This window comes from Sinocyclocheilus grahami, unplaced genomic scaffold, assembly GCF_001515645.1.
Source record: "Sinocyclocheilus grahami isolate Dianchi unplaced genomic scaffold, SAMN03320097.WGS_v1.1 scaffold420.1, whole genome shotgun sequence".
Lineage (NCBI taxonomy): Eukaryota > Metazoa > Chordata > Actinopteri > Cypriniformes > Cyprinidae > Sinocyclocheilus > Sinocyclocheilus grahami.
Window position 1 is genome coordinate 574817 of NW_015505599.1, and position 60336 is coordinate 635152.

Below are 60336 nucleotides of genomic sequence, written 5' to 3' on the forward strand. Positions count from 1 at the left end.
TATCTTATCTTATCTAGCTCTCTCTTTCAGCACGGAACGCTTCCACAAAACCTAAACCTTCCTAGATACTGCCGCAATAAATGTACACCAAAGAACGTCCAGCACCCCTCTAATATTAAGCCTTGTTTTGGGGGGTCGTAAATGCACGTATCTGGCTGCTGTCCTATTTTAAATTGCTTTTTGGGGGAGCGCTTTTTGGGCCGGGCTGAACACCGAGCTCGGACCCCTCTCCCCGGACAGGGGGGGGTGCCCCGGGCTCGGGAGTCTTGCCGAGCTCGGAGCCCTCTCCCTGGACAGCACGCCAAATACGCATAACCTTTATTAATTATAAGAAAGTGTGAACTCGTGAAGTGATATTTACAAACAAATTTCGGGAGGAGCACGCACGGATAATTAACACGGCCAGTTCATCATTAGTGATTACACTATTTATCCAATCAGCGCAAGAGAAAACTCCCATAAATAACCAAGTACGCCCTACCTTCGTTATCTCTCGACTTTCATCCCTCCGCCCCCCGACCCCGCACCTTCAGCATAGTTTCTACCCCAGCACGGGGAGAAGCGCTCCCTCGAGAGGGGGGGGTGCCCCGGGCTCGGGAGTCTTGCTGAGCTCGGAGCCCTCTCCCTGGACAGCACGCCAAATTCGCATAACCTTTATTAATTATAAGAAAGTGTGAACTCGTGAACTGCTTGTTTTCTTAAAAAAAAAAAACGAACACTTCTCTAATCTTTTGTATTCTATCTATTTGTTTTCTTTTTATTATACAATCAACAAAAGCAAAAAGGCCTCTAAAAAGAACATTATTTTGTGTATTTGGTGTAATGAAATGTGTTTATGCAGTTTAAGGTTCAACAACACATTATTTTCCACATACTGTTGGAGTGACGATTCAAAAACATTAAAACCCATTATAAACGAGGCATTTGTTGCATCAAGTGGGGACATAATTATGGATTATAATGACTTATACTCTTTTTACACGTTGCGTTGCATCGTGCCATGTAAACATAAAACCATGTCTGCATTTGTGATCGGAGAAATGACAAACTACAAGCGCTACTCTACACTGCTCAAAAAACTTGCGATTGAATCATCAGTGGCAAATTCTTTAAATATAAAAAACGTACTTACAGTCTGTGAGTCAGAACAGCTGGCATTAGTCTACTCTACCAGGATCAGGAAACAGTCCTCCATAAAATGCGCTGGACACATCTGAATATTTGGGTTGAAATGTTCTGGAACAGTGTTGTAAATGCAACTTAACCACTGATTTCTAGTCGTGTCCTCTTTTGGAAGGCCAAACAAAGTAGTTTCCCTTTCACAGCGAAACAGCGTCACATACTGTGGCCTTGAGTGAGTGGAGGCCGGAGGCCTAGAGTGAGCGGTGGGCTAGAGTATGGCTTGAGTGAGCAGAGGCACAATGAAACACAGCACCTTCACGACATGGTGGCGGCAACAACAATACTACATACAGCGAGAATAAAATTACGCCTTCTTTCTTTGCGTGAACATTTGGGCGGCGTTATGCATATCTTACCACATCGTGACGTAGACATGTGGAGGTGTGTTAGAACGAGCCATTTTAGGTAGGCGTGGTTGACTCTTAACTTTTATAAAGAATATCTCTTTGGATTTGAGTCTTTAGTCTTTGCAACTTTACAGATCTTCTTTATGCACCAAGAGCTTGTAACACTCCAAAGAGAAAGGAAAAATTGAAATCGCATCATATGACCCCTTTAAGCTAACTGAGACTTGTTATAGCACTTGCATATCATTGCTCTTTTGTTGATTTTGATTGCTTCCATTGTCTTCATTTGTAAGTCGCTTTGGATAAAAGCATCTGCTAAATGTAAATGTAAATATGATCACTGATCATAAATTAGATGTGCTCTGTTTGACAGAAACCTGGCTAAAACCAGATTATTACATTGTTAAACGAGTTTACCCCACACGATTACTGTTATAAACATGAGCCGTGTCCAAAAGGTAAAGGGGGAGGTGTTGTTTCAATTTATAACAATATTTTCAGTATTTCTCAGAGGGCGGAAAATTAGCCCATAAATTACTCACCCTCAAGACATCCTAGGTGTATATGACTTTCTTCTTTCAGACAAATCCAGTCGGAGTTATATTAAAAATGGTCTTTGATCTTTCAAGCTGTTTAATGCCACTCAGTGGGTGTTGCATGCATCCGTCCAAAAGCAGTTAAATAAAATGGGCCATCCATAAAAAAAGTGTCTCACACGGCTCCGGGGGGTGAACAAAGGTCTTCTGTAGCGAATCGATGTGTTTTTGTAAGAAAAATATCCATATTCAAAACTTAATAATCACTTTAATATAACTTGCGCTCACTGTTGTCACACTGTTGTCTCACATATACACCTAGGATGACTTGAGGATGAGTAATTTATGGGCTAATTTTCATTTTTGGGTGAACTAACCCTTTAATACGGTCACATGGAATTGATGTTGAAATTCTGCAGCAAATCGATGACATCTCAGATCATTATCTAGTCTTGTGTAAATTCCATATAGCTAAATATGTAAATTTTACTCCTTGTTACAAGTATGGTAGAACCATCACTTCTACCACAAAAGACTGCTTTGTAAGTAATCTTCCTGATTTATCTAAATTCTTCAGCATATCCAATAGCTCAGAAAAACTTGATGATGTAACAGAAACTATGTACTCTCTCTCTTTTAGCATTATAGATACGGTTGCTCCTTTACGCTTAAGGAAGATTAAGGAAAACAGTCTGACACCGTGGTATAATGAGCACACTCAAACCCTAAAGAGAGCAGCCCAGAAAATGGAGCGCAGCTGGAGGAAAACAAAACTAGAGGTATTTTGTGTTGCATGGCGGGAAAGTACCTTATCCTACAGAAAAGCATTAAAAACTGCTAGATCTGATTACTTTTCATCTCTTTTAGAAGAAAACAAACATAACCCCAGGTATTTAGTCAATACAGTGGCTAAATTAACGAAAAATAAAGCACCAGGAGTTAACATTTCCCAGCAGTACAGCAGTAACGACTTTATGAACTACTTTAATTCCAAGATCGATACTATTAGAGATACAATTGTAGGAGAGGAAGAATTTTATAAACTTGTTAAATCATCTAAACCAACAACATGTATGCTAGACCCCATTCCATCTAAGCTCCTAAAAGAGGTTCCTCCAGAAGTCAAGAAGTCATATCTGACTATTATTAATTAATAAGTGCATTAGCATGGTTCAAATCGTACTTATCTGACTGCCATTAATTCATTAATTCATATGAAGAGGTATCATATCGATCACAAGTGCAATATGGAGTACCTCAAGGCTCAGTACTAGGGCCGTTACTTTTCACGCTTTACATGTTACCCTTGGAAGATATCATCAGGAAACATGGTGTTAGCTTTCACTGTTATGCTGATGACACTCAGCTCTATATTTCTTCGCGGCCTGGAGAAACATACCAATTTGATAAACTAACAGAATGCATAGTTGATATAAAAAACTGGATGACGAGTAATTTCTTACTGCTAAATTCTGAAAACACAGAGGTGTTAATTATCGGACCTAAAACCTCCGCATGTAATAACCTAGAACACTGTCTAACACTTGATGGCTGCTCTGTCAATTCTTCGTCATCAGTTAGGAACCTAGGTGTACTATTTGATAGCAATCCTTCCTTCGAAAAACACGTTTCTAGCATTTGTAAAACTGCATTTTCCATCTCAAAAATATATCTAAATTGAGACCTATGCTCTCAGTGTCAAATGCAGAAACGCTAATTCATGCGTTCATGACCTCAAGGTTAGATTATTGTAATTATTTATTGGGTGGTTGTTCTGCATGCTTAATAAACAAACTTCAGCTGGTCCAAAATACAGCAGCTAGAGTTGTTACTAGAACCAGGAAGTATGACCATATTAGCCGGTTCTGTCAACACTGCACTGGCTCCCTATTGAACTAACCCTTTAATACGGTCACATGGAATTGATGTTGAAATTCTGCAGCAAATCGATGACATCTCAGATCATTATCTAGTCTTGTGTAAATTCCATATAGCTAAATATGTAAATTTTACTCCTTGTTACAAGTATGGTAGAACCATCACTTCTACCACAAAAGACTGCTTTGTAAGTAATCTTCCTGATTTATCTAAATTCTTCAGCATATCCAATAGCTCAGAAAAACTTGATGATGTAACAGAAACTATGTACTCTCTCTCTTTTAGCATTATAGATACGGTTGCTCCTTTACGCTTAAGGAAGATTAAGGAAAACAGTCTGACACCGTGGTATAATGAGCACACTCAAACCCTAAAGAGAGCAGCCCAGAAAATGGAGCGCAGCTGGAGGAAAACAAAACTAGAGGTATTTTGTGTTGCATGGCGGGAAAGTACCTTATCCTACAGAAAAGCATTAAAAACTGCTAGATCTGATTACTTTTCATCTCTTTTAGAAGAAAACAAACATAACCCCAGGTATTTAGTCAATACAGTGGCTAAATTAACGAAAAATAAAGCACCAGGAGTTAACATTTCCCAGCAGTACAGCAGTAACGACTTTATGAACTACTTTAATTCCAAGATCGATACTATTAGAGATACAATTGTAGGAGAGGAAGAATTTTATAAACTTGTTAAATCATCTAAACCAACAACATGTATGCTAGACCCCATTCCATCTAAGCTCCTAAAAGAGGTTCCTCCAGAAGTCATAGATCCTCTTCTGACTATTATTAATTAATAAGTGCATTAGCATGGTTCAAATCGTACTTATCTGACTGCCATTAATTCATAGCAGTGAATGAAGAGGTATCATATCGATCACAAGTGCAATATGGAGTACCTCAAGGCTCAGTACTAGGGCCGTTACTTTTCACGCTTTACATGTTACCCTTGGAAGATATCATCAGGAAACATGGTGTTAGCTTTCACTGTTATGCTGATGACACTCAGCTCTATATTTCTTCGCGGCCTGGAGAAACATACCAATTTGATAAACTAACAGAATGCATAGTTGATATAAAAAACTGGATGACGAGTAATTTCTTACTGCTAAATTCTGAAAACACAGAGGTGTTAATTATCGGACCTAAAACCTCCGCATGTAATAACCTAGAACACTGTCTAACACTTGATGGCTGCTCTGTCAATTCTTCGTCATCAGTTAGGAACCTAGGTGTACTATTTGATAGCAATCCTTCCTTCGAAAAACACGTTTCTAGCATTTGTAAAACTGCATTTTCCATCTCAAAAATATATCTAAATTGAGACCTATGCTCTCAGTGTCAAATGCAGAAACGCTAATTCATGCGTTCATGACCTCAAGGTTAGATTATTGTAATTATTTATTGGGTGGTTGTTCTGCATGCTTAATAAACAAACTTCAGCTGGTCCAAAATACAGCAGCTAGAGTTGTTACTAGAACCAGGAAGTATGACCATATTAGCCGGTTCTGTCAACACTGCACTGGCTCCCTATTAAAGGGTTAGTTCACCCAAAAATTCTGTCATTAATTACTCACCCTCATGTCATTTCAAACCTGTAAGACCTTCGTTCATCTTCGGAACACAAATTAAGATATTTTTGATGGAATCTGAGAACTGTCTGACCCTCCCAAAGACAGCAATACAACTGAAATGTTCCCAAGTCCAGAAACGTAGCAAGGAGTTCGGTAAAATAATCCATGTGACATCAGAGGTTCAACCGTAATTTTATGAAGCTACGAGAATACTTTTTGTGCACAAAAGAAAGGAAAAAAATTACTTTATTCAACAATTCGTCTCCTCCGCGTCACCCTAGGGCCATTTTGGAGAGTATCCGCTGGATGTAAACAGCGTATGCTGTTCTGTGTCAGCTGCGTCACGTCGGATATGTTTCTCAGCTCTCAGATTCCATCAAAAATATCTTAATTTGTGTTCCGAAGATGAACGAAGGTCGACTTTATGAACTACTTTAATTCCAAGATCGATACTATTAGAGATACAATTGTAGGAGAGGAAGAATTTTATAAACTTGTTAAATCATCTAAACCAACAACATGTATGCTAGACCCCATTCCATCTAAGCTCCTAAAAGAGGTTCCTCCAGAAGTCATAGATCCTCTTCTGACTATTATTAATTAATAAGTGCATTAGCATGGTTCAAATCGTACTTATCTGACTGCCATTAATTCATAGCAGTGAATGAAGAGGTATCATATCGATCACAAGTGCAATATGGAGTACCTCAAGGCTCAGTACTAGGGCCGTTACTTTTCACGCTTTACATGTTACCCTTGGAAGATATCATCAGGAAACATGGTGTTAGCTTTCACTGTTATGCTGATGACACTCAGCTCTATATTTCTTCGCGGCCTGGAGAAACATACCAATTTGATAAACTAACAGAATGCATAGTTGATATAAAAAACTGGATGACGAGTAATTTCTTACTGCTAAATTCTGAAAACACAGAGGTGTTAATTATCGGACCTAAAACCTCCGCATGTAATAACCTAGAACACTGTCTAACACTTGATGGCTGCTCTGTCAATTCTTCGTCATCAGTTAGGAACCTAGGTGTACTATTTGATAGCAATCCTTCCTTCGAAAAACACGTTTCTAGCATTTGTAAAACTGCATTTTCCATCTCAAAAATATATCTAAATTGAGACCTATGCTCTCAGTGTCAAATGCAGAAACGCTAATTCATGCGTTCATGACCTCAAGGTTAGATTATTGTAATTATTTATTGGGTGGTTGTTCTGCATGCTTAATAAACAAACTTCAGCTGGTCCAAAATACAGCAGCTAGAGTTGTTACTAGAACCAGGAAGTATGACCATATTAGCCGGTTCTGTCAACACTGCACTGGCTCCCTATTAAAGGGTTAGTTCACCCAAAAATTCTGTCATTAATTACTCACCCTCATGTCATTTCAAACCTGTAAGACCTTCGTTCATCTTCGGAACACAAATTAAGATATTTTTGATGGAATCTGAGAACTGTCTGACCCTCCCAAAGACAGCAATACAACTGAAATGTTCCCAAGTCCAGAAACGTAGCAAGGAGTTCGGTAAAATAATCCATGTGACATCAGAGGTTCAACCGTAATTTTATGAAGCTACGAGAATACTTTTTGTGCACAAAAGAAAGGAAAAAAATTACTTTATTCAACAATTCGTCTCCTCCGCGTCACCCTAGGGCCATTTTGGAGAGTATCCGCTGGATGTAAACAGCGTATGCTGTTCTGTGTCAGCTGCGTCACGTCGGATATGTTTCTCAGCTCTCAGATTCCATCAAAAATATCTTAATTTGTGTTCCGAAGATGAACGAAGGTTTTACGGGTTTGAAAAAACATGAGGGTGAGTAATTAATTTTTGGGTGAGTAATTAATTTTTGGGTGAACTAACCCTTCAAACATCATATAGATTTTAAAATCCTGCTAATTACTTATAAAGCCCTGAATGGTTTAGCACCTCAGTACTTGAGCGAGCTCATATCGCATTATAGTCCTTCACGTCTGCTGCGCTCTCAAAACTCTGGCAATTTGATAATACCTAGAATATCAAAATCAACTGCAGGAGGCAGTTCCTTTTCCTATTTAGCGCCCAAACTCTAGAATAATCTGCCTAACACTGTTCGGGAGGCAGACACACTCTGTCAGTTTAAATATAGATTAAAGACCCATCTCTTTAACCTGGCTTACACATTTACACACTTACACATTTATATTACTCAAACCCGTTAAAGGATTGTTAGGCTGCATTAATTAGGTCAATCAAAACTGGGAATACTTCCAATAACATACGATGTACTTGTTACATCGTAAGAAGAATGGCATCTACGCTAATATTAGTCTGTTCCTTTCTTATTCTGAGGTCACCATAGCCACCAGATCTAGTCCGTATCCAGCCCAGATGGTGGATCAGCACCTAGAGACGACCTCTACAGCCCTGAATTTCAGCGGAGACCAGGACAACTAGATGAGCCCCAGAAACAGATCCCCAGTGAAGGCCTTGTCTTCTAGACGGCCACCGGGACAAGACTACAGGAACCAGATTAGTCCTCTGCACAATCTAACTTTGCTGCAGCATGGATCAACCTGCTGGTTCGTCTGGCCGGAGGAGAACTGGCCCGCCGACTGAGTCTGGTTTCTCGCAAGGTTTTTTCTCCATTCTGTCACTGATGGAGTTTTGGTTCCTTGCTGCTGTCGCCTCTGGCTTGCTTAGTTGGGGACACTTAATTTCCAGCGATATCGTCGACTTGATTGCACAGATACTATTTAAACTGAACTGAGCTGGACGATAACATCCCTGAATTCAATGAAAATTGAGTGTTTACTATTGTCCTTTTGCATTGACACACTATTTTCCTATTTTGATACTGTAAAGCTGCTTTGACACAATCTGTATTGTTAAAAGTGCTATATAAATAAAGGTGACTTGACTAATTGATTATCGTATTTTCATCTTTTCTCTTCCTCTTTATTTTTTTATACTTTCACATCACTCTACTAAAACATTTTTTTTTTTACTTTTCATATAAAATATTTGTATACTTATTAGTACATGTAGAAATTTAAAGGTAAGACTTTACAATAAAGTGTTATTAGTAATGCATTAACTAACAATAAGTGTTACATTTGTTCTAGTATTTATTAATCTTGATTAAAATTAATAAAAATACAGCTATTCATTGTTAAACTGTGTCAGTTTAAGTCCATGAAATAACACCAGATACAACTAAACAACTTTTACAGTACCTGTAATGAGTTGCATAGTTCATTTTTTATTTTTTGTTAATCTGATCTCTGAACAGTCTGCTTCATGATTGCAGTGTTCTCAAAGGGCCAGTGCCAATCAAAGAGTTCATTATCTGGAAACAGTCGCTTTACAAACATTGATTGTGACATGCCCACAGAGCACCATCCGTGTGTGCATGAGTGATGACATAAAGGTTTATTTCACATTTATGTGTGTGGTTGCATGTTTAATATAGCTTTCATTGCGGATTTAGGACTCTAGCATGTCTATAAAACAGCAATGAAATGCAAGAGCAAGAATGAAAGAAATAGTTCTGACCAAAATAAAAAAGTGTATTAACTTTCATGTCATTCCAAAAACAAGACTTTATATTTTCTGTAGAACACTAAAGGAGAAATGTTGAAGATCTAAATATTCTCCATGGTTAAAAAAGAATGCAAAACATTATATAACTATCATAAAAATTATCCTTACAGCTGTGTTATGTTCCAGTTTTCTGAAGTCATAGAAAAGTCAAGGTTTTTATTATTATTATTATTATTTGACATATTTGATTGGAATCTGATCATATTAAATGTGAACCATTCATACATATGTGCTTTGAAATCCTATTCAAATCAAATTTCTCAAAATCAGTTTCACTGAAAAGTTCTTTGGGGAACCCACAATGGTTCTTCTATGGCAAAACCCCCTATTTGGAACCTTCATTTTTAAGACTGTAAGCTAAAACCTGTTAACTTCACAGATGCTACCCCTCATTTGTTATGATGATCTACTGGGTATTTAAAGGTTATGACCATTTCAGCATCTCCTTCAGACTTCTAACCAACCACTGAGCAATAAAAAGTGGCATACAGCTGAGGAGGATTACCAGAACTATCCAGAATCACTAAAATGAATGGCCAAAATCTCAGCATGTCACTCAACCCTTGCTGTAAAGTACGTCTTAATAGAGTCCTCCACAAAACTTTTCTTCTCAACTGTTGAGGTGTCTTTGAAGCAACACAGATAATGGGTTTAAAAGCCAGAATGACTGAGCATAATCTACTGTACACCCCATGCACTGTTTAACCCTTTTATATAACTTAAATTAATAACAAAAAAGATGTTATGATACTTTGCTATGATGCTGCTGATGGTCTTGCACAATGCTGTCTTGTGGCATCCCAGCACTGTTTATGTGATATAGTCTATTTGTGCTAAAAGTGATGTAGATTGATAGCACCTTGTTTTGTAGATGTACTGACTGATAATGAACAGAACTGTTGTGGTTATCTCCACAGGAGAACGCGATTAACGTTTAATCTAACTTTGTGGTTAAAAGCACAGTGGTGTTTTTGCAATCTGTTCACACATGCACATATGTACAGCCACTCAAACCGTATAAGAATGTCAGCCCCAAAACACACCACCATATTCGCACATATAACATAATGTAATAAATATGTAATGTAGTGTATGTATGTTATATAATATAGCCTAATACATACGTCATTCAAATTTTTATAACTTCCTGACTCACTATTAAGATTTGTCGCTTCAAAATAGAATGCATTCGTTATGTTTCATTGTGTTTGTGTTTATTATGAGGGATAATGAGATAGAGGAACGTACTTTAATTCACAACCATTTATCACCGACCAAGCAGTTCTTGCCCAATATGATATATTGACTTGGGTTACCTGGTACGAAGCGCATAATTTTAAAACAGACGTGCTTTAGTGAAGCCACTTTGAAAGCTCATGAGATCAGAAACTTTCAAACGTTTTAACACTGTTATTCACTGTCAATTTGTTTTCGCAACAAAAGTAGCCTAAACAAAAGTTTCAGAATTAAACATGAATTCCATATTATTATTTCCAGTGTAGCACACTGAAATGCTTTGTGCAACCCAAATATAGATCTATTAAAGAACCCATAAAGATAGCCTATATTAAATATTTTTTTAATGTTTACATTCTGTCATATTCAGCGAGCATCTAAATGAATAATTTGTTGCAGTGCTTACCTATAAAATGCGAAACGGGAAGCAAGCGTGCGTTGTTTTATCCACAAGAGACCACGTAGCGTAATAAAAGAATGACTTTCAAGACTCTTGTACGGTCATTCATTAGGCAGGAATAATTTCTCCTGAAGGGAAGCTCTGACACACATCACCATACAGCGCACATACGGAGCCTCCCCGTTCCGTACAGGTTGCGTCCAACCAGACGTCTGAACTTTAGGAACACGATGGTGTTTTTGCTGCATGGCAGGAGCGCAACACCTCCAGAGCTTTAAGAAGGAGGAGCAAAACTCTTCAGGCTTGACACAACTATGAGGGTGAGTAATTAATTTTTGGGTGAGTAATTAATTTTTGGGTGAACTAACCCTTCAAACATCATATAGATTTTAAAATCCTGCTAATTACTTATAAAGCCCTGAATGGTTTAGCACCTCAGTACTTGAGCGAGCTCATATCGCATTATAGTCCTTCACGTCTGCTGCGCTCTCAAAACTCTGGCAATTTGATAATACCTAGAATATCAAAATCAACTGAAGGAGGCAGTTCATTTGATAATACCTAGAATATCAAAATCAACTGCAGGAGGCAGTTCCTTTTCCTATTTAGCGCCCAAACTCTAGAATAATCTGCCTAACACTGTTCGGGAGGCAGACACACTCTGTCAGTTTAAATATAGATTAAAGACCCATCTCTTTAACCTGGCTTACACATTTACACACTTACACATTTATATTACTCAAACCCGTTAAAGGATTGTTAGGCTGCATTAATTAGGTCAATCAAAACTGGGAATACTTCCAATAACATACGATGTACTTGTTACATCGTAAGAAGAATGGCATCTACGCTAATATTAGTCTGTTCCTTTCTTATTCTGAGGTCACCATAGCCACCAGATCTAGTCCGTATCCAGCCCAGATGGTGGATCAGCACCTAGAGACGACCTCTACAGCCCTGAATTTCAGCGGAGACCAGGACAACTAGATGAGCCCCAGAAACAGATCCCCAGTGAAGGCCTTGTCTTCTAGACGGCCACCGGGACAAGACTACAGGAACCAGATTAGTCCTCTGCACAATCTAACTTTGCTGCAGCATGGATCAACCTGCTGGTTCGTCTGGCCGGAGGAGAACTGGCCCGCCGACTGAGTCTGGTTTCTCGCAAGGTTTTTTCTCCATTCTGTCACTGATGGAGTTTTGGTTCCTTGCTGCTGTCGCCTCTGGCTTGCTTAGTTGGGGACACTTAATTTCCAGCGATATCGTCGACTTGATTGCACAGATACTATTTAAACTGAACTGAGCTGGACGATAACATCCCTGAATTCAATGAAAATTGAGTGTTTACTATTGTCCTTTTGCATTGACACACTATTTTCCTATTTTGATACTGTAAAGCTGCTTTGACACAATCTGTATTGTTAAAAGTGCTATATAAATAAAGGTGACTTGACTAATTGATTATCGTATTTTCATCTTTTCTCTTCCTCTTTATTTTTTTATACTTTCACATCACTCTACTAAAACATTTTTTTTTTTACTTTTCATATAAAATATTTGTATACTTATTAGTACATGTAGAAATTTAAAGGTAAGACTTTACAATAAAGTGTTATTAGTAATGCATTAACTAACAATAAGTGTTACATTTGTTCTAGTATTTATTAATCTTGATTAAAATTAATAAAAATACAGCTATTCATTGTTAAACTGTGTCAGTTTAAGTCCATGAAATAACACCAGATACAACTAAACAACTTTTACAGTACCTGTAATGAGTTGCATAGTTCATTTTTTATTTTTTGTTAATCTGATCTCTGAACAGTCTGCTTCATGATTGCAGTGTTCTCAAAGGGCCAGTGCCAATCAAAGAGTTCATTATCTGGAAACAGTCGCTTTACAAACATTGATTGTGACATGCCCACAGAGCACCATCCGTGTGTGCATGAGTGATGACATAAAGGTTTATTTCACATTTATGTGTGTGGTTGCATGTTTAATATAGCTTTCATTGCGGATTTAGGACTCTAGCATGTCTATAAAACAGCAATGAAATGCAAGAGCAAGAATGAAAGAAATAGTTCTGACCAAAATAAAAAAGTGTATTAACTTTCATGTCATTCCAAAAACAAGACTTTATATTTTCTGTAGAACACTAAAGGAGAAATGTTGAAGATCTAAATATTCTCCATGGTTAAAAAAGAATGCAAAACATTATATAACTATCATAAAAATTATCCTTACAGCTGTGTTATGTTCCAGTTTTCTGAAGTCATAGAAAAGTCAAGGTTTTTATTATTATTATTATTATTTGACATATTTGATTGGAATCTGATCATATTAAATGTGAACCATTCATACATATGTGCTTTGAAATCCTATTCAAATCAAATTTCTCAAAATCAGTTTCACTGAAAAGTTCTTTGGGGAACCCACAATGGTTCTTCTATGGCAAAACCCCCTATTTGGAACCTTCATTTTTAAGACTGTAATTCAGTGGAAAGAGTGACATGAGATTTGTTGAGAAATACAATAGCCACAATATCTAGTAGAAACATGAAAGGTATGAAAAAAAACTGACTTAAAGGAAGACAATAGACAAAAGAAACCATGATGGCATGAGAGCAAATGGAGGGAAAATAATTAGGGGGAAGAGAAAAGCAGAGCAAGCAGTTTGACGAGCAAACGTGGAAGGAGATGGAAGGATAATAGGATGTAGAAACTGACACCCAGAAGAAGGCGGGTGGTAACTGAGAGGGGCTGGAGAGATGCTATAGGAGGAGACGTGTAGCAGGATAGAGCTGAAGCAGTGGAGGGGGCAGAGAGAGGGAAACTTAAGCTTTCTGGCCCTGATTTTCCATCCCTAAAGGCATTCTGTGGTTTCTAAAAAAAGGCCTGTATATTTGAAGTATCGCATCACGTGACCAGGGTTGTATTTATGAATCAAAGTTCCGTGATTTCTGAGAGAAAGACAGAGAACGAGAGAAAAAGCAGAGAGAGCAACAAGTAATAGGCAACAACAGGGGGACGCTTTACTGTGCACAAAACTACAACGGCTGTAAAGAAGACATGCGTGGCAAAGAACGTTTGATTGAAAGAGGGAGGGCAAGAACGCCAGAGAGCGAATGAGGAGGTAGAGTGAGTGGTGGTGGAGGGGGGAGCGAAAGAGAAAAGGCGGAATGCAACAGGCTTCTTTATTCACACAGAGAGACACATCTGACTTATACAAGTCAACCTAGCTGCTCTCATACACTCAGTTCAAGCTTCCCCTCCAGACCTTCAATCACCACATCAGGTAAGTCTGATCTCCACCATGCTTTAACAGACCACAAAGAAATACGTTTAGAAAGTTTCAGAAGAGTTTTATTTTCATTTACAGCTTTTCCCTCTGGAATAAAGCCCTACTCATGAAAACGAAAGAGACTGAGAAAGACATGTTAGAGCAAGAATAAATTAGCGCCCAAACTCTAGAATAATCTGCCTAACACTGTTCGGGAGGCAGACACACTCTGTCAGTTTAAATATAGATTAAAGACCCATCTCTTTAACCTGGCTTACACATTTACACACTTACACATTTATATTACTCAAACCCGTTAAAGGATTGTTAGGCTGCATTAATTAGGTCAATCAAAACTGGGAATACTTCCAATAACATACGATGTACTTGTTACATCGTAAGAAGAATGGCATCTACGCTAATATTAGTCTGTTCCTTTCTTATTCTGAGGTCACCATAGCCACCAGATCTAGTCCGTATCCAGCCCAGATGGTGGATCAGCACCTAGAGACGACCTCTACAGCCCTGAATTTCAGCGGAGACCAGGACAACTAGATGAGCCCCAGAAACAGATCCCCAGTGAAGGCCTTGTCTTCTAGACGGCCACCGGGACAAGACTACAGGAACCAGATTAGTCCTCTGCACAATCTAACTTTGCTGCAGCATGGATCAACCTGCTGGTTCGTCTGGCCGGAGGAGAACTGGCCCGCCGACTGAGTCTGGTTTCTCGCAAGGTTTTTTCTCCATTCTGTCACTGATGGAGTTTTGGTTCCTTGCTGCTGTCGCCTCTGGCTTGCTTAGTTGGGGACACTTAATTTCCAGCGATATCGTCGACTTGATTGCACAGATACTATTTAAACTGAACTGAGCTGGACGATAACATCCCTGAATTCAATGAAAATTGAGTGTTTACTATTGTCCTTTTGCATTGACACACTATTTTCCTATTTTGATACTGTAAAGCTGCTTTGACACAATCTGTATTGTTAAAAGTGCTATATAAATAAAGGTGACTTGACTAATTGATTATCGTATTTTCATCTTTTCTCTTCCTCTTTATTTTTTTATACTTTCACATCACTCTACTAAAACATTTTTTTTTTTACTTTTCATATAAAATATTTGTATACTTATTAGTACATGTAGAAATTTAAAGGTAAGACTTTACAATAAAGTGTTATTAGTAATGCATTAACTAACAATAAGTGTTACATTTGTTCTAGTATTTATTAATCTTGATTAAAATTAATAAAAATACAGCTATTCATTGTTAAACTGTGTCAGTTTAAGTCCATGAAATAACACCAGATACAACTAAACAACTTTTACAGTACCTGTAATGAGTTGCATAGTTCATTTTTTATTTTTTGTTAATCTGATCTCTGAACAGTCTGCTTCATGATTGCAGTGTTCTCAAAGGGCCAGTGCCAATCAAAGAGTTCATTATCTGGAAACAGTCGCTTTACAAACATTGATTGTGACATGCCCACAGAGCACCATCCGTGTGTGCATGAGTGATGACATAAAGGTTTATTTCACATTTATGTGTGTGGTTGCATGTTTAATATAGCTTTCATTGCGGATTTAGGACTCTAGCATGTCTATAAAACAGCAATGAAATGCAAGAGCAAGAATGAAAGAAATAGTTCTGACCAAAATAAAAAAGTGTATTAACTTTCATGTCATTCCAAAAACAAGACTTTATATTTTCTGTAGAACACTAAAGGAGAAATGTTGAAGATCTAAATATTCTCCATGGTTAAAAAAGAATGCAAAACATTATATAACTATCATAAAAATTATCCTTACAGCTGTGTTATGTTCCAGTTTTCTGAAGTCATAGAAAAGTCAAGGTTTTTATTATTATTATTATTATTTGACATATTTGATTGGAATCTGATCATATTAAATGTGAACCATTCATACATATGTGCTTTGAAATCCTATTCAAATCAAATTTCTCAAAATCAGTTTCACTGAAAAGTTCTTTGGGGAACCCACAATGGTTCTTCTATGGCAAAACCCCCTATTTGGAACCTTCATTTTTAAGACTGTAATTCAGTGGAAAGAGTGACATGAGATTTGTTGAGAAATACAATAGCCACAATATCTAGTAGAAACATGAAAGGTATGAAAAAAAACTGACTTAAAGGAAGACAATAGACAAAAGAAACCATGATGGCATGAGAGCAAATGGAGGGAAAATAATTAGGGGGAAGAGAAAAGCAGAGCAAGCAGTTTGACGAGCAAACGTGGAAGGAGATGGAAGGATAATAGGATGTAGAAACTGACACCCAGAAGAAGGCGGGTGGTAACTGAGAGGGGCTGGAGAGATGCTATAGGAGGAGACGTGTAGCAGGATAGAGCTGAAGCAGTGGAGGGGGCAGAGAGAGGGAAACTTAAGCTTTCTGGCCCTGATTTTCCATCCCTAAAGGCATTCTGTGGTTTCTAAAAAAAGGCCTGTATATTTGAAGTATCGCATCACGTGACCAGGGTTGTATTTATGAATCAAAGTTCCGTGATTTCTGAGAGAAAGACAGAGAACGAGAGAAAAAGCAGAGAGAGCAACAAGTAATAGGCAACAACAGGGGGACGCTTTACTGTGCACAAAACTACAACGGCTGTAAAGAAGACATGCGTGGCAAAGAACGTTTGATTGAAAGAGGGAGGGCAAGAACGCCAGAGAGCGAATGAGGAGGTAGAGTGAGTGGTGGTGGAGGGGGGAGCGAAAGAGAAAAGGCGGAATGCAACAGGCTTCTTTATTCACACAGAGAGACACATCTGACTTATACAAGTCAACCTAGCTGCTCTCATACACTCAGTTCAAGCTTCCCCTCCAGACCTTCAATCACCACATCAGGTAAGTCTGATCTCCACCATGCTTTAACAGACCACAAAGAAATACGTTTAGAAAGTTTCAGAAGAGTTTTATTTTCATTTACAGCTTTTCCCTCTGGAATAAAGCCCTACTCATGAAAACGAAAGAGACTGAGAAAGACATGTTAGAGCAAGAATAAATGTGTTGTAAAGGTAATCCCTGCAAACAGATCTGTATGTGTAGTAGTTTGGGATTTTCTGTTGATGACATTGAACTTAAGTCAAGGTTAGAGATATTGAATGAATTTTTTTCTTTTCATGAATTTGCCTGGATTGTGCGTCTGTAATGTTTTTGTGTGCCATTACGTGTAGCGGAATTGGATGTTACATGTCAATGAAAACGTCTTATCAAGATCATCATGTTCAGACATTGATGAAATCAACAGAAACAGCTTCAACCTGCTGCTAGGAAATGCTGAAGTTCTCAAAACGTCCCCGATACACCAAACAGTGCTTATTTGGGGTTCGCTACTATAGAATGCAACAATTCAGATGTTCTGATGAAACTTTATTTTATGACAGGGATATTATGAAATTTGATTTGTGTATATATTTTTTTCAACTTTTCTGCAGTCATGAGGTGACTTGTTTACATGGTGTTTCACTGAGCAAGTGATAAGGTTTTAAGGAAGGATTTCTAAAATTCTGGTCAGAAAATATCTGAAGATTTGCTGCCAGTGTAAAAAAAAATGCATCATCTGGTCAAAACAGTCAGCTGGTGATTTGTGCCTCATCAAAGCAAGAGCTGTTTGTCTCTTCTAAATTTGTCAAATGCTTGCTTAACCTTTACACACACTGACTATATCCACTACAGAACAATAGGCTTCTGATGAACGTCGTGTTTCGATTTGACTGTAGCCGTAATGACGCAATATTCCAAATCATACTCTCACATGCACAGATTCATGTATAAATATTCTGGGTAGTTAAGAAAACATAGTTATTTTCCCTTTCTTTGCTTGATGTCCTTTAAAAAAAAAAAGTTGAGTAAATTGTAGTGATTAGGGTTGTTATTATTTTTTATTATTAAATGCATTAATATCACAAGTGGACAGGTGTGAGCTTGTCAATAGCTTTGCTGAAGGTTATGTAAACACCTTAAACACGTAATTATCCAAATACAATGGAAATATTAAAATCAGCTGTTTTGAATATCATGAGTGATAAAATGTTTGTGTTGAGATTGCTCTTGCTTCCTTATTGGAACTATGTTGTGTGTTTGTACAGAGCGGTCAGGAAAGAACCACTCCATACCCGTTCAGATGACCTCCCAATGGAAAGATCAGAATTGAGATCACTTTTAATTGTTTCTCCTAAACAATGAGATGAATAAGGCTCAGATAGAGAATTCTGCTCCTTCCCCTCCAGTAATCTCATGAGTTTTAGAAGAGACCTCCAAAATATCTCCAAAATACCTCAAACCTTTTTCATATCTCTGTAGTCTTGCTGTATGCCAAGAATGGCCTTGTTTGCATCTATTTTTTATTTATTTATTTGTTTCCAAGGAATTTGTTTGAATGAATAATACATGATTGCGATCTCCAGTAAATTTCCAAAGTTTTGAAACAGCAACCTCTGATCAGTGAATTTTCCCTCAAGGCTCTTAAAAATTAAGATGGCAATGCAATGGCAGACAGGTTTTACATCCGAGAACTCTGTACGTTCCACTTTTTATTTTTTTAGAAAATCATCTATTTGCTGCTGCTGTAAAGAGCCCTGTAACAACACTGATTTGAAGAGCCGAACATCCTAATACATTTTATTTTTTAAAGTGTGGAGTAAACAATGCCATATCATGTACCACCCACATATTTAATGATCTCCAAAAGCGTGAAGTAGGTTTTAGCTCACAGAATTTTCTTGTCACAGCCTGTTGCGCTGTGTGCAGCCATAGCTTTCATGGGTTTTCGTCAGCATTTATTTGGCTAACACACACTTTCATTAGTTGTGTAAGGGACTCGCCAGATATGTATATACAGTGGGTACGGAAAGTATTCAGACCCCCTTACATTTTTCACTCTTTGTTATATTGCAGCCATTTGCTAAAATCATTTAAGTTAATTTTTTTTCCTCATTAATGTACACACAGCACCCCATATTGACAGAAAAACACAGAATTGTTGACATTTATGCAGATTTATTAAAAAAGAAAAACTGAAATATCACATGGTCCTAAGTATTCAGACCCTTTGCTCAGTATTTAGTGTACATTAATGAGGAAAAAAATTGAACAAATGATTTTAGCAAATGGCTGCAATATAACAAAGAGTGAAAAATTTAAGGGGGTCTGAATACTTTCCGTACCCACTGTATTTAGACCTGCTCAAAAACATCTGAACAAAATCTTTGTTGACCACAAACGATATACAATATCAGGTGTTTGTATGCCATGTGTTAATGTGGCATACAGTATGTACAGTAAAAAGATTAAAGTTAAAGGGGTGGTTGATTGCGATTTCACTTTTTTAACGTTAGTTAGTGTGTAATGTTGCTGTTTGAGCATAAGAGAAATAGGCCTTTTGTGTACACAGAAAAAGTCTTAGATCTTAGATCCAACAAAAGGGTTGCGTTTATAATTTTTGTTCCTATATGAATCGCGATTCTGTCTTCTAAGGATTCTAATGATTCACAAGTTTCAAAATGAATGTTCTAAAGCAGCGGTTCTTAATACTGTTCCTCGCGTCCCCCTGCTCTGCACACACTCTGCATCTCTCTCTCTCTCTCTCTCTCTCTCATTCAGCTCAGCTCCAAAAATGAACTGTTCCAATTATACACTTATTTTCACATAGCTATGAGAAGCGTTAAACATGGTTTGCAGTTGCCCTGCTGTATTAAAGCATTAATCAGGATAAAACCGTGTATATTAAAAGCTAACAGAAGCAGTAGCATTTACAAATAACAGCGTATCTAAAAGTATGAGACAACAACGAACAAAAAACATAGGCCTACCATTAAAAGCCGTGCTTGCACCGGTTCTGCACGATCCTCTTCAATAATATCCTCTGCTTCTCAATCGGGCTCAAACTGATAAGCGATATTAGGGTGACCATACATGCCATTTTCCCAGGACGCGTCCTGGCCAGGATTTCTATACTGCCTAAAATATGTAGGTTTTGGCTTTGTTTGCGTGTGCAGACCAATCGGTGTATGACATCAAAATACCTCGAGAGTATTTTGAAAGCATAAGGAACCGTCTGTATGGTATTTTGATGTCATACACCGAACGGTCTGCACACGCAAACAAAGCCAAAACCTAGATATTTTAGGCAATATAGAAAACCTGGCCAGGACGCGTCCTGGGAAAATGGCACGTATGGTCACCCTAAGCGATATTAACTATGCAGTTGTTTACAATACAACCGGAGCACATGCCGCTGAGGTGAGGGACGGGATGTTTAGATGCGCACTAGAGGCGGTGTAGCCAATCACAACACACTGTGCTAGATAACCAATCAGAGACCATCGCCTATTTCTGAGGGAGGGGCTTCATAAAAGAAGGAAATGATCAGGGTGTTTCTGAGAGAAGGGACAGAGCGGTGTGGAATAAGGGTAAATTATGTGAAAAATAATGCTTTTTTTTTTTTAAACGAAGCATTAACACATGTTAGACTGCACCCCATAAACACAATCAAGCTTAGAAAAAAACCAATGAACCACCCTTTTAAAGATTTTGTGAAGCAAACTCATCAAGACCTGATTGTCCACAACTTAGCCAACACCACGCATAGAAACTAGGCAAATTGACAGAACGATTGCAAAAGCATCTTAAGACTTTTTTTCATTCTACAGTATAATAACAATAATTGTAGTTACTATGCTGATTATGCAGACACTTTGGTTATCAAGGTCAATATAAACAACTGTCTTTGAAAGATAGAGGTTTGCTTGTGTACTGGTCTCTGTGTGTGCATGCATCTGGTTTATAATGAAAACTCTTTAGGCTTATATGTATCATTGGCTTAAATGTGTGGATTATTTACATTGTGATTTAAATTAAAAGTCATGCCCTGAAACCATCATCATATGGCTGAGCTGAGATTAAATGCAGTCATGTTCATAAATAAACACCATAAATCCTGATCGACAGAGCAAATGTTCGCAGTATGGAAATGATTTATACTGATAAACACACCTTAAAATAATTTGTAAACTGAACGCTTCTTTTAAATTGTGTTCATGAGGTGCACAAGCACAATAATTAGGGCATGCATGTGTGATTTATAGCTCATCAGTCAATCTGTCAGCGTGATGTCTTTGTTCGTCTTACTGGCATGGTTGGTCTAGTCTAGCTGCACCTTAAACGCATTGCTCCTGTTTGCTCCGGTGCAGTGTTTGTGTGTGATTGACAGACAGAAAGCGAGAGAGCACTCTCTATTTAAATACTTTAACTGCACCTCCCTCCATTTCTTATTGTTCTCAGCTTTTTGTGAATGACAGTTCCTTCAGGCAGAGAATGCTGTCTGTTTCTCGGCTTCTCACCGTCTCTGCTTGTCTGTCAATTCTGAGCAGCTTCCATCAACCCCTTTCTTTTACTTCTGTATGTGTCACGTAAGACACACATTTACCTATAGTTATAAGCAGCATAGGAATCCATTGCTTTATATATATATATATATATATATATATAAGTAATTACCCTAACCTAACTCACATACCACAGCCCTACCCATAAAAAGTTCACTTTTATAAAATAATAAAATAAAAACACCATGTATGACGGAAATTATGAAAAGGACGTATTATCAGACTGAGCTACCTTCTGCAGCCAATTTGTTTCACACAGCACATCCAGAACCACCTGACAGAGGAAACTGAGCAGGTAATACAATAGTGAAGTTCACTGCAGATGGTATAATTCATGGAGAGGAGCTACATAATTCATGCAGAAGTTGTGTAGAAGTGTTCTCCATATGTGCTGGCAGTCTGCACCGGGCCCGTGTTAATACTTTACTGCTGCCGCATCCGCAGTGCATTTAGATTGATTATTTGTGAGAAAGATGGTGAGAAATAGAGAAAAGGAAACATACAACAGTTGGTGGAGATGCCGAGAAAAGAACAAAGGGAGTGACTCGAACCATTTGGAATTTTTAAAACAGTTTACATGCGACTTATTAGAGAAATGTGTTGGGTTGAGACATAACAGATGATATGCTTATGAGGTGAAAACTGTCCTGACGTTCTCTTTTTTTAAAACTATATATATATATATATATATATATATATATATATATATATATATATATATATCTATGAAGCAATTAAAACTTTTAATTAAAAGAGTAGGAGCTTAATGTGTCTAACTCAAACAAAATCCACAGCAGTAGACAAAGATGCAATTTAGCTCACTGTGTTGAGTGTGTGTTAGTACCTGGCCACAATCTCAATTAGACGTGACCTCTGACCCACACTCGTTGCTCCAGGCACTAAAAGGTGACTACAGCCGGGACCTTTCAACTATTGGGGTCAACCAACAGAATCTGGTCAATATAACGGCACCATTGTGTGGTTCATAGTCAAAGAAGTTGTCATCTGTGTCAGAAATTGCTATATTACAAGCAGTTTAACTCATTTTATAAATGCTGAATGATTATTCAAAGATCTGGATGTGGATTGTGCATTTCAGATTTGAAATTAGACCTCTGGTCTTGCTCTAAAGTGAGAAATTTGATTATCAGAATTATTTGTGCTGCAGTGTCAGGTCAGAGTCTTTTTATGGAAGAACACAAATGAAGATGTGAATGCTTGGCCGGCGCATCGAAATAACGTGCATTAACAAATACTAACAAAAATGAGTACTCAGAGGTGGCTTAGTTACTTTCAAATGACAGTGTTATTACATAAATAACAGTTGCACTTTATTTTACAGCAAGTGCTCTTATGTGTACTTATAATGTACTTACCTAAGAAAGTAATGGGTAATATAAGGTAAGGGTTAAGGTTAACTTTAGGTTAGGTTCAGGTTTACTACCTAGTTGTTACACAGTTACTGTAACTATTATAATAAGTACAGAGTATGTACATGTGGAATAAAGTGCTGCCTAGTTACACATGAACAACTTTTTAAGTTGCTCTGGAATGACAGTAGTTGCCCTCCGTAACCTGAATGTAGAAGACAGGTAATGTTAATAGCTATTGTAGCACCCCTAGCAAAGCCAGAAGCATGTGCATTTACATACTTTTGAAGAGTGCGTTTCAGGTCTTAAAGGTCCACTTACTCACCATCATGTTGTTCCAAACCTGTATGACTTTCTTTTTTTTCAGATAACTCAAAAGAAGAATTTCTGTTGGGTCCAAAACATGCTCATTAACTTGGACCCTGTTAACTTTAAGTGTAAAGGCGAAAAACACATATTTTTTAACTGTAACGACATGAGGGTGAGTTAATAATGACATCATTTTGAATGTTTGGTTGGACTATGATTTTGATGAGCATGTTCGCTGTACCAGGAGAGCTCCTTACTGGTGTCAACTAACTGTATACAATATTGAGGCCATTACGAATATTTACGAATATTCTGACCACTTTTTACTACACAGCCAACGACATAATGACGTTCATAAATTGAAGTTATTGTGCACCAACAGTGACCGCACTCATAAAAATCTTTGGAGGGAGAGAAGTCTTGTGATCCAGTTTATTAGAGGATGGAAACTTAAGCCATTACCTGGATCTGTATGTTTTAGTTTGCTTTAAGTTTGGAGCGTCATGTGTAAAATTTAAAGCCTTAAAGCGTATGCATGCTGAGTCTAAAATGTGCATGCACATGTGTGAACATTCTTGAGCTGTCTCACACCTGTGTGCATGGACATTTAAATGCGCTGGTTTCGTGAAATATGTGACTCTCAATTTTGACACATGCACGCTTGTGTACAATAATAGCCATCTGTATTTGCTGAGCCCGTAGGCATGCATGTGAAAATCCCCGCCTTGCATATGTGTGTTAATATGTCTGTGTTTTAATGCACCACATCCTTTGGTTTGAAGTTCACAACCTCCCTCAAGGCACCTTGATTTATGGCTCATATTTCAGCAATGCAATTATTCCCTCTTAGTTCATGTTTTTCCAGACGTGATTTGCCTTTGCGGCTGTTCATCGTTTCTTCGGGGAACTGCAGGGCTCTTGTTGGAGGTGCCAAACCCCATTCATTAGCACGCATCAAAGACAAGCTCTCTCGAACCTGGAGCAAAGTCAGCTTTTGTCACACATGGCAATGACCAGGTGCTGAGGCAGACCTTTTTAAAATCCACGTTCATAGTGACATAAAGACCTTGTTTAACATGAACAGATCGTTTGGTGTTGAATTGTAGTGCCCAAGCAGCACTGCTCAAATCCAAAGAGAGCACTTCATGAATACAGAACTGTTAATTTATGACGAATGTATGCCATTCTGTGCCAGAGTATTACATATAGTGTTATGTCATAAGATTGCCTTTCTTTGAAAATATTCCTCAGAAGGTAAATTAACGCATGCAGTTTATGAGTCTATAGAAGATTGCGTGTTTTGTTGGCCAGGAAAACTATTACAATTTTCTCCCCACTCTTTCATTACACACTAGATGTGTCTGACCGAGTCCAAAATGTTATTTTTACTGCTAATTGGATGTTCCTACACAAAGTCATAAATTATGAGGACTACAGAGCAATTAACAGTCAGTAAAATGGGTTCTGCATTGTTTAGTTTTTGGTTTGCTTTCAAAGAGCATGTCACTGTTATGACAACATTTTAATCTCATTCGGCTCAGTAGACTTAAAGTTGAAGAGTGTAATTTCTGTGCCAATAGTGTCACCACATACAACTGCATGCATAAATAAGTAAATCAAATAAAATAATAATTTTCACACAAGTTTCCTGGACATTCCCCATGTATTCCATTGGTCAGCCAAACAGAAAGTCCCGTCTCTAATTCACGCCATTGGTTGAGCCTGTGTTGCTGTGTTGAACCGGTCAGGATGCTCAAACAAAAATAGACAGATTTTGATAGATCCAGTTTTCAGGATGGCAAACACCCAATAGAGGGCTTTTTATGTGGTATAAACAAAATAGTCCACAAAAGAGGAAATGTATCATTTAAACCAACGTCAGCCATAAAAGTGTTACCTTAAAGTCACATTGTGCTCACTGGACATCACACTTACCGTTGGTCATTTAGATACTCCTATCCAAATTGGCTTACAAATGAACATCACAAGCATTTCTCATGCCAGCAATATTTACATATGGCAATGCCACGTTTCAGAAGTAGTAGTAGTACTACAGAAAGCTGAAAGCAGAGTAGTAAACCTGGTAACATAAAGTAGCCGAGTTTCTTTTAGCTTTAGTTTTTGTCAATAGTTTTCTGTGATGAGGACATGCCATGCCACCTGTCCATGTTGGCATCTACCTGTTTTGGCTAAATACTACTAAGGCTACGTTTACACGACAGCGATGTAGTAAAAAACTGAAAAGTTTTTCCCTTGTGTTTTAAAAAATTTGATGTATAAAACACGACAACGTTTTCAAAACGACTCACGTTTACACATATCTGCGAAAACGGCCAAAAACGCTGTATTACGTATGCCAGGCCAGTAGTTGGCGCTGTCACCTTGTTAGTAAACAGTACCTGTAGAGAAGTGACGATTATATGTTGTATATTGTAATATTGGTGAAGTAAATTCACACTTTGCTGAAGAAGCTTTGGCAAACTCTTGAGCAGCAACAACAGTACTATGTACTCCGCCATTGTTGTGTATGTTTGTTCGCGCTTGCCTTTAAAATCGACACGTACTGCGCATGTATACACACATAACACGTACTACGCACGTGCATGACGTCACCGTTTTCAAAGATTCCCGTTTTGGGTGTTTACACGGAAACGACAACAGTGCCGTTTTCAAAAACTTGCACTTTGAAACGTGTTTCAAAAATATGCGTTTTCAGTCCCCAAAATGCCGTTGTCGTGTAAGCGAACAGGCAAAATGCATAAAAGTTTGCAGTTTTTGGCTGAAAACATTGTCGTCTGAATGGCTCCTAAGTGGCAGATCAGTTTTATATCTCAAAACAATTAAACGTGTGTGTGTGTGTGTGTGTGTGTGTGTGTGTGTGCGCGCACCCAGTCTTATCTCCCATTTTTTTATTTTGATAAATAAATAACAAATAATAAATTCTTGTGTAATAGAAATGGAGTTTTATACATTTTAAAGGTTTTTGCTTCACCCATAGATAGATCATCTTTAGTGTTAGGAGTGTAGATATGAGGAGACCAAGCTGTTGACTAAACTATTGGTGAAAAAGAGTGGCTTGAATCTAGTTCACACAACTCTGCGGTGCTGCAAAGGACCTTTGAGGAACCTTTATTTCTAATACTGAAGTGGACATCTTATATTCCAAATGTTAAGGAACATTCATTGATTTTTTATGAAGGATGAGCTGACAGGAAAATTTTATGAGATCTGTTGATTATTTAGAAACATGACCTTCCGCATTGGCCGTGTTTATGCTGTCTTTGTGTTACCCACATGAGATAAATATTTCCCAATACTGCATCATAGAAAGTTTGTGGGCATTACCTCATTACCTCCTCTCTTTATACCCCCTCCCTCTGTTCACGCTGGTAAATGAGAGCAGACCTAGACCAGGCAAACCCTGCCAGGCGGCCCGTCCTATAAATGCAGCATTGAGGCAGGGCACACACAGGCGCTTTTGTTGACAGTGTAAAGGTGCGCACCCTGCGGAGGGCCACAGGAGAGAGCAGACATACAGCCCTGTGTCCATCTGGAGGCTAGGGACATGGGTTAGATGAAAGAAACGTAGAAACTAGATGCTAAGCATGGGTAATGGACCTTAAAGAATTAATTCATTTGGTGAAATGTAGCATTACATCACTTTCTCAGCAATGGATGCTCTGCAGTGAATGGGTGCCGTCAGAATGACAGTTCAAACAGCTGATAAAAACATCACAATAATCCACAAGTAATACACACCACTCCAGTTCATCATTTAAGGGGTTGCGGGGGGAAAAAAGCTGAATGTTTTTTAAGAAACAAATCTTCAAAACTTCAAACCACCTTGTCTGACTAAAATACCATAATAACATTTCCTCCAGTGAAAAAGACATCTCATCTGAATCAGATCAAGCACGTCCAAAACAGCTTTTAACAAATATGTGGGTGGACTTTGATGTGAGAGACAATAGGGGATGGACTTTTTCACTGGAGCATTATGGGATATATGCAGCTTTTCATTGTGTTAATTGCATTACTTTTGTGGATTTTTGTGATGCGTTCATCAGCTGTTTGGACTCTCATTCTGATGGCATCCATTCACTGCATTGATCCACTGGTGAGAAAGTGATGTAATGCTAAATTTCTCCAATTTCTTGGAGATGAATAACATTTTTTGGTGAACCATTTCTTTAATAGCTTATAATTGTACAGAATGTGGTTGGAAAATGGCTTAATGAAGGGGCTACTAATGTAATTAAGTTTAGAGGTTGGTTACGGTTATGATATAACAAATATAATTAGTTTAATATAAAATCAACAAATGTCCCACCATATTATTCTATAAAATAAATGTGTGCATAAAATTGGTAATGTCTTCTTCAAATGCTATTTAAAAGAATCTATATATATATTAATACGGTATATGGTATGCTCTGGGTGAGTGCTGGGTACACTTTTCTTACAAGTCATTAACCCGTATAGGCAGTTCTCCTGTATAACTGCTTGTTATTTCACCGTTTTACTGGGTGAAATAAAACCATTGCTTTTTATATGCTGCAAGACCTCATTCACCCCTAACACACACACACACACACACACACACACACACACTAGAATTCTCCTTATGCCCAATGTGTGTCTAATTAATGAGCAACTACTGCACAATAGAGGAATGTTTCATTCCTAGCTTTGCATTTTCCACTTTTGTTTACTCTTTTGTTCTCATTTTGATCACTTTTTACTTCTAAGTACTTAATAATGATTCTGTTTGATTTTCTGTACTCCTAATACATGTCCATACAAAGCTTTTGCACGCAAAGTCCCATAACTTCTCTTTTCTTTTCTTTTTCACCTTGCATTTTTCTGCTTTTTTCTAAAACACATCTTCATTGTTTTCTTTCATCCTGTTCTGCTTCTTTTTTTATTGTTCTTCTGAGCGCTTTGTTGAAAACATCTTGAAAACTGTCATCTTGAATGAGATGAAGAAACCGCTGAAGACGAAAACATGTCAAGAAGGGGGATTTTCAAAGGACAGCGAGTCAAAAAGGGAGGGATGAAGAAGATATAAGGAATTCAGTTCTGGGGAATTTGGGGCTTAAAATAAAATAAAATAAAATAAAACAAAAAAGGTCATATATATGTCAGTCAGTAAGTACACGGGACAGTGCGGTGTATTTGAATGTAGTTTAGTGTTTGTGTGTGCACGATTAGAGTGGGATTGATTGTTAATGCGTTCTGAAACATGGCCATTCTGCACAGTCCTCACATGTGGAACAGTTTACTGCTGTCCTGCTCCAAATGAGCACAGCCTTACAGAGCAACAGACTGCAATTGAAAGAAAGAACCATGCAGGCTAAGAGACAGACAAAGATAGAGAGAGAATAGTCCACTTATAAGTAGATTAAAAGGAGTGAACTTTATAAATCGTGACTTAATTCAAATCTAAAGTGCAAAAGTTACCAGGTAATGTACCTGTGAAATGAAAACAGTAGATGCCAATGGAAACTCCTTACTATAATACATTTAAAATGTGCAAAACGGCTAACGTAAACACGATTCTTTAAAAATGCAATCCATTACAGTCATGTGTGTCAGTTGAGAAAACTTGTATTTGTAATCTGTATGAAGATATGGAAAGTCAGCTTCACCATTTATGGGTTTGTGCTCTGGAACTTTCCATCAAGTCCTGATGGAGGCAGAAGGAGGGGGTTAGCGAGCGCTGGGTGCCCTCCACCCTGGGCATGTGGCAGTAGAACAGAGGCAGCTTTATTGAGCTGTGTCTCTGATTTAAATCATATGGCATCGCCTGGAATCACTTCGTGGCTTGGAGGCCGTTCAAATGAATGCCCCAACAAGAGACTCGCTCTGTTTCTCCCCCTCATTTCATCTGTTTGTTGGATCTCAATTTCTTTCACAGTGGTTCTCACTAAAGCAAATGGCGTCATGACTGCTTGATTATGATGCTGTGTCTTTTATATCTCAGATGTCTTCAAGGTAAAATGTCTTACCTGAAGAAATATGCACGCAAAATGATTAGAACTCAGAGTTTCAGTGGTTGCTTGTCACTTCTTAAAAGCATGCCATTTACGTGAAATGTGACAACTGATTTGACGGACCTGGCTAAACTGTTCACCAATTCAGCATTTTTGTTTTTCTTTTTTTTTTGGCTTATCCGGCTCAAACCCATTTAGTTGTTTACAGACCTAAGAGCAGAAAACCACATGAAATCTGGCTTTTACAAACCCAGTCCAAACCACATTCATATGTGGTCTGAAATCAGATTGCAATTCCGGTTCTTGGAAATGTGTGTGTTTCAATCTGAATGGTCAGATCTGATTTAGTTTTTTAGTATTTTTCCCCAGACATCCTTTACATTGCAACATCAAATGCACATTACTTAGTGCGTAAAGACTGAGCAAAAAATAAGTAAATTAAGGCGCAACAGTAGAGGGTATATTTTATGGACAAATTTCTATTTTTTACTCTGAAAAAAGAAGATGTAGACAGTTCAAATTCTGCATTATTCTTCTTTATATGTTGATAGCGTTCTTTTCTCTGACGTTGCCTCACCAGTTGGATCCTGACTAATTTTATGAGAAAGCATTGGTCTGACCTCTTGTGCTAAACTGTTGTTAATAGTGCATAGGGGTCAAATTATTTTTAAATGCTATTTTTTTCCTCTTGTGTTTTTCTGCAGGCATCTGTTGGATTACTGTGCATCAATTCTGGATCACTTGCTGAGATCACCTTCCATTCAGTGCTGCGCAAATGTTTATAATGGATTTATGATTGTTGCACACAGCTTAGTAAGAGAACTCCTTTTATAAAAAGTGTCGAAGTGAAAAGATAGAGAAGTGGTAATTTACCATCTCAACGAAAGGACCGTAGGACAGTCTTTAGACACTGAAAGACCGCCATTATCACAATGGCAACCAATAGGGAGAGGCCTATGAGTCATATGACAGGGTTCTACCCCTTTGCCTTCAGTTCAATGCGAAACCACTCCCCCTTTGATCTTCTGGCCAATGGCAGCCTATTTGGACGATTTGGAGCGGACCTTCCCAAAGAGATGGCAGCTCTGTGTGAGTAGCAGACTAATTTCATTTTATGAATAAAACTGGAGCTATTAGTGTGTTCTTTTCTTGTGTTTTTTTTTTTTACAGTAATATTGTGAAATAACTAAACATGAAAAATTATTTTCACTAAAATTGAAAATAACTTTTCTATTTTAATAAATATGTACTTTATTCCTGTGATGGCAAAGGGGGAAAAACAGCTTTAAATCGCAGGAATAAATACAATTTTACATTATATTCACACAGAAAAGTTATTTTAAACTGTAATAATAAATGTCAAAAAACATTAAAAATAGTGTAAATATGTACAGAGTATCTACACACTTAAATTATGCAAATCTTATTTTGTTAAAAGGAAGAGCAAAATAAATGAAGCTAATATAGAAGATTCTACCAGTAAAGTGTGCTTTGAGTTTGTTCAGCTCTGTGTGCTGGTGTGATTCAGGGTTTTTATTCTTGATGTCGGCTGTGTTCAGACATGCACATCCACTGTATGAAACAGACCACATGCCAGTCACCACCTCCTGGAATAATCCTGCGGAAGCACACACACACACACACACACACACACACACAAAAAAAGGCAAATTCAAATCCTTTGCACTCTGAAGAATGCATATAAAAACAAATGTCCATTTATTGCCAGAAAAGAGTGAAAGAGGAGGATACAACTTTGTTCAGCAAACTGAACAAAGATTACATTTCAATGCAAAAATGTTTAATGTATGATACCTGGGATACTGCTTCTTTTTTTGTCTTCCTGAGAGATAAAAAGTAGTAAAAGTAAAATAGTTGTCAACAGTGCTTCTACTATCCTGTGTGATTATCTCATTATGTGGTGCCTTCATACACAGATGCTCCATTAGCTCCATTTAATAAGAGATAACATCTACCCATCCCTCAATCTATCCTTTCTTCTTTCAGAGTGGGAACATACAGAGGGAGAGACAGAGAGGCAGGTGGGCTAGACGGGTGGGACAGTCTGTTCTTTAAATAGCTGATCACTCAATTGTTTGCATCCTAAACAACAGACTATTTTAAAGCTTCAGCCGGGACACAAGGATACGATTTCTACGTGTATGTCAGCCGGGACACAAGGATACGTTTTCTACGTGTATTTACGCTTTGATTTGAACGAAAACAGTGCATCCGTGTGGCGCGGCTGACACAGAAGAGCGTACGCTGCTTGCATTCAGCAGATATTCTCCAAAATGGCGCTACGGTGATGCGGAGAGACACAGAGGAGACGAATTGTTGAATAAAGTCGTTATTTTTGTTTTCGTCGCATACAAAAAGTATTCTCGACGCTTCATAATGTTACGGTTGAACCACTGATGGCAGATGGACTATTCTGATGATGTCTTTCATACTTTTCTGGACCTTGACAGTGTTATTTACTTGACAGTAACAAGCCTCCCGGTTTTCATCCAAAATATCTTAAATTGTGTTCTGAAGAGGAACGAAGCTTTTAGGGGTTTGGAACGACATGGGGGTAAGTGATTAATTTTCATTTTGGGGTGGAGTATCCCTTTAAGCCTAATATTTTTCGATAGGATTCCATCCCTATGAATTGAAACAAACGATCTACTTCATTTGCATAACTATGGTGCGCTGACAGTATAGTTTGATATCATTAGTGTACATAGAAGTCTTTGAAATGTATATTTATCATTACATTTTTTACTTTTATAGACCTCATTAAGACATAAACCATCTAGACAGGATTAAATACAACCCCAAATCCAGGAAAAGTTTTTTAAAACGCAATAACATTTTGTAAAATGCAATATAATCAAGATCTTATAATACAATCGTAATTCTTTTTAATCTTTATTTGATTGACAAAAGTGCAAAGAAAATATTTTCAATGTTTTTACTGACCAAATAAACTGCAATCTGTAAATATAAGCAAATTGGGACAGAGGCACATTTAACACTGTGTCACATCAGCTTTCCTTTTAATTACAATGTTTAATTGTTTATGAATTGAGGATACTAATTGTTAAAGTTTTGCAAGTAAAATTTTTTGCCCAATACAAGACTTCAGCTGCTCGTCAGTCTGTGGTCATCATTGCCTGATTGTCCTTTTCACGATGAGCCATGCATGTTCAATAGGAGACAGATCTGGACTGATCTAGCACATTCACTCTGTGTCTACGAAACCACGCTGTTGTAGCACATGTAGATTGAGACATGGCGTTGTCTTGTTCTAATAACCATGGACTTCCCATGAAAGATGTCATCTTGATGGCAGTATGTACAATGCCAATATAATGCCTCCATGTCAATGGTACCCTCACACATGCCGGACACCCATGCCGTTTTCTCTGATAAACCCCCATACAATGACAGATATTTTCTTGTGCATCTGTCTCTGGTGAAAGTCTGGATGGTCCCTTTGGTCTTTGGGACTGAGAACTCGACATCCGTTTTTCCCAGTGGACTCATGTGACCACAGCACACATTTCCACTGTCTCTGACTATCTGAGATGAGCTCTGGCCCAGAGAACCTGCAGCATCACTGCATAGAATTGATGAATAGCTTTCTGATGAGCCAAACCTGATACCCTCACCTATTACCAATTTACCCTGCTTATAGACTGTTTCAAAACCGTTTAATTTGGCTATTCTATAACCCTTTCACTTTTACTTGGCCTCTGTCCTGACTTTCTTTGGAGTGTGCCATCATAATCAAAATTTGTTTATATTTGCAAAATATATTTAAGTTGGTCAGTGAAAACTTTGGAAATCTTTTCTTTGTACTTTTGTCAATTAAATAAAAGTTAAAGCGCATTAACAAATCACAGATTCTTGATTTCATTGCATCTTACACAACGTCCAAACATTTAATTTTTTCCTGATTTGGGGTTGTATATTGCTGTCCATTTAAAATTAAGATACAATTATATTTGCTTTTTGTAGATAATATACAGGTATTATAATATTTCTATAAAGACACGCTTACTGCTTAATCCCTTTAAAGAACAAGACCAATTACCAATTAGAAATATAGGGAGGTAAACTTAAGGAAGAACCCACAGATATGGGGAAACAAAGAGGACCATCACATCAATATATACTTTTGATTCAGTTGTTACTTTGTATGAATTGAAGAGAGCGCTTACAGAGGCAAAACAAACATCTCCAAGCAAAGATAATATATTTGTTATTAAATGATTAAACATTTATCTAAAACATCACGTATTGTTCTTGTTGTGATTATTATTCATGTTGGAATATTTATTAACTATTAAAAAAATATTGTGTCTATTTTGCATTTTTTTTTAAGTCATCAAAATAATTTGGATATTATATATATATATATACATATACTTTTGGAAATGGAGTGCTCTGTGGGAAATACAATTCCAGGCAGTGTGCTCTCGTAGTATAATAGACAGCAAAAATAAAGAATGAATGATATAAATACTGAATTATGGTAAAATAAACAAGCTTTTAAGTAAAGAGCTTTGTAAATGTGATTAGTATGCAGTAACTTTATTTTGCATATATTAATCTGCATATAAATACAGCTTATGGTGGAAGTGTTAAGGTCAGTGGTTGAGAATACTTCATTTTTGATACGTTAAATATGTTTGCTGTTCTTTCTGCAGTGGTGGCATAAAAACTGCTGAAGTTAAGTGTTTTTGCTTAAGGACACCTTAAATACTCAACTGTGTGTCTGCCAGCTCATGACTTCAGCGCTGAAACATTATTCAGCCTCAGTACTGACAGCAACTCTATTAACTGTAAATAAAAGACCACTTTACTTTTTTATTAGCTTCAGATTTAACATCCTGAGATGTTATCTGTCTTAGATGAAATCTGCAAAACCATACACTAATTCTCGGCCTCTGGCTCAGTTTTCAATTTCATAAAACACTTTTTGCAACACACAACACACAGTTCTCTATGTAACACACACAAATCTAACATGAATTAATATTATGGCAAAGGTGCTTGCAAGTGTTTGCTTTTGAGATGTGTTTGTGATATTTTGAATGCAGTGCTTCATTTTGCAAGAGATGTGAGGCATTTTGCATTTTGTGTGTGCAATTCTTGGATTTGTGTGAAAAGTTTTGAAAAAAGAGGCAAAAAAAAAAAAAACACTGTAAAATACCAGTCACTCCTCTGTAGCTCTACTGCCCCCAAAGGACAAATATGGTATATTAGTTTAATGATATCATTGCTGTAGTTCACTTAGTTAATTAAGTGTGACTGGAAAGTCTCTCTCTCTCTTTCTCTCTAGCAGTATTATTGAATATAGGAAATATGGAATACTTATCAATGACACTGGAGTGTGCAATCTCACATTCTCATTCAAATGGTAGTGTGTGCTCAACATACATAAAATGGATTGCATCTGTCATACAAAAAAAGCAATCCTTTAACACACACCAACCCACAAACTCACTCATCTGCACATGAGGTTGTGAATCTAGTGGAGCTTCTGGTTTCAGAAATGCAGAATGTGTGATGGAAAAAGAGGTAGCATTTGAAAGAAATGGCACATTTTTCTTCTTTTAAGAGCGAGGCAGAGGATGGCCAAATGCAGAGGTTACTGCAGGACTGAGGCTGTGAAAGTACAAACTCCACATTGTGCCTCTTTATTTATTTATATAGAATTGGATTGGAATTTCTGGGGTTTGGCCCAATTCTTTAAACCACCAGTGGTGTGTGTGTGTGTGTGTGCGTGTGTGATAGAGAGAGACAGAGAGAGAGAGAGAGAGAGAGAGTGAAATTAGATTTTTTTTTTTGATTAATTGTTTGCGTGATGGAGGATTCTAGTAAAGTAATCTGAAATGAAGATTGTAAAGTTATAGAGGTTATTTTTTTAAAACTGTAAAAAAAAGACAGACAGACAGACAGACAGAAAGAGTGTGTGGTGATAGAGATCAGCCGGCTACATGCTGCAGGGAAACTGTCCCATCACAAGTTAGCTGGCATGCCTTACTGACATTAAAACAGGAGCGAGTCGTGCACTTTTATGCCAGTAGCATTTGTCAAGCTGTGCTTGAATCTTTCTATTTGTTCATTTACAGGAATAGTTCAAAAATGAAAATTCCAACATCCCTTAAAAATCTGAACATCCTTTCTAGACATTCTTTATGACTGACTTTCTTCTGTGGAACACAAAAGGAGATGTTTAGCAGAACGTTTATGCTGCTATTTTCCTGATCATATGAACTACCAGAGTGATTTTCTGAGCCCTTTTCCTCACTCTGGATATATAGGCTACAGTTCTTTAAGGGGTACATTTCTTGAAGTTATATCCTATATATTTCTACCATGACAACTCTCTGAAGATTTTAGCACGGCAATGGATATGACAATGTAAATGTATGTGGTCTTGGTGGATTAGATCTGCTACGCTGCTGCTGCTGCAAAGCAAGTACAGGAGCTTGCTATACTGCCAAAACATACACAGATTAGGTGCTGTGAGTATTTAAGACATACTGCTGCTACACACAAGGCATACAAAATAACCCCCAACACAGCTGGAACGAGAAACAAAACAGCCCAAATGTATATGCTGCTTTGGGCATGAAAACATACTGCTGCTACGTATACAATAATATGCTTGAAATCATCCCCATAAGGCAGGAGAGAGATGAAATGATAATGCCGCCCAAAACAAGCAGATCTATTGCCAAGACATATGTACTGCTGCTGCTCTAAGAGTGTTTGCTATCTATGTGAGCCTGGGCCAGTTTGCCAAATGGTTTAACGCTAGTGGACTACTGCTCTCTGTACCTGATCGGTTGACCAGCTTAAACTAGTGACTTGACTTAAATGTGTTTCTGGTCTAGTGGAACCCAGAGTAATTAACTAGTGGCTTAGCAATGTGAACCTGGGTGCTGTACCCGTTTATTAACTTATGACCTAAATAACTATGTCTGTCTGAGCCAATAGCTCAAACTTACCTAGGTAGAAACATGCACTATGTGCTTCATTAACAAACAGGAATCACGTTGTAGGCTGATAGATGAAGAAACCCCCAGCAACCACCTGATTCTTTTTTTTTTTTTTTAATCATTCATCAACATCACTGCAATGAAAATATATTTACCTTTAACCTATTAATATGCTAACAAAAGATATTCTGTTAAAGCAAATCACTGAACATCTTGTAACTGTGGTATAGTATGCCCAACTAATTCTGCCTAAAAATGTAAATGCTCGCTTTTCTTTTTTTGATAGTTTAATATATTTTTATTGCATATTAAGAACAATAATGTTTGCATTGTATGATCAAATCATTAGCTTTAGTGGAACTCTGAAAGCGTGCTGCAAACTGCTCTAGTGAATGCTAACCAGCCATTTAAAGGTAAAGCAGGAAGCTCATTGGCAATTTGGCTGTGTATGCAACCAATCAGCTTGTGCCAAGTATTTAATGCTGTGAATACCATCAATTTGCATTAACGAGCCATCAGCCATCTACAGTTTCATGACAGAACTTGGCATATATAGCTTTCTGAATTTTCATCTTTGGATGAACTTCTTTAAGTGAACTTTTGCAGATTTATTACCAATGCAAATGAAGTTAATTGGACTTTTGCAAATGTTTGTATGTGTGTACATTTGTGCCCTGTAATGAATGAAAGCCTGTATTCCCCCTAGAGGGTCAGATTACAATTCATGACCAACACACACCACACACACACACACACACACACACACAGACACACACACACACTACAGACCCCCAAGGAACCAAACATTCCATTTCAAGCAAATCCAGCACACATGCAGTCAGAAATCCAAACCCAAATGCTGTGTAGCTCCAACCACAAAGTATGAGGGCCAGGTTTATGTTCCTCGCTGGAAGAAGAGTGAACCGTTTGAACAGAGTAGGTTTTGTTCAGTTTGTCTGGGCATCCCATGACGCCAGTGCTCGGCAGTAAAAAACTTGCGTTTGATTCTGCAAAAGCCTGTGGATGAGTCACCAACACCAATGGAGAAAGACAGAGACAATACAAAAAATAAAAATACAAAAAGAGCAGAGGCACAGATGGACAGGAATGATTGGCAGATAGATGAAAAGCAGAAGGGTCTGGGAAAGAGACAGAGAGAACGAGACAGAATGGGGCGCCTTTTCCTGTCTGCATTCCCCCTTCCTTTCTGCAGTCCTTGGGCCTTGGCTTGCGTCTGTGTGTGCGTGTGTGTTTGAAGGGGGGTGTAATTGCCTCAAGGTGTGGAGAGAACAGAACTGGCTGAGATTGTGCACTGCTGTGTGTCACTGTGGAGTGTGTGCGTGTGTGTGTGCGAGAGAGAGAGGGAGAACAAGAGAATGAGAAAGAGCAAGAGAGGGAGGGGGACGTGTTGAAAGACAGGTGAAAATGTTGAGGCAGAGAGAGCAAAGGTATGGGGTGAAAAAGGGGGTAACGTATGTGGAGATTAACAGATGTCTACAAAATGGGAAGGCAGGCGAAAGAAAGGCAACTTTGTAAACTGCGATTGCTAAAATTTGGATTCCAGTTTAGTGAAAATGCATTTTGTGAAAGCTTGATCAAATGTCTTTTACTTCTCTTAGTCAGAATGTAGTGCTTTTATGCTGCATTTCCCAAATATACAATTACACTAATTAGCAATCTATGAAACACATATTTTTGTTGTTGTTCAAAGTGCTGTAAGAAAAAGAAAAAGTATTTCCATTTGTTAACATTAGTTAACTACATTAGTTACATGAACTAACAATGAAAGATATGTATAAAACAATTATTAGTCTTAGTTACTGTTAAGTTCAACCTTTACTAATATGTTATTACAATCAAAAGTTATATCAGTTATTCAATGAACCTGAGCTGACTAACCATGAACTAACAATGAACAGTTGTATTTTTTGTAACTAACATTAACAAAGACTGGTAACACTTCATTTTACAGTGTCCTTGTTACACGTTACATGTATAGCAATGACAGTAAATTATGCATAATTACATGTAACTAACCTTAAACCATAACGCTAAAGTATTACATGTTGTTTATTAATATCGCTCATTACTTAAATGTGTAATTACACTGTAACAATGAAACCTTTAAAAAAAGTGTAACCAAAGATCAGTTTATACTGTTGCTCATTGCTAGTTAATGTTAGTTAACTAAATGGGTTAAATGGGACCTTGTTGTAAAGTGACTTTTTAAAAAAAATATAAACTACATTCACTAGTTTCAGTAAAATGTTTCATTCCTCCTCTTAGATAGAATGGAGTGTTTTACGGCATACTGGTGATTAGCAACCCTGCAAAACATGTCACAAACATATTTTCTTATATAGAGAAGTGCTGGGTAAAACAATAAAACAAATATAAAAATACAATAGAATATTGTGGTGAAAAAAACATGTAACACAATGAAAAGCAGACTGAGCAGAGTGAGGCAGGAATAGAGAACCAGGCGCCAGATAGAGAGAGTGAACGAGAGAGAGGGTGGGCAGAAGTTTTGGGGGAAGTTAGCACCCCACTGGGGCTGGCTTTCAGGGTTCAGCCCTCTCGAATGAGGGGAGGAAAAGGGAAAAGCAGAGAGAGAGGGAGGGAAGGTGGATCATATAGGCTGTGGGTTTGTGTTAATTTAATGCCACACTGTTTCTCTCACACTCTTCTGGAGGAAATGTGATTATGATGAGACTCATGAGTCAGCCATGCAGATGCACCGGTGTGATTTGCTGAAGAACAAACAGAGACAAGTGTCAAACACATGCATGTTGCAGAATAAAGGCTTTTCATAAAATTGCTTCATTTAAAAGTCGTATATTACATGCTTTTTTTTTGCTCAGGAAAATGTCAAATTGCAACATCTGGAGCAAAAACATAAAACATGTCTGTCATCATTTAATCAAAGTATCCTCACTGATGCAGATGCAGTCTCTGTAAATATGTGGAGACAAATATGTCTGTAGTCTTCAGCACTGCATTCTAAATAATGCACACAACCATGAAACACATGTCGAAGTAAGAACATTGGATGCAGACTTTGGCTGGGTCAAGACAAGTTTGGAAAACATTGCAAAAGAATACAGAAATGCAATACAGAGTCAACAGGGACAGTTGATGTAGATTTCGGCAGATTTCAGTAGCGACTGTTTGGAAGAGTTACCACAGATCTGGACAGCATTAAGTTGTGGTGCACTTGATGAAATGACAAAACTGAGAGAAAAATAAAGATGATGTAAGTTGGGAACAGAAAAATAAGAACTGAAAAGTAAAACTGTCAAGGAGAGGTGAGAGCTGGGGCCGATGATAGGACTGCCAGTGAGAACATTGCAGAAAGAGAAATGTTGAAGGGGTTTTGCCAGGCTGTGAGTTGCCTAAAGGTGGCAGTAGGCTTCAAATAGTCACACTGTGCATCCGTAAACCTTTGCAGCCAGACCAAAACACACTTCTTCTCTACTGGATTGAAACGTTACCTTTTCTGGTTCATTTTTGACATTTTATTGCCACTTTTATTAATATACGTTTATTGTGAAAGGACAGGAAGTGAGAATTTTTTTTTAATTGTTTGGTAACACTTCATTTCGATAGTCCACTTTAGACATTCTATTAACAGTAAGTAACTTTGCAACTACATGTCAACTAGCAGTTAGTAGAGTATTAGTAGACTGTCTGCTTAATATCTTCTAACACTTTCTTTGTCAACTTATTCTACTAACCCTAAACCTACCCTAACAGTCTACTCTGAGAGTTAGTAGACATGTAGTTGCAAATGAATGAGAATTAGTTGACATGTAGTTGACATGTAGTCACAAAGTTACTTATAGTTAGTAGAATGTCTAAAGTGGACTATCGAAATAAAGTGTAACCAATTCTTTAAAACAAATATTGATGTTAATGTTGACTTTGAATCTTGACTTGACAAAGCTTTGTTTCAAAGTTTTGAAAAAGGTTTTAAATGTTTTAAGATAATTTTCAATTCAATTCAAGTTTATTTGTATAGTGCTTACCAATCAGAAAATATTAAAGTCCGTGTAAAGAGAATTCTGAGAATTGTTTCTAAACACATTAGAAATGTTAGAAATGTATTGCAGAAACACGTTACAAAGACTCTGAAGTATGTAGTACTGCATTGTGGAGTTAAACCGTTAAACAGTTTTTCACCAATTCTGTGTTCAGGATTTTTTTGGGCGGAGCTAAAACGGTGGCTCGATGGCGCAATGGAGCCACCGAGCATGACCCCTCCCCTAACACTACAAGACGTGTGTTCGACTTGAAGCAGCACTGCGCAGATCGATCGGTGTGTGACATCAAAGTACAGAGCTATAGAGAGCAGGCGGCTCCTCATGCTTTCGAATCGCTCTCGTGTCTTACACTAATCGTTCTGCAGAGCCCTGCTTCAAGTCGAGCACACCTAATAACTACAGCGCAGCGGTTTGCCCGCTCAATCGCATGTTACTGCCATTCCTTACTACAGCCTAGAGGTTGCTAGCTAGCTATGCCTTCGTCACGTAAATGCATAATACCTGGTTGCAATAATTTACAACAAAAAAATCCTCATTTAAATAAGCTGCAGAAGAAGACAGCTGAGAGAGAGACAGCAGCTTTTCCTCGATTGGGCGTGGTTTCAGCGCCACCAGCGGACATGCCCCCAGCATCTGAGCGCAGAAAATACTTATTTTTTAAAGATTTTGACAGTTTAGTTTATTCACTTGGCAGTTTTTTTTAGCATTCAAATTTGGCTGGTTGATTAATAACACATTTTTTCTGTGGTGTGACACATTTAATATTGACTTTGCACTGACTTTTAAGTTTCTACATTACATTTTTACTAGTAGGTTATTAGTGGTGACTATGGCAGAAATGTACAGTAAGAATCATGCAGTTAATTACAAATTACACATAATCAAACAGACGGCGAACACTATTAACTGCAATGATTATATGTTGCGATTAAACTTTGTGATTGCGATTAAACGTTGCGATTATGCAAAATTCGGTAGTTTTACATGTTGTTCCAGGGTTAGCATCATCTGAGGTCTTCTGGGGGGTCGGCATCATCTCGTCTCAGGTGTTCGGTTATCTCAGATCTTCGTAAGGGTTGGATCCAGACTGAAGCTTGACTCATTTAAGTCCAAAGGTCCAAGACCACTAGTGAAAACACTTCAATTTTGCATTTTCTTTAATTCAAAATGTTTCATTATAAATTGAAAAGCTGAATCAACCGATCATCATGAATTTCAGAATGTATTTAATGTCACAAATATATAACAAATATAGATCTACGTATATGATTTACATTTGTTTGGGTCAAATTCAGAACTGGAGAATTTGGTATTTAAGTAATTTAAAGTTGCTTATCTATCGTTCTCGATGTCTAAAAGGTCTAAAACAAAGTTTTATCAAGTCAAGATTTAAAGTATATAAACAATGGTTGAATTTCAGTTCATTGTAATTATACTTTTTAAATGACACTTATTTTACTTATTGTATACTCCAATTAGAATTGCAATTCTGCATTCAGTTTATCTAAATTCAAACTCAGGAATAGAATTGGAATTTAAAAGACATTCTTCATTTCAGAAGAGTGCACAACCATGTTTAGCAACACCTCAGTACAAAAGGGGGCTCCGTGATGAAAAGGAAGGCAATATGTTTCATAGGAAGAGCAGCAGAAGATTGATAGATAGAGGGAGTGAGAGGAGGTCATGTTGTTTGTTTTTATTTGCAAAGGTATAAAATATGATGCAGGCTGACAGGATTGCTCTAGCAGGAAATGGAAGGGAAAGTTTTGTCTTTCAGCCAACCACAAAAGCACCCGCCTCATTCCCTCCCTCGCTCTGTAATTCCTGCCCCTCTCCCTCTGTTGTGGGCTGAGCTAGCTGCGGCGAGTGAAATAGCGCAGGTTGTCGAGTCACAGTATGTTAGCTGACACTTAAGAGTCTTGACAGTCAGGCTGAGTTTGACAAAGCTGAAGAACTCAACAGACGCCGGAGAAAAACAGGCACGGGGTGATGGTCAGCGTAGAGCTGCACAGGAGGCGCTTGACTCAACGAAGAACTGCTACAGAAAAGTGCAAGTTACGAACAGAGAAGCTGCTGGCTACAGTGACAGTTACACCTGAAACAGAAGTCTCAAGTCCTTGAGACTTTCTCTTGACATTGATAGCTTTGGCAGGAGTTCCAGATTGACTGGGAAACTCCAGACTCTACATTGTTGTTGTTGGTCATCGTCTACTGTGTTGCTTAAACCGTAACTGCAGTTGACAGACAGCTTGAGACACAGGACAGAACATCTGGGACAGAGTTTGAGTTCTTGGCGAAGGCTGGACATCATGTTTGACTGTGTGGAGGCTCTCGGGCTAGGGGCAAGACCCCTCTTTGACGTATCCACTCAGAGTTCATGCATGCTCAGGAAAGCAAGCTCCTTCTTCACTGGCCTAGAACCTTTCTCATGGAGCAACAACACTAGCCTGCAGTGTAAGTGTGATGTCTCTGTACCTCCACTATACTCACTCCAACTGTGTTCTTGATACTGTGTGTCCTTTTAACTCTTTTTAGCATTTATTAAAGTATTCTAGGAGTCTGAGTGACTGTAGTATGTGCTCAGCATCTTGTCATGTGCTAACTGACTTAAATGGTACTCTTGTTAACTTCCTAATGGCTGGCTGCCAGAAGTTTTGCCTAGATCACAGAACAAACTGACTTGTGCTGATGAATAATGTACTTCTGCATATTTTATAAGCCTACCACTACACAATTTTACAGCTGTGCACATGTTGTAAACTGTTCTTCTGTCAACTTTTGTTTTGTTTTGTTTGTTTAACTAACATAGGTATGAATTGTTTCATTGTAATAGATGCTTACAATTAGAAATGATAATGACAACAATTACATATTTATAAAAAAAAAAAATCTGCAAAAGTGACAATTAAGGGTGTAGTGTACAACATCGAAAGCATATAGATGTACTGTAACTACATGTTTCATGCATAAATTTGGTGGAAACAATTAAAAATGAATATATAAATACAGTGCCAATGTGTTCAAGCAAAGTATAACCTTCACTGGACACTGAAATATGTGGTTATACTATTAAACATAAGCTATTCGCTTATTGTCAGGAATATTTAATAAAATCCAAAACTTTTTTGTAAATGTAGGTAATAAATAAAAAGGAAATAATGCACACACTCTAGTTTTCAATAATGTACAGAAAACTCTTTAATCTCTCTCATGTGTGTGAGTGTTTGTGCTTGGAGTCTCTTGTGTCACTCCATTTTGACCTTAATGGATGTCTTTAATTATTCAATTATGAATACAATGAGCTCAATTAAAGGATTAGGGAGCCCATGGGGACAGACAGAGAGCAGAAGAGAACTGATGATTAGGGGGTTTCTTCTCATGCTTTGCTTCTTTATGGCCACAGGAAAATCCACTGGCAAGTTTGTTCCATATGGAAATGCTTTGCGTATTTATTATGAAATTTAAATTAAGATCCAAGTTATTTAGCACATTCGCTAAACATATGATATTAAATAAATGAACTGGAATAGCACAGTGACTCCATTATTTAAGAGAATTCAAGTGCCACCAATTCACCAAAAAAAAAACCCCAGAAGATCTTCCCACTTGTTAACAGAATTCTTCAGTCTGCTGGTTTATCCCGAATTACTCTTTGGTACATGAAAAAAATATGAACTACCCTCCTCATTGTCTCCACTTTAGTTTGTTCTTTGTCCAATCATTTGGATTCTGTTACATACAGTAATTGAGCTGACTCATTGCACTGTTTAGAGACTCATTGCAAACTCAGAAAACTAGTAATGGAAATACCGAAAACAAGATCTATATTTAGGAAAATTAATCATAGGACAAAGCCCATGCAAATGTGTCTGTGCCTTATTCTATGTGCGACTGAGTAGATTTCACATGCCCCTGCTGGAATTTGCCCCTATGCTGTAATGCCATTTTATAGCCAGACTGGGCTGGTTGAAAGAACATTGCACCCCACAATGAATCCATTGACAATGGCCTGATCTCTTTTCTCACCCCTTTTGAACCACCCTCAAGATGCAACAGCTGAGGTCTCAAAGTCGTACCTCGCCAGCTAAACTTGAACTTGTTAGCTTTAGCTAGCTCATTAGCCTTGGGAGCTGTTGTGGGCAGTGCTGTCTCCAATTTTAAGTGGTTAGTAACTCTTAGATCTGTGGTCTGTGTGCTTCAATTGATGCAAGTTTAGTTTTCTTGTTTGATTGTTGGTTATGGCGAGACATTTTGTAGACCTTCACATCAGCAAGAAACCTCAAGGTCAAGTTGTTCTCAGTCTTGTTACTGAATGCAAAGTGATTCACTTTAACAAATTATAGTTTGGTAACACTGTTGAACTAAAATGGAAACAGAGATTCTTCATCTCTTTGACCACAATGCAGTATATTTTTAACAACTCATGATGTTTTGGCAGGATGAAGTTCATCTTTTCCGCTCTCCACATTGGGTTCTTATTAGGATGGAATAATTCGTTGGTTAAATTATTGTCGGGATGTGATGGGTTCTTTGGTTAAGTTCTTGTCAGGAACGGGATGACTGACACTGAGTTGTTGATCAGGAATACGCTTTTTAGCCTGTCGGTTGAGTGGGGTGTTACGATGTTCACTGAGGCTGGGGAGGAGGTGGCCAAATGTTGACTCAGCTTCACCCTGAAAAGGCTAAATAAAAGGGTCAGTTTATGAGGTACTATAAAGAAGAAAGCTTTGTATGCATGCTGTTGAATAAAAGGGGCAATCCAACTTTAACAACTTGCTTCTAAGAAAGACAGCTCCTGTTTTTGCAGTCTTCCTTCAGCCCATCAGGACATGTGTTGGTCCATGTTTGCAAAGGATCTGGGGGAGATGCTAGTTAAGGTTTATGCTTAGTTGTTCTTTGATGTTTGATAAACGGATACTTTTCGGTAAACAAAAACCATGGTTGACTTTCACTGATTTAGTCTATCCTTATTCAATCGTTACATTTTGTCAAACAGACCAAAATGTAATATCTGATTTTACTGCATGCATAACCTGGTTTTAATTACCTCCATGTATTGGTATTGCACAATCAAATATCCATATAATCCAAAATTTGTTGTTCGCTATGACACAAAGTAATATTGGGCCACTCGAGATGGACTGACTTTATATGGTAATCCTAAATAAAATAATCACGGCACTGTTCCAGCAAGTCCAGGGGCCTCATTTATAAAATGCTGCACAGAAACCATCCTAAAATTGATCTTATGATCATCTCTCAAATATGCGTATGTGTGATTCATAAAATCAATGTACGTACAGAAAACGCACGAATGCGTCTCTTTCAGATGTGGAGTCGAACTCGGGACAGCCATAGCGCTGCGGCGCTGTATGTCTGTGCACTGCCCACAAAGCTATCGCCACCGACCCTCTTTCTCATTTTTACCTCAATTTCATTCTACAGTATTAATATCCAGCTTTATTCATGTTCACAGTCTGGTCATAGGTAGACAGCAGAACGGGTCAGGCGTAGTGTATGTTTAGTATGTAGTTTCACACAGGTGCTGGTTTGGCTCGAGCACAGCTTGTTATAGGATTAAATGAGCTTGTGTCTCTTGTGAATGTGAAAAACAAGAATCGGTTTAGTTCACAGGCACGAGCATTATGTGTTTTCAAAGCTGAAATATTTGAGGGCATTATTTTCAAAATGGTGACATGCCAGGGCAGGGAAAAGTCTGTATGCGTATGTGTATGTGTGTGAGTACTAGGTGCTCCGATTTCCCCCACAATACAAAGACGTGCTGGATAGGTAAATTGGAGACATTAAATTGTCTGTAGGTGTGATCGTGGATGTAAATGTGTGTATGTCTGTGTGTGTGTTAGGCCCGTGATAGCCGTTTCCCTGTCTGCACTCAGACATGCTGGGAAAGACTCCAGCATCCTACAGAGGACATGTGATTTGAACAATGCATGTATGTATGCATGCATAACTCCAACAGACTAACCCAGACTAACCCTTTCCCAAAAACCATGTTAAGTACACACACAGTATGAATATTAATTAATTACACTTCTACTACTACTACTAATATAAGACTACTATTACTGCTACTAATAATGCATACAAAATATTATTAAAACTAGTAATGAATATTTTAAACACTGAGTGGAGCTTCTTTTAACTGTGCTATACAGCAGTCATTTGCAGACACTTTTATCCAGAGCCACTTATGAGGAATACAACAATTCATCATAAGGAGGCAATAAACATGAGCAGTGCTAGTAATACAGTTTCAAACGTTGTCTAGCTTGAACAGGGAGGGACATAAGAAATAGTAAAGTGCTCATGGAAGAGATGACTTTTAAGCTGTTCAAACATAACTTTACATCACAAAATAAAATGCTATCTCATCAATTATCACGGTTTTATTTGTTAAACTGAAAATTAATATACTGCCATATTAATTATCATCCCCAACCATGGTCTCATGAACTACATCTCTCAACCTGTGGTGAGAAAAGTTTCTTGTTTGACTTCTGGACTTATATAGATATGTGTAAGCATATATACATTTAAGTATTTCTTTCATTTGAAGAGTCCGCATATGCATTAATGTCTTAGTGCCCTTATAGAGGTCCAGTGGAGGTCTGTACACACCACGAGAGATCAGAGCACACCACTGGTTAGTTTACCAGAGCATTGTTTAATATGAGCAGTTATGTAAAAGTACAACAAGTTAATCAAATCAGGTTTTAATGCCTCGATCCATCAGGCCAAATGTTCAGAAACGTTGGCATTTACAGCATATAGCAAACATCTAAACCCTAACATAAGGTCCTGGAGGCAAACCTGAATTGACACAACTTGTTAAATTTCTCAGTAACACTTCAAGTTGAATGTTGGTGAGATGTTACAAACTCTAACAACATGCAGAAAGCCTGTAAAACTGATTGCGTCAGCATTTGACTAAAAGGAGTTGACAAATACTGTTGTCTTTTAAAGGCATTTTTTCCTGACAAGAAAAATAAAGAAACTATTCAAACAGCTCCACACAACTGACTATTATAGAGCTCTTGGGTGATCTTTAAAGTTTCTTCTTTGCTTCTGTATAAAAAGTTTTGTGTTCACTTAAAATCTGTTTGATGACTACTAATGACTAATCTGCATTTGCCCAAATTTGTAGTTAAAAGAGCATTAAAAGCTTCATGAATCCCTTGAAAGCAATAGTGTAACTTTTGAGTTGCCTCAATCACACAGTTCAGTCCATCCACACACACACACAACCACGCAGAAGAAATAAAAGAAGCATTTCATCTCTACTCTCCGTCTGCAAACTATTGTGTTTGTGTGTAGATTAAATATAGTGGACATATATAATAAATGTATGAGTGATTTTGACAGTGATCTCAGTGTTTGATCCATTTCCATATGTTTGTTTTCATTCAATAACTGATTCATGAATTTAATTTTCCTGTATGCTTTAACAACATTCTTTTTTCTTTTCTTTATTCTAGTACTGTCACGTGTATGTTCCTGTTTTCCTTATTTGGTCTTTCCTGTTCCTGTCCTCGTTGTGTGAATGCGTTTCCAGCTGTGTTTAATTAATTAGTTCATTTGCTCCCAGGTGTGTCCCATTGGTGTCTGTGCATTTAAACCCTGTGTTTCCCAGTGTTTCCCGTCTGCCGTTAAATGTCATTCTGTCTGCTTAATGTCTCCAGTGTTCCCTGTGTTCTGAGCATTACCCTCATTAAACCCTTTTGATCTGTATGACTCCTCGTCTCCTCGCTCCATCGTTCCTTCCTCCAAGTGACCGTGACAGAACAGCAGACCCATACAGAATAGTGAGCGTCTTCTCCCCGCGTTTATTTTCCAGGTTTTCAAAGTGTCTTTGTTTTCAGTTTGTTTTTCCACCGAGATTATGGAGGAACGAGCGATGTTCATCGCCGTGGCTCAGGTGAGCCCCGACCCTGTCAGCTACGTGAGGGCGTTCGTGCTGCTCGCCCTCACCAGCTCCCTCGAGGGGGAAACCCTCGTGATGCTGTTCCGGATCGGGATTACTTACCATCGCCCCGCGGAGCTCCCAGACACCACCAACCTCGACTGGAAGAAGGCAGTCATCCAGTGTCTGGAGAGCCTCCGACCCCTCCACCGGTCGTTCCTCAGTCAAGCCTGCCGGCCGTGGCTTTCTCCAGCCCGCCGGCCGTTCCGAAATCTAGTTCCGAAGTTCCTGTGGCAAGCCCGCCGGCCGTTTCTGTGGCAAGCCCGCTGGCCACTCCAAAGTCAAGCCCGTCGGTCGTGGCTCACTCCCGCCCAGCGCTCACTCCAGCCCCAGAGCTTGTTCCTGTGTCGACTCCAGCCGCAGAGCTCACTCCAGTGTCGGCTCCAGCCCCTGAGTTTGCTCCAATGCCCACTCCTCGAAAGCACCTTGCTTTGCCTGCTCCTCCAGAGCTCCCTCCAGTGCCAGCACCTCGTAAGCGCTTCCTAGATCCCCAGTTAAGCCCCGGGAGGGCTCCTGATCCCCAGTTAAGCCCCGGGAGGGCTCCTGATCCCCGGTTAAGCCCAGGGAGGGCTCCGGAACCCCGGTTAAGCCCAGGGAGGGCTCCGGATCCCTGGTTAAGCCCACGGAGGGCTCCGGTTCCTGAGTATAGCCCAAAAGAGGGCTCCGGTTCCCGAGTATAGCCCACGGTGGGCTCCTGTTCCCGAGTTTGCCCCAGTGAGGGCTCCTGATCCCGAGTTTGGCCCAGTGAGGACTCCTGCCCCCGAGATTGGCCCAGTGAGGGCTCCTGTCCTCGTGCTTAGCCCAAGGAGTGCTCCAGTCCCTGAATCCCCTGCAGAGCGCCCTCAAGTGCCCGCTCCTCCAGAGCCATGGCTCCCTGAACTGTCTGCTCTGCCATGGTTCCCTGAGTCCCCTGCTCCACCATGGCTTCCTGATCCGCCCTGGAGGCTCTCCTTGTCTCCGCCCGCCCCCCCTCGCCGATGGTACTGTTACGGCGCGGGATGTGCCGTCCGGGAGGGGGCGATCTCTCACGTGTATATTCCTGCTTTCCTGATTTGGTCTTTCCTGTTCCTGTCCTCGTTGTGTGAATGCGTTTCCAGCTGCATTTAATTAGTTCATTTGCTTACAGGTGTGTCCCATTGGTATCTGTGCATTTAAACCCTGTGTTTCCCATCTGCTGTTAAATGTCATTCTGTCTGCTTAATGTCTCCAGTGTTCCCTGTGTTCTGAGCGTTACCCTCATTAAACCCTTTTGATTTGTATTACTCCTCGTCTCCTCGCTCCTTTGTTCCTTCCTCCCTCCCCGAGTGACAAGTACATTCATTATGACATGGGTTTCACTTTATTTTACAGGTCTATTCTGCATGTACATACTATTGTACTGATTACATGCAGTAACAAGGTAAACCATGTACAGTTTTTTACATTTTATGTATTGAAAATGTAAACCTTTCTGCTTATGTAAAATGTTACAGATCAGTGGTTGAAAACTTCTACAAATATACTAAAACATAGTCATGTCTGAATCTATGTCTAATTCATTAAATTACAATATACCATCAGGCACATGCTAGTCTTGAGCAGGCAACATGTTGCTTTGCAAGATGCTTCGCTATAAAGTGAGAACTTGCTTCTTTCTGATGATGTCAGAGAGACTGTGGTCACCTGTTGGTTTAGCTGAGGTTGCTGAAAGACGGGGATTAAATCAGTGTTTCCGTCAGCGAGTCCCAGCACAATCTGAGCCAGCAGAGAGAACCTGGCTGGTCAAGTCCTCAGCTCCTTTACTGATAAAACCTGCATCACCTTTCACTGTGTTCATTGTCTAAACGGTGCAAACATACGTAATCTGCAGAAATATGGACTGAGAACATGCAATTAAATCATTTTCTTTCTGTGTAAATCAGTGCTTTAATGGAAGTCTGAATGTGACAAATATAATTAAATCCCATTCATAAAACAATGACTGAGCAGAAGTTAGAGTGGAATTATGCATTTTTTGTTTGGTCTGAAATCTGTTAATGCTGTCACTTGACAATATAGAAAATAATTTATTTCATTCAACTGTTTCTTCTGAATGCTCCACCTGCTTTATTTAAAATTTGACCATATCCTCCACAAGTCAAAACTAGCATGTTAAATATAACAAAGAAAGAAAAAGGGAACAGAATAGCATTGCACCTTTCTTCCCCTTTATGTCTGTCAGTCATTTCTCTGGTGGCGCCAGGTTTCCACTCCTCTAGCACTGAGGGAGCTGGATGTTTTCAGAACCGCTCTGTGTCACTCGTGCATTGCTGCCACATAAACACATAAAGCCAATTCAGTCTAAGCTACTACATAAACACAGTGATCAGGTTGCGTTCTCACCCACTCACTCGCCCATCACCCTCGGCCTTGTGTTTCACAGAGCATTACGTGTAAGAACTATGCCTATCAGCATTCCAGAGACCTAGACGTGTTGATATGCACGACAGAACTGCACAAAATCCAAAGAAAAAGACAATACCAGTGCTTGACCCTAACCTACATAATGTTACAGGGACTATGCTTTTTTTTTTCTTTTTTTTTTGTGAATCTATATACATATGCGCCAGACAGATGTCTTTTTCAGCCCTGTGTGCCCTGATTATTGTTTTTTTTTTTAAGTTTATGCTGTGTAAAGTTAAAATGAGCTCAACAAAAATGTGTCTTTTGACCCTGTGTTCTGTTTTATTCTGTCTGTTTGTGAACAAGGAACTATTATATATATATGTGTATATATATATATATATATATATATATATATATATATATATATATATATATATATTTTTTGGGGGGACAGGGCTACATTTATTCATTAATCAAAAACACAGTAAAAACAGTAATATTGTTAAACATTATTTAAATTTTGAAATTTCTATTTGAATATATTTTAAAATGTAATTTATTCCTGTGATGAAAATCTGTATTTTCAGCATCATTACGCCAGTCTTAATTGTCACATGATCCTTGAGAAATCATTCTAATATGCTGATTTGCTGCTTTAAGATTTATTTAGTTTTTTTTTATTTAGTTAGTTTTTAACCAGTGTTTGTATATTTATGAAGATATATTAACTGAATGCATAATTTAGCAAAACTAGATTTATAAACAATTGACACAGAAATATGTTTTGCTTTTGTCTCATGAATTGGGTTGAATATACTATACTCACAGCTTTGCTTTCATTCCAGTCAAATTATATACAACATCTACCCGGACTAAGTTACATATATTTTGAAGTTCGAATATCTGCTGTTGGCAAAAAAAAAATTGGGTTGTGACTTTGGAACGTCTCTACCACAGATTTCTGTGGTGTTTGGAAACAAAATGTCCTTTCATAGTTTGCCAAATGTCACATCATCAGTATTGCCTATTTTATCTCGCTGAGGTTGCGATTAGATCATTGGCAGTATTTATGTGACTCTCGGTTCACGTTCATGTCTCGAGAAGCCAAAGCTGCTGTCAAAGCCAAGGTCAAAGTGAAATTCTCCCTCTCTCACACATTTGTCTCTCCCAGCCTCCCCCAACCCCAGCTCCCCCTGTTTCTTTATGAGATTTCTCATCTATACCTTCTCTCATTTTGCTCTTGTTAAACTGTGCCTGTAGAGGGAGAGTGGAGGACAGAGGGAGGAGAAGAAAGAAAGAATGAGAGGCACATTTGGGGGATCCGCTCCATTCAGTAGGAGGAGGGGGCGAAGGCCTCTGTGGGCCGTAAAATCTGGAGTTCTGAAGACCCAGTTTTAGCTGTTTTTCTCTCATTTTTTACAAGTGGAGGGTGAGGGGACAGCTGCTGCTGGTGTGAATGGCTGGCCAAGGTGACTCACTGCCAATAAAGTGCCGGTCAGGCAGGCCTCGGGCCTCGGTCAGACCACAGACGGGCTTTACGGGCAATCTTGAGACTGGACCTCTAGTAAAAAGCCAGTCATCCAGGCCTAAGGAATTTAGGGTCCAGGAAACAAGAGCATGAGGGGGGAAAGGGTGTCTCGAGGTGAAGGTTGAACCAAGTGACAATGTGGACTTACGCAAAATATATTACACTGGATTCACACGGTGGTGTTTAAATTGGGCAAACCGTGTTAGATTATATGTCTGCGTCTCTATGGCTGGTGTCCGGGATGTTTATGAATCTGACTGTGACTACCATTTGGGTGAGTGACAGCAAGTCGAACACATGCTGAGGTGTCAGTCAAAGTATATTATCAATTCATCCATCTGCTCCGGAGCTCAGTTTTCCCATCTCTCTTCTCTTTCAACACCTCTGCCTCTCAGTGCGCTCACTTAATATTTATCTTCGAGCTCAGACCCCTGGGCAGATGCCTCTTAATGCATTTGACAACTTCAGTCATCAACCATCCAGTTTTTGTCTCTTTCATTCTAAATGTGCTAATATTATTTAAAATGGAAACACATTCCGATTCAGTCATGTTTTTTGATGGTGCAGTGCTGTTAAATAATCTCACAACTTTGCCCAGGCTTACTCTAAACAATTACTCCGGGAAAAGGGAGTGAAAGTGGCTTTGTTGTGAAAATAGATTTTTAACATATTGACAGTATGAATAGATTTTTATATTTTTGAAGAGTGGTGATGTTTTCCAGTGCAGAACTTTGCCTGTGTGGATAGAGCGTTCGAAAAAACAACCAGATTCTTACCTTTGTAATCACCACTAATTATCTGCTCTTTTTCTTCTTGATTTCTGCAGCGGTGGAGACCCAGAGCACAAGCTCAGAGGAGATGGTTCCCAGTTCCCCTTCTCCACCCCCTCCTCCTCGTACCTATAAACCCTGCTTTGTGTGCCAGGACAAATCTTCGGGCTACCATTACGGAGTCAGCTCTTGTGAGGGCTGCAAGGTACGCAAGCCTATACAGTTTATATACTTTTGACCAACTAGTTCATCCACACTAATTAGTATTTCTCAAATTATAATTATGGTTTGGTCCAAACCTTAAAAACCTTACAATTTGATTTAAAATTGATCAAACAAAATATGTTCCCCAAAGACAGACAGACAGGCATAAACAAACGAATAAATATGTATTATTTTTTTATAATAAGACCATACCATACCACATATTTTATTTGGACAAAGCCTAAATGTTACTTAATGCCTAAGATCAAACTAAAAATATTTGATTAGTCACCATTTAATTTAGTATATACAGTGGGTACGGAAAGTATTCAGACCCCCTTAAATTTTTCACTCTTTGTTAAATTGCAGCCATTTGCTAAAATCATTTAAGTTATTTTTTTTCCTCATTAATGTACACACAGCACCCCATATTGACAGAAAAACACAGAATTGTTGACATTTTTGCAGATTTATTAAAAAAGAAAAACTGAAATATCACATGGTCCTAAGTATTCAGACCCTTTGCTGTGACACTCATATATTTAACTCAGGGGCTGTCCATTTCTTCTGATCAGCCTTGAGATGACAGTGCATGTCAGAGCAGCTAAATAAACATGAGCAGGACTGTGTGGGCCAGGATCATGCAAATAATCCACACCAATGTAATCACATTACACATGCACTGAACCATCAAATATAATGTGTAGTTTCTCATTTAATATAAGGCTACTGTGATCAATCAATTGATAGCCTTATATTAAATGAGAAACTACAAATTTTTTCTGTACTTTTCTGTAACACTTCATAAGCCATAAAGAGAATTTAAGTCTATCTATCTATCTATCAGTCTTGGAACTTTACATTACGATGTTTAAAGCTCACTCGCCTAGTTGATAGCTGCTGACTTCTACTCGATGCAAACTCTACTACACACTAAAAGTCTTCACGAATCCACTTAAATCTGAAAATCTGAGGTCCGACCAGAGACTCAAGCAGGTTTGGGTGCAAAACTTTGATGAATGCCTCAGACACGAGTTAGGACTGACATTAGTAGCCTTGGATCTCGGGTTATTTTAAATGCATGTGCTTTTGCCGAATGGACCCAAAAAGACCCAAGTTATTTTAAAATCTGCCAACTTTCCATTATTTCGTTTATTAATTTATGCATGTCGGGTCCAAGAAGTCCAAGAAGTTTGGGTAGGGTACAGATCTTAAGACCTGAGAGTACCTCTGCTACACACTGATGATAAATGTGTCCCTGGAGCACAAAAGCAGTCTTTACTCGCTGGGGTATATTTGTAGCAATAGCCTAAAAAACATTGTATGGGTCAAAATTATCGATTTTTCTTTTATGCCAAAAATCAATAGGGTATCATGTAAAGATCATGTTCCATGAAGATATTTTGTAAACGTCCTACTGTAAATATATCAAAACTACATTTTTGATTAGTAATATGCATTTCTAGGAACTTAATTTGGACAACTTTAAAGGTGATTTTCTCAATATTTAGATTTTTTTTGCACACCCAGATTCCAGATTTTCAAATAGTTGTATCTCAGCCAAATCCTAACAAACCATACATCAATAGAGAGCTTATTTATTCAGCTTTCAGATGATAAATAATTCTAAATTTCGAGAAATTGACCCTTATGACTGCTTTTCTGGTCTAGGGTCACAAAAATGTAAAATGTGGACCTAAAAAACACAAAACATGAAGACGATCATCTTTGTGTGTTTGTTTAGGAGCAGAGCGAGCCATCACTCTAAAGATGGAGATCCCAGGCCCCATGCCTCCTCTGATCAGAGAGATGCTGGAGAACCCTGAGGTCTTTGAGGAGAACTCTGACTCTAAAGACACTGGTGCTTCTGCCCCCCTGCCGCCTCCCACCATCCAGGCCATCAAACGTGAGAGGGATGAGGAATCTGCTCTGGAGGATGAAGAAGACGAGGATGATGAGTGTGTGGAGGAGGGACGGGACCGAGCAGGGGACAGCGAGGATGAGGAATGGGGACTCCTGCAGGTGGACATGGGCGGAGCTAGGAAGAGTTCGACAGGAAGAGCACAGTGACCACCGGAGGACAGTATGTATGCGGGTCTGATACATACAGTGGACAACATTGGTATTCCAGACACCTTATTGGTTGATACAAACAAAATCATTCAGTCAAACGATTTCCCATAATGACTCAAAAAATAAGCTTCATATGACAAAAAACATGCACAACTTTGCACATCTAGTTTCCCCCAACTTTTCAAAAGCAGTAAAAATGAACCGTATAAAAAGAGAAAACCTTAAGAACATGCCAACACTGTTACTTCAGACAGTGCTTCTCTAACTGAAAAGAGAGAAATGAAAACAAATTCAAGACCAGAGAAAGATACGCCATAGTGCCATATCTGGAAGTTACTTGTTGTATGCATATTTTGTACTTCATTTGGAGATGCCAAATATTTTAGAATGCATCCCAAAGCCTTGTTCTGTAAGGGAAACATTTTTTAATGACTGCATGTGGATACATAATCAGAACTGATCAATGAGAAAAGAAAAAAAGAACAGCAAACAATCATATACAGTAAATGACCAATTCAACACAATGGTCTAAAACGAATGATCTAACTTTGTACTCTTGATGTCGCATTGTCTCAGTTCTATTTTATTTTGAATATTCTCAGCAACTCTGTGCTTCTTTCAGTGTGTTATTATGTGTTATTGATGACATGCCTCTTTACGAAACAGCCTTTACAGCCATACAACTCTACATCTAAATTTGACACTTACACCAACTTTAGGATTTGGGCATTAGAAGATTATAAAATTACATTTAAAGATTGAAATACATCACATTATTACAAATCAAACCTTTCACTCAGGGCAAATCAAGGACCAAAGGTGATCTACATGTCTCAGAACATGCGTGCAGCATACATATATATATATATATTTAATCTTCAGCTGTTCTATATCATTAAGCAAAAAGAAACATTAAAAGCTCAAATGTAACATTTTTCTCTGGGATTTAGAAGAGTTGTGTGATTAGGTGTTAAAAGCAATAGCACACTAATATCTATAAAAAGAAAAAGAAGAAGAGTGTCAAACATGAGCCGAGCATCTCAGCAAATATGAGCAGTGGTGTGCACAAAGTGTTCCTTTCAGTCTCGTAATAACTGACTATAAAATGCAATAGTTTCTTTGCAGGTAGTGAAAGAAAAATGTTAAAATGATTGAGCTGTATAATAAAAGAGCTTTAAAACCCCAGCAGATTTGAGAGGCTTCGAAAATTGACTGTGTATTGCTTTAATGGATGTTCATCAAACTGTATAATAATAATACAACTCAAATTTCGATTACATCAGTCTGTTAGAATTACCGACTTTATAAGAGTGATAAAATAAGAGTGGTCGCTTTCTACAATTCATATCATAAAAAACAGAAGAGTTGTCTAATTCAACCAAACATTAACCGTAACCAATAAGCCATTTTTTAAAGCTCTATAACAGCATTCTTTGAAGTGTGTTTGAATATTTCATATTAATATGGTAATCATTCAGTACAACAACCTGTATGGTGCCATGCAATTACCACATTCATATACCATGGTATTTACATGTTAATCCAAATGTGTTTCAAAGAGTACCATGATATTAATAACATGATATTACTATGTTAACAGTTATTTGTAGGTGAGAATTCTCATAGGGTAGGATGTTTTTGATTAAAAAGCACAATACACACTACAAAATTAGTTCTATAGCATCTTTTCAGTATCCCTTTTGTCCTTCCGCCCTACTAAGGTCTGTGCACGCCACTGATGACAACATTATACCTCCTTACATGACAGAACAGTGTTACCAAAACAACTCAGAAGCTTCTGGTTGCTGCGTATATAGAAGCAGCACAGCAAGATATTTGGGTATATGGTTTAAGGTTGTAAGCTGCATGCATGCATACTTGTATACTATTTGCTTAAAACTGTAAAGATATCTCTTTTCATCTTTCTACTTTTGTGTCACTGCAAACCATTTTATTTTAATCCATCAAGAGGACATCTCAGACTTTTTTTTTTTTTTTTTAAATGTACTCTTAAAATATTTTCAAATATAAACAAACACATCATAGGCTATACGTGTTCTTTTATTTATTGCTTATTTATCCTCGTCTTGTTACATTTTTGTTCTGTCTGTAGTCAGTGATGCATGTTATGAACTGGGTCTTTGACCGCTTCCAGAATTCCTTGTCTATCTCTTATTGATATCCTCTCACAGTGTGGAGGAGTTTGTCTGTTTGTACCGCCATTGTACTAATCAGCCAAAATGTAGATGTGCTTAGACAACAAAACGAGATCATCAGAATGAATGCATGATCACCACAGAGTATGCTGGATAAATCTGCAGTGATCATAAAGTCTAGCAGCTTCATGTAAATGCACTGATCCGGATATGTGACAGGGTAAATATGGCATGCAGCGGCAGCAGTAAACGGTGGTACTCAACAGGATTAGTTGATCTCTTCTAGAGTCTATACTTCCATTCTCAGACCAAAGACAAATTTGCAGGTTTTGTTTTGCATGTACAGTGGGTACGGAAAGTATTCAGACCCCCTTAAATTTTTCACTACATGCATCCACTTATGGTGTGTGTTATTACCAAGAGAACATAGCCATGTCTCTGGAAATATGAGAAAAGTCCCTAGAAATGCATTAACCCTTCCAAGTCAGTTTAACTTTGATAAATCTATTAATGTAGCAGTCCATGGCAAAGTGTAATTTAAGAAGGCCACAGGATATTAATGTTTTTGCAAATTATCAGAGCAAATGTTTTTTTGCATACTTTCTTTCCCCATCCATACTCCATGTCTGTTTTGTAAATTAAACATGAGATATTGGATTTAATTAGAGGCTTTTTCTTTTATTTTTTCTTTCTTAAATAGTGTTTATCTTTTGTGCTTGTGTTTTGCCATTTAGTGCAGTAGAGGTCAAATTTTTCCTTAATGAAGAATGTTTTTCTGGTGGTTTGGAATATGTGTATATTACCTGTTTGTTTATTTGCATTATTTGTTGCTAAATTTGTCATTTTATTTGTGACTTGATCTCTTCTGGGTTTTAAAACATAGGAAACATGGTCATTTAAGGGTTAGAACTGCTAAGAAGAATACACAGACAAGTTTGTGTTTTAATGCATATTTTTTATTTTACAAAATTATTTGTATTGATCTTTGTTTGTTTGTATTTTCTGTGTTCTAATTACTAAAAGCCGTTAACTATCGTTCACAAACTATGTTCTTTCTTGTAAAAAGGATACCTATTTTTTATTCTTATTATTTTTTAGCAACATGTTTTAAATATAATAGCATTTAATGTTTGTTTGTATTTTTTCCCTGCCATGCCTCATCTCCCCATTCTTATTTTGCAAATTTCTTGTTTTTAGCATTTGTCTCGGTTATGTGCCTTGCAAAAAAAGTTTCAAATGCACAACTTCTGGAAATTGTTACAATAATCTTACTGTACATGCAAGTTAAAGTCCTTAAGTATTAATGACTTTAAATGATGTCCACATAATGTCTGGCTACATTCTTTTTTTTTTTAAATACTTTGTTTTCCAAATGTTTTGATTTTATAAAGAAATTTCTCATCAAATTCTGTACAGTCATACTTTCTTGCTGAAGTGGGGGAAGTAACTTTTTGTGTTTTCTTATACAGTATCTATCTTCACTGCGAGTGTTTCATAGATCCAGATTTTGTTTCATCCTGCTGTATTATCTTATGCTCTGCCATTGCAGACTTTTTAAACATATTTGCCACACCATCAAATAACCATTAAAAAGTAGAAATCAAAATCATTCAGATAATCTAAAGTAGAAAATCTAAAAATGAAAACAATGAAAATAATCCAAAATATCCAACACATTGTTTTCTTATTTTACTAAAACAGAGCCATAGAGTAGTAAATACTTATAATACAGGGAACTTAATCCTAGTTATAGAGGAACTGTTTAGAATGAACGTCCTTCATCATCTAAACTGCCTCTTAAAGGGGTCATAGGATGCTACATGCACTTTTACAAGTTGTTTGAACATAAATGTGTGTTGGCAGTGTGTGTACACAACCACCCTATAATGATAAAAATCCACCCAGTGTTTTTTTTTTAATCTGGTTAAATGTTTTCCCCTTTCTCAAATCGAGCAGATCTCAGATGCCTGTCTGTGTGACGTCACACAGACAGGCCCCTCCCACGATAGTTTGATTGACAGTAGTGTTTCAGCACAGACTGGACTGGCGTCTTACCTTAGCTCCGCCCTGAGTGACTGTCATCAGTCCGCCATTGTTTCACCGCCGGAGCAGATGTAGACAAGAATGACTCCTGAGCGATTGAGGTGTTCTGTTGTTGGATGTAATAATGAACATAGCAGTCCTCATTTACTCCCGACATCTGAGCCGCTGAAGACGCAGTGGATTACGTTTGTTTCTGAAGGGAATGCGCCACCGATCTACATAAATGCGTCTATGTTTGCGCGAATCATTTATGATCCAGTCTCATCTACAGAAGTGAGTATAATGTTTTGTAATGAATCTTTGCAAATCGCCTTTCCTAATAATGTGCTAATTAGCAAGTTTCACGATGAATGCGGCTAAAGTAAACAGTCTCTCTGAGAGCAGCTCGGAAGAGAGGGGCGGGGTCAGCAGAGCTCATTAACATTTAAAGGAAAATGCTACAAAAACGGCTTGATCTGAAAAAGCTGTTTTTGACAGGGTAAAAAAGGTGTTGGTAACGCTTTAGATTACAACCCGCAATGTACTGCGTAAGTAAACAGAATTTACAGCATAACTTTTTTGTAATTACAGTGTACATATTCAGTACCTCCGTGTAGGTATAAGGTAGCAATATGCGACGTTTGGAGAATAAAGGAGTAATAAGCTGTAAAATTACAAATTATTTCTACTGTAAGTATTTTGAAACTAAGAGGTACCTATTCTAATATTACAGGGTATGTATGACCTCTTATATTTGCAAGCGATTAAGCAAAAACATACACTGTGTACTTATTTATAGCCTACACATATAAAACACGCTGGTAATTGTTGCAGTCCCAACAGTCTCAACCGAGTGTTTGGGCTGAAACAATTACCAGCGTGTTTGAAACAAGCACCACTGGCTTGATGTGACCCAATTTGCATTGATATCAGTAATAACCCGATGTTGCTGGGTTATGAATGTGGAGGACGTGAATGAGAGCATGCAGCAAGTCATGTGAGTTCAAACGTCGTGAGTGACTGCGGTGCTTAAGATGGGAACATGTGTGGAATAGGAGAAAACAAACCGAAGCGCAGATGAGGGACAACTTTGAAACTGTCTGGA

General features: G+C 38.1%; 1 protein-coding gene across 1 annotated transcript; it reads left to right on the plus strand.

Annotated features, from left to right (window-relative positions):
* Positions 1-16776: 16776 nt before the first annotated feature.
* LOC107551317 (retinoic acid receptor gamma-like) lies at positions 16777-53082 on the plus strand. The gene is made up of 3 exons (XM_016232875.1): positions 16777-16882; positions 29800-30184; positions 52833-53082. Exons 2-3 carry the CDS (start codon positions 30028-30030, stop codon positions 53012-53014), a joined length of 339 nt encoding a protein of 112 aa, XP_016088361.1. The 5' UTR covers positions 16777-16882; positions 29800-30027; the 3' UTR covers positions 53015-53082.
* The last annotated feature ends 7254 nt before the right edge of the window (positions 53083-60336 follow it).

What these genes read in the sequence shown, in the direction of transcription:
- LOC107551317 (XM_016232875.1), top strand. Translation starts at nt 30,028, where the DNA reads ATGGCAACCAATAGGGAGAGGCCTATGAGTCATATGACAGGGTTCTAC. An exon ending in CAAAGAGATGGCAGCTCTGT is followed by an intron (nt 30,185 to 52,832) that starts GTGAGTAGCAGA and finishes TGATTTCTGCAG; the next exon opens with CGGTGGAGACCCAGAGCACA.